Source organism: Balaenoptera borealis, assembly GCF_965194805.1.
Source record: "Balaenoptera borealis genome assembly, chromosome: 3".
Classification (NCBI taxonomy): Eukaryota; Metazoa; Chordata; class Mammalia; order Artiodactyla; family Balaenopteridae; genus Balaenoptera; species Balaenoptera borealis.
In genome coordinates, this window is record NC_138866.1 from 128,009,984 (window position 1) to 128,080,074 (window position 70,091).

The window sequence follows — 70,091 nt, forward strand, 5'->3', positions numbered from 1 at the left end:
AGACGGGAACCAATGGCTGCAAGAGTGGATTGATTGTTCCCCTTGCTTAGTGGCCTGAGGGCTGTGGATTCTCCAGGCTTTTGGGGTAGCCCAGGCTCATGGCTCCTGTACAGTGTCCCGCGCAGACCCCGGTTGTGTTCTGCAGCGTCCCAGCATGTGCTTGGATTGATGATGACACCCTTGCATGCATTCCTTGGAAAATCTGAGCCAAATGAGTGAGAACACTCTACCGTCTCGTCATCGAAACTGAGGTTCAGCACGTTTCCTCTCTCAGGGGGAGAGGACAGTTAGGAATGAGGGCCAGCGTCTTCCACTGACATGCATGCAAACACCACCAAGGACTCCAGTATTGGAGGGGCTCCTGTCTGAGGGTTGACCGTGTCTGCACATAAGCTGTGTTATCTGTGAATCCCGGGTCCCTGCTGAATGGCTGTTGAGGGAATGCGAGGGGGCAGGCTCTCCTGCTGGTCTTAAGAGTCAGAGTGTGTGCTGGTCTAGGTCCAGTTAGCTTGCAGTTGGGAGGTGAGTTTTGGCCAGGATCACGCTTCGTGCATGCCATTTTGGGGGTTGATTCTGGAAGCCAAAATGAGCAAGCGTCCCTGGTTGGTGCCTGGAACCTGAGGCCAGGCCTGTGGCCCTCCCTGTTCTTGCGTTTTTCACGGTGAGCTTCTTGAGTGCCTAGTGAGGCTGGAGCAATGGGCGGGGGTGAGCTCTGTTGGGCATCGGCGGAAAGGGGCTGATGGATTAGGCCTCGCTGCTGCCCTTGTTTGCTTCTCTACTTTAACTCCCGGCACAGTGTTGATGCCAAGTGGGTCATCGTGGAGTGGGGAGAGGAATGATTGCTGAATTTAAACCTGCGTGGATCACTGATGGCCCGTACAGGAAGGGAAGGGAAGATGAGGACATGTCCTTTGTGATGTCGTGGAATAGGCTATCATAATTGGGTTGCAGGTGCTGGCCTCGGCTTCCCAAGGATGTGTCATGTTCGTGATGGGCTGGCATCAGCTGCCTATGGACGGGATGGCTTTGGCAGTTCAAGTGGATGAGGTGAGGTAGGTAACCTGTGTAGAGTTGGAATCCCATTGCCATGGGAAAGACACCCAAAGGGTGTCTTGCGAGACGTAAAGAGGATTGACATGGTGACGCGTCTCTGCTGGCCTCCTTGGAGGATGTTTAGTTATGCGAACATCCCCTTTGGCCTAATCGTTCCGTTGTTTGGGAATGTGCAAAGCGAAAGTGCTTCTCCCGGGGGGGCATGACTCGGCTTGCGAACAGCCAGAGGTTTACCTGGAGCAGTCCGTTGGGGGGACAGAGGTGGGGGCACTGTTGCGACGCCAGGCGCACTGTCGTGGACAGCCACTGTGCCCTTTCAAGTTTCCAGGTCCCCTCGTGTGGCAAAGGTTTTCCGTTGAAAGTCTGTCTGTGGTCGTCGGGGACAGTGCCTTTGATCACTGTGAGTGCCTCGGTAGTGTCGCCGTGGCAGTGGAGGAATTGCCAGGATGCGTGGGGTGGGGTGGGCATCATCAAAGCAGACAGGCTTGCGGTGTGTCTTCCCTGCTGTTCAGTGTCTCCGTGTTCACATGATGTCTGTGGCTTCAAGTAGAGTCGAGTCGCCCTGCAGGCAGGAGGAGGGCACTTAGGACGAGGCTGTGTAGCGTTTGAGCGTTTCCTCAGTGGTCAGGGCCGCAAAGCCTACCAGTTGGAAGCTTGCCTATACGTGGCCAGGAAGGTGGCCTAATTTCCGCTGTGGGGTTCCAACCTGTGTCATGGTTGCTGAAGCCCAACACTTCCCATTGAGGGCATTCCCACGGGGTCATGGAAAGTGATTTGGTCTAGTTGGCGAGATGAGGCACTTGGGCCGAAGTCCGTTAACCCCTTGAGAAGTGCCAGGCTGCATCTTGCCTGTCGGCAACTGCAGGTCGGTGTCAGCCTGCCTATGGGAGGTTACCTTGCTTCCGGGAGCACTGGGAGTGACCCCAAGGGCACATCAGATGTGGTGGTAGGTGGCAGGATCTCCAGGTCCACATAGGTGTGACACCCACGGCCGGGAGGGAGGTCTCGTCCAGTCTTTGTGCTTTGGTCAGAAGGCGTGGCTGTGGGAGAGCGGGAGTCTGTGGCCTATTTTGACAGCCTGGGGTTCAAAGTTCGCATGCGGCCTCATGAAGCTGACAGGGGTCTTTCTCCTTTCAGTTGGGGGTCCAACCAGGGTGCTGTGTATAAACTATGACGTTTACTGTTAGAGGCGTCTGCAGAGGGCCACAGGGACACCCAGAGACCAAGACGCGTGTTTAGCGGCACACATAGGTATCCACAAACGCATCCTCGTGCACAGTCACAGTCACACTCGCCCACACGTGTGAATACACATATACAGCGTCTCACACACCGAGCAATGTACGTGCGTAACTTCCTTCAGTCGTGCTGTGAGACACACAGTCAGTTTTCGGTAAGGGATAGTGGTACTTGGGAAGCAGGTTCCAGGCTCACGCCCAGGTTAAGTGTTCACAAAAATCATGTTCTCTGAGGACCCTTGTGCAATTCAGAAACCTGCCTGACTTCTGTCCACGTCTCAGGTGCAGTTGCAGAGTAAGGCTGGCTGTCGGCAAAGAGAAGAAGACCTTCGCGTTGTCTGATGACTGGATGTGCTAAGGAGAACTGGACAAAGTGGGGCGGGTGCACGTTGCCGAGCAAGGCTGTGGATATCTCAGGGCGGTAGGCATTCACCCATACTAAGATGTGCCATTGGATATTAGGATTTCCACAGATGGGCCCAATGGTTGCAAGAGTGGATTGATTGTTGGTCTTGCTGAGTGGCCTGAGGACTGTGGATTCCCCAGGCTGTTGGAGTACTTCCAGGTCATGGCTCCTCTGCAGAGACCCACGGCCTTCCCTTTTGTGTTCTGCAGCGTCCCAGCATGTGCTTGGATCGATGATGACACCCTTGTATGCATTCCTTGGAAAATCTGAACAAAATGAGTGAGAACGCTCTACCGTCTCCTCATCGAAAGTGAGGTCCAGCACGTTTCCTGTCTCGGGAGTATGGGACAGTTAGGAGTGAGGGCCAACGTCCCCTGCTGACAGGCATGCAAACCCCACTAAGGGCTCCAGCATTGGAGGGGCTCCTGTCTGAGGGTCGACCATGTCTGCCCATAAGCTGGGTCATCTATGAATCCCCGGTCCCTGCTAAAAGGCTGTTGAGGGAATGCAAGAGGGCAGGCTTTCCTGCTAGTCTTCAGGGTCGGAGTGTGTTCTGGTATAGACCCAGTAAGCTTGCAGCTTGGAGAGGTGATTTTTGGACAGGATCACACTTTGTGCATGCCGCTTCCGAGGTTGATTATGGAAGCCAACATGAGCAAGCTTCCCTGGTTGGAGCCTGGAGCCTCAGGCCAGGCCTGTGGCCCTCTCTGTTGTTGTGTTTCGTGCAGTGAGGTTCTTGACTGCCCCGCGTGGCTGGAGCCGTGGCGGGCGTGGGCTGGAGTTGGGCGATGGCGGAAGGGGGCTGATGGTTTAGGCCTCAGTGCTGCCCCTGTCAGCTCCTCTGCTGAAGTTGCCGGCACACTGTTGGCGCTAAGTGGATCTTCGTGGAGTGGGGTGTGGATCGAGTGAAGCATTTCAGCCTGGGTGGTGGCTGCTGGCCTGGAGAGAAAGGTAAGGTATCATGAGGAAAGGTCCTGTGTGATGTCGTGGGATGGGTTGTCATCATTGGGTTGCAGGCGCTGGCCTCGGCTTCCCAAGAATGTGTCTTGTTCGTGATGGGCTGTCCTAAGCTGCCTATGGAGCGGATGGCTTTGGCAGTTCAAGTGGGTGAGTTGAGGTAGGTAAGCTGTGTAGAGTTGCGATCCCGTTGCCCGAGGAATGACACCCAAAGGGTGTCTTGCGGGAAGTAGAGAAGATCGACATGGTGAGGCGTCTGTGCCGGCCTCCTTGCAGGTAGTTGAGTTATGCAAACATCCCCTTTGGCCGCTTTGTTCCCTTGTTTGGCAATGTGTAAAGCGAAAGTGTTTCTCCCGTGGGGGAATGACGCGACCGGCCGGTGTAGCACGCAGGCCTTTCGAACAGCCAGAGGTTTATCTGGAGCAGTCCATTGGTGGGGCAGAGATGGGGGCCCCATTGCCATGCCTGCTGTGCTGCCGTGGCCAGCCACTGTTCCCTTTCAGGCTTCCAAGTTCCCTCGCATGGCAGAGGTCTTCCATTGAAAGTCTGTCTGTGGTCCTCGGGGACCATGCCTTTGATCACTGTGAGTTACTCGGTAGTGTCACTGTGGCAGTGGAGAATTTCCAGGATGCATGGTGTGGGATCAGCATCCACGAAGGAGACAGGCTTGCGGTCTGTCTTCCCTGGTGTTCAGTGTTCCCGTGTTCTGAAGATGTTTGTGGTTTCCAGTAGGGTCGTGTCGCCCTGTGGGCTGGAGGAGGGCATGTAGGACGAGGCTTTCAAGGGTTTGAGCGTTTCCTTAGGGGTCAGGGCCGCGAACATTCAAGATGGGAGCTGCCTGAGACGTGGCTGGGAATGTGGACTAGTTTCCGCCGTGGGGATCCGACATGGGTCATGGTGGCTGAAGCCCACCACTTCCTGTGGTGGGCATTCCCACGGGTCAATGGAAAGTGATTAGGCCTAGTTGGCGAGAAGTGGCACGTGGGCCCACGTTCGTTAGCCCCTTGAGTGTTTTCAGACTGCATCTTGGCAGCAGACAGCTGCCGGTCGGTGTCGGCCCGACCATGGGAGTTCCCTTGCTTCCGGAAGTGCTGCGAGTGACCCCAAATGCCCATCAGATATACTGGTAGCTGACAGAGTCTCGAGGTGCATGTAGATGTCACAGCCAAGGCCCGGAGGCAGGTCTCGTCGAGGCTTTGTGTTTTGGTCAGAAGGCGTGGCTGTAGGAGAGCGGGAGTCCGTGGACTATTTCAACAGCCCCTGGGGGTCAAAGTGTGCCTGCGGCCTCTTAAAGCTGACAGGGTTTTTTCTCCTTTTAGTTAGGGGTCTAACCAGGGTGCTGTGTATAAACTATTTCTTTTATTGTTGGACTCCTCTTCACAGGGCCATAGGGACACACAGAGACCAAGACGCGTATGCAGCGGCACACAGAGAAACCCACAAGCACGTCCGCATGCGTAGTCACAGTCACACATGCGCACACGCGTGAACACACACATACCGCCTCTCAGACACCGGCCAACATATGTGCCTAACTTCCTGCAGTCGTACTATCAGACATGCAGTCAATTCTCGGTAAGGGTTAGAGGTCCTTGGGAAGCAGTTTCAGAGCTCAAGGCCAGGTAAATGTTTTTATGGATCATGTCCTGTGAGGACACCGGTCCACTTATGAAGCCTCGGTGATTTCTGTCCACTTCTCAGGTGCAGTTGCTGGGAAAGGCTGGCCGTCGGCACAAACAAGAAGACCTTCGTGTGCTCTGATGACTGGAGGTGCTAAGAAGAACTGGAAAAAGTGAGGCGGGCCCATGTCCCCGAGCGTGGTCGTGGATAACTCAGGATGGTAGGTATTCAAGCACCCCAAGATGTGCCGTTAGATATTAGGTTTTCCTCAGACGGGAACCAATGGCTGCAAGAGTGGATTGATTGTTCCCCTTGCTTAGTGGCCTGAGGGCTGTGGATTCTCCAGGCTTTTGGGGTAGCCCAGGCTCATGGCTCCTGTACAGTGTCCCGCGCAGACCCCGGTTGTGTTCTGCAGCGTCCCAGCATGTGCTTGGATTGATGATGACACCCTTGCATGCATTCCTTGGAAAATCTGAGCCAAATGAGTGAGAACACTCTACCGTCTCGTCATCGAAACTGAGGTTCAGCACGTTTCCTCTCTCAGGGGGAGAGGACAGTTAGGAATGAGGGCCAGCGTCTTCCGCTGACATGCATGCAAACACCACCAAGGACTCCAGTATTGGAGGGGCTCCTGTCTGAGGGTTGACCGTGTCTGCACATAAGCTGTGTTATCTGTGAATCCCGGGTCCCTGCTGAATGGCTGTTGAGGGAATGCGAGGGGGCAGGCTCTCCTGCTGGTCTTAAGAGTCAGAGTGTGTGCTGGTCTAGGCCCAGTTAGCTTGCAGTTGGGAGGTGAGTTTTGGCCAGGATCACGCTTCGTGCATGCCATTTTGGGGGTTGATTCTGGAAGCCAAAATGAGCAAGCGTCCCTGGTTGGTGCCTGGAACCTCAGGCCAGGCCTGTGGCCCTGCCTGTTCTTGCGTTTTTCACGGTGAGCTTCTTGAGTGCCTAGTGAGGCTGGAGCAATGGGCGGGGGTGAGCTCGGTTGGGCATCGGCGGAAAGGGGCTGATGGATTAGGCCTCGCTGCTGCCCTTGTTTGCTTCTCTACTTTAACTCCCGGCACAGTGTTGATGCCAAGTGGGTCATCGTGGAGTGGGGAGAGGAATGAGTGCTGAATTTAAACCTGCGTGGATCACTGATGGCCCGTACAGGAAGGGAAGGGAAGATGAGGACATGTCCTTTGTGATGTCGTGGAATAGGCTATCATAATTGGGTTGCAGGTGCTGGCCTCGGCTTCCCAAGGATGTGTCATGTTCGTGATGGGCTGGCATCAGCTGCCTATGGACGGGATGGCTTTGGCAGTTCAAGTGGATGAGGTGAGGTAGGTAACCTGTGTAGAGTTGGAATCCCATTGCCATGGGAAAGACACCCAAAGGGTGTCTTGCGAGACGTAAAGAGGATTGACATGGTGACGCGTCTCTGCTGGCCTCCTTGGAGGATGTTTAGTTATGCGAACATCCCCTTTGGCCTAATCGTTCCGTTGTTTGGGAATGTGCAAAGCGAAAGTGCTTCTCCCGGGGGGGCATGACTCGGCTTGCGAACAGCCAGAGGTTTACCTGGAGCAGTCCGTTGGGGGGACAGAGGTGGGGGCACTGTTGCGACGCCAGGCGCACTGTCGTGGACAGCCACTGTGCCCTTTCAAGTTTCCAGGTCCCCTCGTGTGGCAAAGGTTTTCCGTTGAAAGTCTGTCTGTGGTCGTCGGGGACAGTGCCTTTGATCACTGTGAGTGCCTCGGTAGTGTCGCCGTGGCAGTGGAGGAATTGCCAGGATGCGTGGGGTGGGGTGGGCATCATCAAAGCAGACAGGCTTGCGGTGTGTCTTCCCTGCTGTTCAGTGTCTCCGTGTTCACATGATGTCTGTGGCTTCAAGTAGAGTCGAGTCGCCCTGCAGGCAGGAGGAGGGCACTTAGGACGAGGCTGTGTAGCGTTTGAGCGTTTCCTCAGTGGTCAGGGCCGCAAAGCCTACCAGTTGGAAGCTTGCCTATACGTGGCCAGGAAGGTGGCCTAATTTCCGCTGTGGGGTTCCAACCTGTGTCATGGTTGCTGAAGCCCAACACTTCCCATTGAGGGCATTCCCACGGGGTCATGGAAAGTGATTTGGTCTAGTTGGCGAGATGAGGCACTTGGGCCGAAGTCCGTTAACCCCTTGAGAAGTGCCAGGCTGCATCTTGCCTGTCGGCAACTGCAGGTCGGTGTCAGCCTGCCTATGGGAGGTTACCTTGCTTCCGGGAGCACTGGGAGTGACCCCAAGGGCACATCAGATGTGGTGGTAGGTGGCAGGATCTCCAGGTCCACATAGGTGTGACACCCACGGCCGGGAGGGAGGTCTCGTCCAGTCTTTGTGCTTTGGTCAGAAGGCGTGGCTGTGGGAGAGCGGGAGTCTGTGGCCTATTTTGACAGCCTGGGGTTCAAAGTTCGCATGCGGCCTCATGAAGCTGACAGGGGTCTTTCTCCTTTCAGTTGGGGGTCCAACCAGGGTGCTGTGTATAAACTATGACGTTTACTGTTAGAGGCGTCTGCAGAGGGCCACAGGGACACCCAGAGACCAAGACGCGTGTTTAGCGGCACACATAGGTATCCACAAACGCATCCTCGTGCACAGTCACAGTCACACTCGCCCACACGTGTGAATACACATATACAGCGTCTCACACACCGAGCAATGTACGTGCGTAACTTCCTTCAGTCGTGCTGTGAGACACACAGTCAGTTTTCGGTAAGGGATAGTGGTACTTGGGAAGCAGGTTCCAGGCTCACGCCCAGGTTAAGTGTTCACAAAAATCATGTTCTCTGAGGACCCTTGTGCAATTCAGAAACCTGCCTGACTTCTGTCCACGTCTCAGGTGCAGTTGCAGAGTAAGGCTGGCTGTCGGCAAAGAGAAGAAGACCTTCGCGTTGTCTGATGACTGGATGTGCTAAGGAGAACTGGACAAAGTGGGGCGGGTGCACGTTGCCGAGCAAGGCTGTGGATATCTCAGGACGGTAGGCATTCACCCATACTAAGATGTGCCATTGGATATTAGGATTTCCACAGATGGGCCCAATGGTTGCAAGAGTGGATTGATTGTTGGTCTTGCTGAGTGGCCTGAGGACTGTGGATTCCCCAGGCTGTTGGAGTACTTCCAGGTCATGGCTCCTCTGCAGAGACCCACGGCCTTCCCTTTTGTGTTCTGCAGCGTCCCAGCATGTGCTTGGATCGATGATGACACCCTTATATGCATTCCTTGGAAAATCTGAACAAAATGAGTGAGAACGCTCTACCGTCTCCTCATCGAAAGTGAGGTCCAGCACGTTTCCTGTCTCGGGAGTATGGGACAGTTAGGAGTGAGGGCCAACGTCCCCTGCTGACAGGCATGCAAACCCCACTAAGGGCTCCAGCATTGGAGGGGCTCCTGTCTGAGGGTCGACCATGTCTGCCCATAAGCTGGGTCATCTATGAATCCCCGATCCCTGCTAAAAGGCCGTTGAGGGAATGCAAGAGGGCAGGCTTTCCTGCTAGTCTTCAGGGTCGGAGTGTGTTCTGGTATAGACCCAGTAAGCTTGCAGCTTGGAGAGGTGATTTTTGGACAGGATCACACTTTGTGCATGCCGCTTCCGAGGTTGATTATGGAAGCCAACATGAGCAAGCTTCCCTGGTTGGAGCCTGGAGCCTCAGGCCAGGCCTGTGGCCCTCTCTGTTGTTGTGTTTCGTGCAGTGAGGTTCTTGACTGCCCCGCGTGGCTGGAGCCGTGGGCGGGCGTGGGCTGGAGTTGGGCGATGGCGGAAGGGGGCTGATGGTTTAGGCCTCAGTGCTGCCCCTGTCAGCTCCTCTGCTGAAGTTGCCGGCACACTGTTGGCGCTAAGTGGATCTTCGTGGAGTGGGGTGTGGATCGAGTGAAGCATTTCAGCCTGGGTGGTGGCTGCTGGCCTGGAGAGAAAGGTAAGGTATCATGAGGAAAGGTCCTGTGTGATGTCGTGGGATGGGTTGTCATCATTGGGTTGCAGGCGCTGGCCTCGGCTTCCCAAGAATGTGTCTTGTTCGTGATGGGCTGGCCTAAGCTGCCTATGGAGCGGATGGCTTTGGCAGTTCAAGTGGGTGAGTTGAGGTAGGTAAGCTGTGTAGAGTTGCGATCCCGTTGCCCGAGGAATGACACCCAAAGGGTGTCTTGCGGGAAGTAGAGAAGATCGACATGGTGAGGCGTCTGTGCCGGCCTCCTTGCAGGTAGTTGAGTTATGCGAACATCCCCTTTGGCCGCTTTGTTCCCTTGTTTGGCAATGTGTAAAGCGAAAGTGTTTCTCCCGTGGGGGAATGACGCGACCGGCCGGTGTAGCACGCAGGCCTTTCGAACAGCCAGAGGTTTATCTGGAGCAGTCCATTGGTGGGGCAGAGATGGGGGCCCCATTGCCATGCCTGCTGTGCTGCCGTGGCCAGCCACTGTTCCCTTTCAGGCTTCCAAGTTCCCTCGCATGGCAGAGGTCTTCCATTGAAAGTTTGTCTGTGGTCCTCGGGGACCATGCCTTTGATCACTGTGAGTTACTCGGTAGTGTCACTGTGGCAGTGGAGAATTTCCAGGATGCATGGTGTGGGATCAGCATCCACGAAGGAGACAGGCTTGCGGTCTGTCTTCCCTGGTGTTCAGTGTTCCCGTGTTCTGAAGATGTTTGTGGTTTCCAGTAGGGTCGTGTCGCCCTGTGGGCTGGAGGAGGGCAGGTAGGACGAGGCTTTCAAGGGTTTGAGCGTTTCCTTAGGGGTCAGGGCCGCGAACATTCAAGATGGGAGCTGCCTGAGACGTGGCTGGGAATGTGGACTAGTTTCCGCCGTGGGGATCCGACATGGGTCATGGTGGCTGAAGCCCACCACTTCCTGTGGTGGGCATTCCCACGGGTCAATGGAAAGTGATTAGGCCTAGTTGGCGAGAAGTGGCACGTGGGCCCACGTTCGTTAGCCCCTTGAGTGTTTTCAGACTGCATCTTGGCAGCAGACAGCTGCCGGTCGGTGTCGGCCCGACCATGGGAGTTCCCTTGCTTCCGGAAGTGCTGCGAGTGACCCCAAATGCCCATCAGATATACTGGTAGCTGACAGAGTCTCGAGGTGCATGTAGATGTCACAGCCAAGGCCCGGAGGCAGGTCTCGTCGAGGCTTTGTGTTTTGGTCAGAAGGCGTGGCTGTAGGAGAGCGGGAGTCCGTGGACTATTTCAACAGCCCCTGGGGGTCAAAGTGTGCCTGCGGCCTCTTAAAGCTGACAGGGTTTTTTCTCCTTTTAGTTAGGGGTCTAACCAGGGTGCTGTGTATAAACTATTTCTTTTATTGTTGGACTCCTCTTCACAGGGCCATAGGGACACACAGAGACCAAGACGCGTATGCAGCGGCACACAGAGAAACCCACAAGCACGTCCGCATGCGTAGTCACAGTCACACATGCGCACACGCGTGAACACACACATACCGCCTCTCAGACACCGGCCAACATATGTGCCTAACTTCCTGCAGTCATACTATCAGACATGCAGTCAATTCTCGGTAAGGGTTAGAGGTCCTTGGGAAGCAGTTTCAGAGCTCAAGGCCAGGTAAATGTTTTTATGGATCATGTCCTGTGAGGACACCGGTCCACTTATGAAGCCTCGGTGATTTCTGTCCACTTCTCAGGTGCAGTTGCTGGGAAAGGCTGGCCGTCGGCACAAACAAGAAGACCTTCGTGTGCTCTGATGACTGGAGGTGCTAAGAAGAACTGGAAAAAGTGAGGCGGGCCCATGTCCCCGAGCGTGGTCGTGGATAACTCAGGATGGTAGGTATTCAAGCACCCCAAGATGTGCCGTTAGATATTAGGTTTTCCTCAGACGGGCCCAATGGCTGCAAGAGTGGATTGATTGTTCCCCTTGCTGAGTGGCCTGAGGGCTGTGGATTCTCCAGGCTTTTGGGGTAGCCCAGGCTCATGGCTCCTGTACAGTGTCCCGCGCAGACCCCGGTTGTGTTCTGCAGCGTCCCAGCATGTGCTTGGATTGATGATGACACCCTTGCATGCATTCCTTGGAAAATCTGAGCCAAATGAGTGAGAACACTCTACCGTCTCGTCATCGAAACTGAGGTTCAGCACGTTTCCTCTCTCAGGGGGAGAGGACAGTTAGGAATGAGGGCCAGCGTCTTCCGCTGACATGCATGCAAACACCACCAAGGACTCCAGTATTGGAGGGGCTCCTGTCTGAGGGTTGACCGTGTCTGCACATAAGCTGTGTTATCTGTGAATCCCGGGTCCCTGCTGAATGGCTGTTGAGGGAATGCGAGGGGGCAGGCTCTCCTGCTGGTCTTAAGAGTCAGAGTGTGTGCTGGTCTAGGCCCAGTTAGCTTGCAGTTGGGAGGTGAGTTTTGGCCAGGATCACGCTTCGTGCATGCCATTTTGGGGGTTGATTCTGGAAGCCAAAATGAGCAAGCGTCCCTGGTTGGTGCCTGGAACCTGAGGCCAGGCCTGTGGCCCTGCCTGTTCTTGCGTTTTTCACGGTGAGCTTCTTGAGTGCCTAGTGAGGCTGGAGCAATGGGCGGGGGTGAGCTCGGTTGGGCATCGGCGGAAAGGGGCTGATGGATTAGGCCTCGCTGCTGCCCTTGTTTGCTTCTCTACTTTAACTCCCGGCACAGTGTTGATGCCAAGTGGGTCATCGTGGAGTGGGGAGAGGAATGAGTGCTGAATTTAAACCTGCGTGGATCACTGATGGCCCGTACAGGAAGGGAAGGGAAGATGAGGACATGTCCTTTGTGATGTCGTGGAATAGGCTATCATAATTGGGTTGCAGGTGCTGGCCTCGGCTTCCCAAGGATGTGTCATGTTCGTGATGGGCTGGCATCAGCTGCCTATGGACGGGATGGCTTTGGCAGTTCAAGTGGATGAGGTGAGGTAGGTAACCTGTGTAGAGTTGGAATCCCATTGCCATGGGAAAGACACCCAAAGGGTGTCTTGCGAGACGTAAAGAGGATTGACATGGTGACGCGTCTCTGCTGGCCTCCTTGGAGGATGTTTAGTTATGCGAACATCCCCTTTGGCCTAATCGTTCCGTTGTTTGGGAATGTGCAAAGCGAAAGTGCTTCTCCCGGGGGGGCATGACTCGGCTTGCGAACAGCCAGAGGTTTACCTGGAGCAGTCCGTTGGGGGGACAGAGGTGGGGGCACTGTTGCGACGCCAGGCGCACTGTCGTGGACAGCCACTGTGCCCTTTCAAGTTTCCAGGTCCCCTCGTGTGGCAAAGGTTTTCCGTTGAAAGTCTGTCTGTGGTCGTCGGGGACAGTGCCTTTGATCACTGTGAGTGCCTCGGTAGTGTCGCCGTGGCAGTGGAGGAATTGCCAGGATGCGTGGGGTGGGGTGGGCATCATCAAAGCAGACAGGCTTGCGGTGTGTCTTCCCTGCTGTTCAGTGTCTCCGTGTTCACATGATGTCTGTGGCTTCAAGTAGAGTCGAGTCGCCCTGCAGGCAGGAGGAGGGCACTTAGGACGAGGCTGTGTAGCGTTTGAGCGTTTCCTCAGTGGTCAGGGCCGCAAAGCCTACCAGTTGGAAGCTTGCCTATACGTGGCCAGGAAGGTGGCCTAATTTCCGCTGTGGGGTTCCAACCTGTGTCATGGTTGCTGAAGCCCAACACTTCCCATTGAGGGCATTCCCACGGGGTCATGGAAAGTGATTTGGTCTAGTTGGCGAGATGAGGCACTTGGGCCGAAGTCCGTTAACCCCTTGAGAAGTGCCAGGCTGCATCTTGCCTGTTGGCAACTGCAGGTCGGTGTCAGCCTGCCTATGGGAGGTTACCTTGCTTCCGGGAGCACTGGGAGTGACCCCAAGGGCACATCAGATGTGGTGGTAGGTGGCAGGATCTCCAGGTCCACATAGGTGTGACACCCACGGCCGGGAGGGAGGTCTCGTCCAGTCTTTGTGCTTTGGTCAGAAGGCGTGGCTGTGGGAGAGCGGGAGTCTGTGGCCTATTTTGACAGCCTGGGGTTCAAAGTTCGCATGCGGCCTCATGAAGCTGACAGGGGTCTTTCTCCTTTCAGTTGGGGGTCCAACCAGGGTGCTGTGTATAAACTATGACGTTTACTGTTAGAGGCGTCTGCAGAGGGCCACAGGGACACCCAGAGACCAAGACGCGTGTTTAGCGGCACACATAGGTATCCACAAACGCATCCTCGTGCACAGTCACAGTCACACTCGCCCACACGTGTGAATACACATATACAGCGTCTCACACACCGAGCAATGTACGTGCGTAACTTCCTTCAGTCGTGCTGTGAGACACACAGTCAGTTTTCGGTAAGGGATAGTGGTACTTGGGAAGCAGGTTCCAGGCTCACGCCCAGGTTAAGTGTTCACAAAAATCATGTTCTCTGAGGACCCTTGTGCAATTCAGAAACCTGCCTGACTTCTGTCCACGTCTCAGGTGCAGTTGCAGAGTAAGGCTGGCTGTCGGCAAAGAGAAGAAGACCTTCGCGTTGTCTGATGACTGGATGTGCTAAGGAGAACTGGACAAAGTGGGGCGGGTGCACGTTGCCGAGCAAGGCTGTGGATATCTCAGGGCGGTAGGCATTCACCCATACTAAGATGTGCCATTGGATATTAGGATTTCCACAGATGGGCCCAATGGTTGCAAGAGTGGATTGATTGTTGGTCTTGCTGAGTGGCCTGAGGACTGTGGATTCCCCAGGCTGTTGGAGTACTTCCAGGTCATGGCTCCTCTGCAGAGACCCACGGCCTTCCCTTTTGTGTTCTGCAGCGTCCCAGCATGTGCTTGGATCGATGATGACACCCTTGTATGCATTCCTTGGAAAATCTGAACAAAATGAGTGAGAACGCTCTACCGTCTCCTCATCGAAAGTGAGGTCCAGCACGTTTCCTGTCTCGGGAGTATGGGACAGTTAGGAGTGAGGGCCAACGTCCCCTGCTGACAGGCATGCAAACCCCACTAAGGGCTCCAGCATTGGAGGGGCTCCTGTCTGAGGGTCGACCATGTCTGCCCATAAGCTGGGTCATCTATGAATCCCCGGTCCCTGCTAAAAGGCTGTTGAGGGAATGCAAGAGGGCAGGCTTTCCTGCTAGTCTTCAGGGTCGGAGTGTGTTCTGGTATAGACCCAGTAAGCTTGCAGCTTGGAGAGGTGATTTTTGGACAGGATCACACTTTGTGCATGCCGCTTCCGAGGTTGATTATGGAAGCCAACATGAGCAAGCTTCCCTGGTTGGAGCCTGGAGCCTCAGGCCAGGCCTGTGGCCCTCTCTGTTGTTGTGTTTCGTGCAGTGAGGTTCTTGACTGCCCCGCGTGGCTGGAGCCGTGGCGGGCGTGGGCTGGAGTTGGGCGATGGCGGAAGGGGGCTGATGGTTTAGGCCTCAGTGCTGCCCCTGTCAGCTCCTCTGCTGAAGTTGCCGACACACTGTTGGCGCTAAGTGGATCTTCGTGGAGTGGGGTGTGGATCGAGTGAAGCATTTCAGCCTGGCTGGTGGCTGCTGGCCTGGAGAGAAAGGTAAGGTATCATGAGGAAAGGTCCTGTGTGATGTCGTGGGATGGGTTGTCATCATTGGGTTGCAGGCGCTGGCCTCGGCTTCCCAAGAATGTGTCTTGTTCGTGATGGGCTGGCCTAAGCTGCCTATGGAGCGGATGGCTTTGGCAGTTCAAGTGGGTGAGTTGAGGTAGGTAAGCTGTGTAGAGTTGCGATCCCGTTGCCCGAGGAATGACACCCAAAGGGTGTCTTGCGGGAAGTAGAGAAGATCGACATGGTGAGGCGTCTGTGCCGGCCTCCTTGCAGGTAGTTGAGTTATGCAAACATCCCCTTTGGCCGCTTTTTTCCCTTGTTTGGCAATGTGTAAAGCGAAAGTGTTTCTCCCGTGGGGGAATGACGCGACCGGCCGGTGTAGCACGCAGGCCTTTCGAACAGCCAGAGGTTTATCTGGAGCAGTCCATTGGTGGGGCAGAGCTGGGGGCACCATTGCCATGCCTGCTGTGCTGCCGTGGCCAGCCACTGTTCCCTTTCAGGCTTCCAAGTTCCCTCGCATGGCAGAGGTCTTCCATTGAAAGTTTGTCTGTGGTCCTCGGGGACCATGCCTTTGATCACTGTGAGTTACTCGGTAGTGTCACTGTGGCAGTGGAGAATTTCCAGGATGCATGGTGTGGGATCAGCATCCACGAAGGAGACAGGCTTGCGGTCTGTCTTCCCTGGTGTTCAGTGTTCCCGTGTTCTGAAGATGTTTGTGGTTTCCAGTAGGGTCGTGTCGCCCTGTGGGCTGGAGGAGGGCAGGTAGGACGAGGCTTTCAAGGGTTTGAGCGTTTCCTTAGGGGTCAGGGCCGCGAACATTCAAGATGGGAGCTGCCTGAGACGTGGCTGGGAATGTGGACTAGTTTCCGCCGTGGGGATCCGACATGGGTCATGGTGGCTGAAGCCCACCACTTCCTGTGGTGGGCATTCCCACGGGTCAATGGAAAGTGATTAGGCCTAGTTGGCGAGAAGTGGCACGTGGGCCCACGTTCGTTAGCCCCTTGAGTGTTTTCAGACTGCATCTTGGCAGCAGACAGCTGCCGGTCGGTGTCGGCCCGACCATGGGAGTTCCCTTGCTTCCGGAAGTGCTGCGAGTGACCTCAAATGCCCATCAGATATACTGGTAGCTGACAGAGTCTCGAGGTGCATGTAGATGTCACAGCCAAGGCCCGGAGGCAGGTCTCGTCGAGGCTTTGTGTTTTGGTCAGAAGGCGTGGCTGTAGGAGAGCGGGAGTCCGTGGACTATTTCAACAGCCCCTGGGGGTCAAAGTGTGCCTGCGGCCTCTTAAAGCTGACAGGGTTTTTTCTCCTTTTAGTTAGGGGTCTAACCAGGGTGCTGTGTATAAACTATTTCTTTTATTGTTGGACTCCTCTTCACAGGGCCATAGGGACACACAGAGACCAAGACGCGTATGCAGCGGCACACAGAGAAACCCACAAGCACGTCCGCATGCGTAGTCACAGTCACACATGCGCACACGCGTGAACACACACATACCGCCTCTCAGACACCGGCCAACATATGTGCCTAACTTCCTGCAGTCGTACTATCAGACATGCAGTCAATTCTCGGTAAGGGTTAGAGGTCCTTGGGAAGCAGTTTCAGAGCTCAAGGCCAGGTAAATGTTTTTATGGATCATGTCCTGTGAGGACACCGGTCCACTTATGAAGCCTCGGTGATTTCTGTCCACTTCTCAGGTGCAGTTGCTGGGAAAGGCTGGCCGTCGGCACAAACAAGAAGACCTTCGTGTGCTCTGATGACTGGAGGTGCTAAGAAGAACTGGAAAAAGTGAGGCGGGCCCATGTCCCCGAGCGTGGTCGTGGATAACTCAGGATGGTAGGTATTCAAGCACCCCAAGATGTGCCGTTAGATATTAGGTTTTCCTCAGACGGGAACCAATGGCTGCAAGAGTGGATTGATTGTTCCCCTTGCTTAGTGGCCTGAGGGCTGTGGATTCTCCAGGCTTTTGGGGTAGCCCAGGCTCATGGCTCCTGTACAGTGTCCCGCGCAGACCCCGGTTGTGTTCTGCAGCGTCCCAGCATGTGCTTGGATTGATGATGACACCCTTGCATGCATTCCTTGGAAAATCTGAGCCAAATGAGTGAGAACACTCTACCGTCTCGTCATCGAAACTGAGGTTCAGCACGTTTCCTCTCTCAGGGGGAGAGGACAGTTAGGAATGAGGGCCAGCGTCTTCCGCTGACATGCATGCAAACACCACCAAGGACTCCAGTATTGGAGGGGCTCCTGTCTGAGGGTTGACCGTGTCTGCACATAAGCTGTGTTATCTGTGAATCCCGGGTCCCTGCTGAATGGCTGTTGAGGGAATGCGAGGGGGCAGGCTCTCCTGCTGGTCTTAAGAGTCAGAGTGTGTGCTGGTCTAGGTCCAGTTAGCTTGCAGTTGGGAGGTGAGTTTTGGCCAGGATCACGCTTCGTGCATGCCATTTTGGGGGTTGATTCTGGAAGCCAAAATGAGCAAGCGTCCCTGGTTGGTGCCTGGAACCTGAGGCCAGGCCTGTGGCCCTCCCTGTTCTTGCGTTTTTCACGGTGAGCTTCTTGAGTGCCTAGTGAGGCTGGAGCAATGGGCGGGGGTGAGCTCGGTTGGGCATCGACGGAAAGGGGCTGATGGATTAGGCCTCGCTGCTGCCCTTGTTTGCTTCTCTACTTTAACTCCCGGCACAGTGTTGATGCCAAGTGGGTCATCGTGGAGTGGGGAGAGGAATGAGTGCTGAATTTAAACCTGCGTGGATCACTGATGGCCCGTACAGGAAGGGAAGGGAAGATGAGGACATGTCCTTTGTGATGTCGTGGAATAGGCTATCATAATTGGGTTGCAGGTGCTGGCCTCGGCTTCCCAAGGATGTGTCATGTTCGTAATGGGCTGGCATCAGCTGCCTATGGACGGGATGGCTTTGGCAGTTCAAGTGGATGAGGTGAGGTAGGTAACCTGTGTAGAGTTGGAATCCCATTGCCATGGGAAAGACACCCAAAGGGTGTCTTGCGAGACGTAAAGAGGATTGACATGGTGACGCGTCTCTGCTGGCCTCCTTGGAGGATGTTTAGTTATGCGAACATCCCCTTTGGCCTAATCGTTCCGTTGTTTGGGAATGTGCAAAGTGAAAGTGCTTCTCCCGGGTGGGCATGACTTGGCTTGCGAACAGCCAGAGGTTTACCTGGAGCAGTCCGTTGGGGGGACAGAGGTGGGGGCACTGTTGCGACGCCAGGCGCACTGTCGTGGACAGCCACTGTGCCCTTTCAAGTTTCCAGGTCCCCTCGTGTGGCAAAGGTTTTCCGTTGAAAGTCTGTCTGTGGTCGTCGGGGACAGTGCCTTTGATCACTGTGAGTGCCTCGGTAGTGTCGCCGTGGCAGTGGAGGAATTGCCAGGATGCGTGGGGTGGGGTGGGCATCATCAAAGCAGACAGGCTTGCGGTGTGTCTTCCCTGCTGTTCAGTGTCTCCGTGTTCACATGATGTCTGTGGCTTCAAGTAGAGTCGAGTCGCCCTGCAGGCAGGAGGAGGGCACTTAGGACGAGGCTGTGTAGCGTTTGAGCGTTTCCTCAGTGGTCAGGGCCGCAAAGCCTACCAGTTGGAAGCTTGCCTATACGTGGCCAGGAAGGTGGCCTAATTTCCGCTGTGGGGTTCCAACCTGTGTCATGGTTGCTGAAGCCCAACACTTCCCATTGAGGGCATTCCCACGGGGCCATGGAAAGTGATTTGGTCTAGTTGGCGAGATGAGGCACTTGGGCCGAAGTCCGTTAACCCCTTGAGAAGTGCCAGGCTGCATCTTGCCTGTCGGCAACTGCAGGTCGGTGTCAGCCTGCCTATGGGAGGTTACCTTGCTTCCGGGAGCACTGGGAGTGACCCCAAGGGCACATCAGATGTGGTGGTAGGTGGCAGGATCTCCAGGTCCACATAGGTGTGACACCCACGGCCGGGAGGGAGGTCTCGTCCAGTCTTTGTGCTTTGGTCAGAAGGCGTGGCTGTGGGAGAGCGGGAGTCTGTGGCCTATTTTGACAGCCTGGGGTTCAAAGTTCGCATGCGGCCTCATGAAGCTGACAGGGGTCTTTCTCCTTTCAGTTGGGGGTCCAACCAGGGTGCTGTGTATAAACTATGACGTTTACTGTTAGAGGCGTCTGCAGAGGGCCACAGGGACACCCAGAGACCAAGACGCGTGTTTAGCGGCACACATAGGTATCCACAAACGCATCCTCGTGCACAGTCACAGTCACACTCGCCCACACGTGTGAATACACATATACAGCGTCTCACACACCGAGCAATGTACGTGCGTAACTTCCTTCAGTCGTGCTGTGAGACACACAGTCAGTTTTCGGTAAGGGATAGTGGTACTTGGGAAGCAGGTTCCAGGCTCACGCCCAGGTTAAGTGTTCACAAAAATCATGTTCTCTGAGGACCCTTGTGCAATTCAGAAACCTGCCTGACTTCTGTCCACGTCTCAGGTGCAGTTGCAGAGTAAGGCTGGCTGTCGGCAAAGAGAAGAAGACCTTCGCGTTGTCTGATGACTGGATGTGCTAAGGAGAACTGGACAAAGTGGGGCGGGTGCACGTTGCCGAGCAAGGCTGTGGATATCTCAGGACGGTAGGCATTCACCCATACTAAGATGTGCCATTGGATATTAGGATTTCCACAGATGGGCCCAATGGTTGCAAGAGTGGATTGATTGGTGGTCTTGCTGAGTGGCCTGAGGACTGTGGATTCCCCAGGCAGTTGGAGTACTTCCAGGTCATGGCTCCTCTGCAGAGACCCACGGCCTTCCCTTTTGTGTTCTGCAGCGTCCCAGCATGTGCTTGGATCGATGATGACACCCTTGTATGCATTCCTTGGAAAATCTGAACAAAATGAGTGAGAACGCTCTACCGTCTCCTCATCGAAAGTGAGGTCCAGCACGTTTCCTGTCTCGGGAGTATGGGACAGTTAGGAGTGAGGGCCAACGTCCCCTGCTGACAGGCATGCAAACCCCACTAAGGGCTCCAGCATTGGAGGGGCTCCTGTCTGAGGGTCGACCATGTCTGCCCATAAGCTGGGTCATCTATGAATCCCCGGTCCCTGCTAAAAGGCCGTTGAGGGAATGCAAGAGGGCAGGCTTTCCTGCTAGTCTTCAGGGTCGGAGTGTGTTCTGGTATAGACCCAGTAAGCTTGCAGCTTGGAGAGGTGATTTTTGGACAGGATCACACTTTGTGCATGCCGCTTCCGAGGTTGATTATGGAAGCCAACATGAGCAAGCGTCCCTGGTTGGAGCCTGGAGCCTCAGGCCAGGCCTGTGGCCCTCTCTGTTGTTGTGTTTCGTGCAGTGAGGTTCTTGACTGCCCCGTGTGGCTGGAGCCGTGGGCGGGCGTGGGCTGGAGTTGGGCGATGGCGGAAGGGGGCTGATGGTTTAGGCCTCAGTGCTGCCCCTGTCAGCTCCTCTGCTGAAGTTGCCGGCACACTGTTGGCGCTAAGTGGATCTTCGTGGAGTGGGGTGTGGATCGAGTGAAGCATTTCAGCCTGGGTGGTGGCTGCTGGCCTGGAGAGAAAGGTAAGGTATCATGAGGAAAGGTCCTGTGTGATGTCGTGGGATGGGTTGTCATCATTGGGTTGCAGGCGCTGGCCTCGGCTTCCCAAGAATGTGTCTTGTTCGTGATGGGCTGGCCTAAGCTGCCTATGGAGCGGATGGCTTTGGCAGTTCAAGTGGGTGAGTTGAGGTAGGTAAGCTGTGTAGAGTTGCGATCCCGTTGCCCGAGGAATGACACCCAAAGGGTGTCTTGCGGGAAGTAGAGAAGATCGACATGGTGAGGCGTCTGTGCCGGCCTCCTTGCAGGTAGTTGAGTTATGCGAACATCCCCTTTGGCCGCTTTGTTCCCTTGTTTGGCAATGTGTAAAGCGAAAGTGTTTCTCCCGTGGGGGAATGACGCGACCGGCCGGTGTAGCACGCAGGCCTTTCGAACAGCCAGAGGTTTATCTGGAGCAGTCCATTGGTGGGGCAGAGATGGGGGCCCCATTGCCATGCCTGCTGTGCTGCCGTGGCCAGCCACTGTTCCCTTTCAGGCTTCCAAGTTCCCTCGCATGGCAGAGGTCTTCCATTGAAAGTCTGTCTGTGGTCCTCGGGGACCATGCCTTTGATCACTGTGAGTTACTCGGTAGTGTCACTGTGGCAGTGGAGAATTTCCAGGATGCATGGTGTGGGATCAGCATCCACGAAGGAGACAGGCTTGCGGTCTGTCTTCCCTGGTGTTCAGTGTTCCCGTGTTCTGAAGATGTTTGTGGTTTCCAGTAGGGTCGTGTCGCCCTGTGGGCTGGAGGAGGGCATGTAGGACGAGGCTTTCAAGGGTTTGAGCGTTTCCTTAGGGGTCAGGGCCGCGAACATTCAAGATGGGAGCTGCCTGAGACGTGGCTGGGAATGTGGACTAGTTTCCGCCGTGGGGATCCGACATGGGTCATGGTGGCTGAAGCCCACCACTTCCTGTGGTGGGCATTCCCACGGGTCAATGGAAAGTGATTAGGCCTAGTTGGCGAGAAGTGGCACGTGGGCCCACGTTCGTTAGCCCCTTGAGTGTTTTCAGACTGCATCTTGGCAGCAGACAGCTGCCGGTCGGTGTCGGCCCGACCATGGGAGTTCCCTTGCTTCCGGAAGTGCTGCGAGTGACCCCAAATGCCCATCAGATATACTGGTAGCTGACAGAGTCTCGAGGTGCATGTAGATGTCACAGCCAAGGCCCGGAGGCAGGTCTCGTCGAGGCTTTGTGTTTTGGTCAGAAGGCCTGGCTGTAGGAGAGCGGGAGTCCGTGGACTATTTCAACAGCCCCTGGGGGTCAAAGTGTGCCTGCGGCCTCTTAAAGCTGACAGGGTTTTTTCTCCTTTTAGTTAGGGGTCTAACCGGGGTGCTGTGTATAAACTATTTCTTTTATTGTTGGACTCCTCTTCACAGGGCCATAGGGACACACAGAGACCAAGACGCGTATGCAGCGGCACACAGAGAAACCCACAAGCACGTCCGCATGCGTAGTCACAGTCACACATGCGCACACGCGTGAACACACACATACCGCCTCTCAGACACCGGCCAACATATGTGCCTAACTTCCTGCAGTCGTACTATCAGACATGCAGTCAATTCTCGGTAAGGGTTAGAGGTCCTTGGGAAGCAGTTTCAGAGCTCAAGGCCAGGTAACTGTTTTTATGGATCATGTCCTGTGAGGACACCGGTCCACTTATGAAGCCTCGGTGATTTCTGTCCACTTCTCAGGTGCAGTTGCTGGGAAAGGCTGGCCGTCGGCACAAACAAGAAGACCTTCGTGTGCTCTGATGACTGGAGGTGCTAAGAAGAACTGGAAAAAGTGAGGCGGGCCCATGTCCCCGAGCGTGGTCGTGGATAACTCAGGATGGTAGGTATTCAAGCACCCCAAGATGTGCCGTTAGATATTAGGTTTTCCTCAGACGGGAACCAATGGCTGCAAGAGTGGATTGATTGTTCCCCTTGCTGAGTGGCCTGAGGGCTGTGGATTCTCCAGGCTTTTGGGGTAGCCCAGGCTCATGGCTCCTGTACAGTGTCCCGCGCAGACCCCGGTTGTGTTCTGCAGCGTCCCAGCATGTGCTTGGAATGATGATGACACCCTTGCATGCATTCCTTGGAAAATCTGAGCCAAATGAGTGAGAACACTCTACCGTCTCGTCATCGAAACTGAGGTTCAGCACGTTTCCTCTCTCAGGGGGAGAGGACAGTTAGGAATGAGGGCCAGTGTCTTCCGCTGACATGCATGCAAACACCACCAAGGACTCCAGTATTGGAGGGGCTCCTGTCTGAGGGTTGACCGTGTCTGCACATAAGCTGTGTTATCTGTGAATCCCGGGTCCCTGCTGAATGGCTGTTGAGGGAATGCGAGGGGGCAGGCTCTCCTGCTGGTCTTAAGAGTCAGAGTGTGTGCTGGTCTAGGCCCAGTTAGCTTGCAGTTGGGAGGTGAGTTTTGGCCAGGATCACGCTTCGTGCATGCCATTTTGGGGGTTGATTCTGGAAGCCAAAATGAGCAAGCGTCCCTGGTTGGTGCCTGGAACCTGAGGCCAGGCCTGTGGCCCTCCCTGTTCTTGCGTTTTTCACGGTGAGCTTCTTGAGTGCCTAGTGAGGCTGGAGCAATGGGCGGGGGTGAGCTCGGTTGGGCATCGGCGGAAAGGGGCTGATGGATTAGGCCTCGCTGCTGCCCTTGTTTGCTTCTCTACTTTAACTCCCGGCACAGTGTTGATGCCAAGTGGGTCATCGTGGAGTGGGGAGAGGAATGAGTGCTGAATTTAAACCTGCGTGGATCACTGATGGCCCGTACAGGAAGGGAAGGGAAGATGAGGACATGTCCTTTGTGATGTCGTGGAATAGGCTATCATAATTGGGTTGCAGGTGCTGGCCTCGGCTTCCCAAGGATGTGTCATGTTCGTGATGGGCTGGCATCAGCTGCCTATGGACGGGATGGCTTTGGCAGTTCAAGTGGATGAGGTGAGGTAGGTAACCTGTGTAGAGTTGGAATCCCATTGCCATGGGAAAGACACCCAAAGGGTGTCTTGCGAGACGTAAAGAGGATTGACATGGTGACGCGTCTCTGCTGGCCTCCTTGGAGGATGCTTAGTTATGCGAACATCCCCTTTGGCCTAATCGTTCCGTTGTTTGGGAATGTGCAAAGCGAAAGTGCTTCTCCCGGGGGGGCATGACTCGGCTTGCGAACAGCCAGAGGTTTACCTGGAGCAGTCCGTTGGGGGGACAGAGGTGGGGGCACTGTTGCGACGCCAGGCGCACTGTCGTGGACAGCCACTGTGCCCTTTCAAGTTTCCAGGTCCCCTCGTGTGGCAAAGGTTTTCCGTTGAAAGTCTGTCTGTGGTCGTCGGGGACAGTGCCTTTGATCACTGTGAGTGCCTCGGTAGTGTCGCCGTGGCAGTGGAGGAATTGCCAGGATGCGTGGGGTGGGGTGGGCATCATCAAAGCAGACAGGCTTGCGGTGTGTCTTCCCTGCTGTTCAGTGTCTCCGTGTTCACATGATGTCTGTGGCTTCAAGTAGAGTCGAGTCGCCCTGCAGGCAGGAGGAGGGCACTTAGGACGAGGCTGTGTAGCGTTTGAGCGTTTCCTCAGTGGTCAGGGCCGCAAAGCCTACCAGTTGGAAGCTTGCCTATACGTGGCCAGGAAGGTGGCCTAATTTCCGCTGTGGGGTTCCAACCTGTGTCATGGTTGCTGAAGCCCAACACTTCCCATTGAGGGCATTCCCACGGGGCCATGGAAAGTGATTTGGTCTAGTTGGCGAGATGAGGCACTTGGGCCGAAGTCCGTTAACCCCTTGAGAAGTGCCAGGCTGCATCTTGCCTGTCGGCAACTGCAGGTCGGTGTCAGCCTGCCTATGAGAGGTTACCTTGCTTCCGGGAGCACTGGGAGTGACCCCAAGGGCACATCAGATGTGGTGGTAGGTGGCAGGATCTCCAGGTCCACATAGGTGTGACACCCACGGCCGGGAGGGAGGTCTCGTCCAGTCTTTGTGCTTTGGTCAGAAGGCGTGGCTGTGGGAGAGCGGGAGTCTGTGGCCTATTTTGACAGCCTGGGGTTCAAAGTTCGCATGCGGCCTCATGAAGCTGACAGGGGTCTTTCTCCTTTCAGTTGGGGGTCCAACCAGGGTGCTGTGTATAAACTATGACGTTTACTGTTAGAGGCGTCTGCAGAGGGCCACAGGGACACCCAGAGACCAAGACGCGTGTTTAGCGGCACACATAGGTATCCACAAACGCATCCTCGTGCACAGTCACAGTCACACTCGCCCACACGTGTGAATACACATATACAGCGTCTCACACACCGAGCAATGTACGTGCGTAACTTCCTTCAGTCGTGCTGTGAGACACACAGTCAGTTTTCGGTAAGGGATAGTGGTACTTGGGAAGCAGGTTCCAGGCTCACGCCCAGGTTAAGTGTTCACAAAAATCATGTTCTCTGAGGACCCTTGTGCAATTCAGAAACCTGCCTGACTTCTGTCCACGTCTCAGGTGCAGTTGCAGAGTAAGGCTGGCTGTCGGCAAAGAGAAGAAGACCTTCGCGTTGTCTGATGACTGGATGTGCTAAGGAGAACTGGACAAAGTGGGGCGGGTGCACGTTGCCGAGCAAGGCTGTGGATATCTCAGGACGGTAGGCATTCACCCATACTAAGATGTGCCATTGGATATTAGGATTTCCACAGATGGGCCCAATGGTTGCAAGAGTGGATTGATTGGTGGTCTTGCTGAGTGGCCTGAGGACTGTGGATTCCCCAGGCAGTTGGAGTACTTCCAGGTCATGGCTCCTCTGCAGAGACCCACGGCCTTCCCTTTTGTGTTCTGCAGCGTCCCAGCATGTGCTTGGATCGATGATGACACCCTTGTATGCATTCCTTGGAAAATCTGAACAAAATGAGTGAGAACGCTCTACCGTCTCCTCATCGAAAGTGAGGTCCAGCACGTTTCCTGTCTCGGGAGTATGGGACAGTTAGGAGTGAGGGCCAACGTCCCCTGCTGACAGGCATGCAAACCCCACTAAGGGCTCCAGCATTGGAGGGGCTCCTGTCTGAGGGTCGACCATGTCTGCCCATAAGCTGGGTCATCTATGAATCCCCGGTCCCTGCTAAAAGGCCGTTGAGGGAATGCAAGAGGGCAGGCTTTCCTGCTAGTCTTCAGGGTCGGAGTGTGTTCTGGTATAGACCCAGTAAGCTTGCAGCTTGGAGAGGTGATTTTTGGACAGGATCACACTTTGTGCATGCCGCTTCCGAGGTTGATTATGGAAGCCAACATGAGCAAGCTTCCCTGGTTGGAGCCTGGAGCCTCAGGCCAGGCCTGTGGCCCTCTCTGTTGTTGTGTTTCGTGCAGTGAGGTTCTTGACTGCCCCGTGTGGCTGGAGCCGTGGGCGGGCGTGGGCTGGAGTTGGGCGATGGCGGAAGGGGGCTGATGGTTTAGGCCTCAGTGCTGCCCCTGTCAGCTCCTCTGCTGAAGTTGCCGGCACACTGTTGGCGCTAAGTGGATCTTCGTGGAGTGGGGTGTGGATCGAGTGAAGCATTTCAGCCTGGGTGGTGGCTGCTGGCCTGGAGAGAAAGGTAAGGTATCATGAGGAAAGGTCCTGTGTGATGTCGTGGGATGGGTTGTCATCATTGGGTTGCAGGCGCTGGCCTCGCCTTCCCAAGGATGTGTCTTGTTCGTGATGGGCTGGCCTAAGCTGCCTATGGAGCGGATGGCTTTGGCAGTTCAAGTGGGTGAGTTGAGGTAGGTAAGCTGTGTAGAGTTGCGATCCCGTTGCCCGAGGAATGACACCCAAAGGGTGTCTTGCAGGAAGTAGAGAAGATCGACATGGTGAGGCGTCTGTGCCGGCCTCCTTGCAGGTAGTTGAGTTATGCGAACATCCCCTTTGGCCGCTTTGTTCCCTTGTTTGGCAATGTGTAAAGCGAAAGTGTTTCTCCCGTGGGGGAATGACGCGACCGGCCGGTGTAGCACGCAGGCCTTTCGAACAGCCAGAGGTTTATCTGGAGCAGTCCATTGGTGGGGCAGAGATGGGGGCCCCATTGCCATGCCTGCTGTGCTGCCGTGGCCAGCCACTGTTCCCTTTCAGGCTTCCAAGTTCCCTCGCATGGCAGAGGTCTTCCATTGAAAGTTTGTCTGTGGTCCTCGGGGACCATGCCTTTGATCACTGTGAGTTACTCGGTAGTGTCACTGTGGCAGTGGAGAATTTCCAGGATGCATGGTGTGGGATCAGCATCCACGAAGGAGACAGGCTTGCGGTCTGTCTTCCCTGGTGTTCAGTGTTCCCGTGTTCTGAAGATGTTTGTGGTTTCCAGTAGGGTCGTGTCGCCCTGTGGGCTGGAGGAGGGCATGTAGGACGAGGCTTTCAAGGGTTTGAGCGTTTCCTTAGGGGTCAGGGCCGCGAACATTCAAGATGGGAGCTGCCTGAGACGTGGCTGGGAATGTGGACTAGTTTCCGCCGTGGGGATCCGACATGGGTCATGGTGGCTGAAGCCCACCACTTCCTGTGGTGGGCATTCCCACGGGTCAATGGAAAGTGATTAGGCCTAGTTGGCGAGAAGTGGCACGTGGGCCCACGTTCGTTAGCCCCTTGAGTGTTTTCAGACTGCATCTTGGCAGCAGACAGCTGCCGGTCGGTGTCGGCCCGACCATGGGAGTTCCCTTGCTTCCGGAAGTGCTGCGAGTGACCCCAAATGCCCATCAGATATACTGGTAGCTGACAGAGTCTCGAGGTGCATGTAGATGTCACAGCCAAGGCCCGGAGGCAGGTCTCGTCGAGGCTTTGTGTTTTGGTCAGAAGGCCTGGCTGTAGGAGAGCGGGAGTCCGTGGACTATTTCAACAGCCCCTGGGGGTCAAAGTGTGCCTGCGGCCTCTTAAAGCTGACAGGGTTTTTTCTCCTTTTAGTTAGGGGTCTAACCGGGGTGCTGTGTATAAACTATTTCTTTTATTGTTGGACTCCTCTTCACAGGGCCATAGGGACACACAGAGACCAAGACGCGTATGCAGCGGCACACAGAGAAACCCACAAGCACGTCCGCATGCGTAGTCACAGTCACACATGCGCACACGCGTGAACACACACATACCGCCTCTCAGACACCGGCCAACATATGTGCCTAACTTCCTGCAGTCGTACTATCAGACATGCAGTCAATTCTCGGTAAGGGTTAGAGGTCCTTGGGAAGCAGTTTCAGAGCTCAAGGCCAGGTAACTGTTTTTATGGATCATGTCCTGTGAGGACACCGGTCCACTTATGAAGCCTCGGTGATTTCTGTCCACTTCTCAGGTGCAGTTGCTGGGAAAGGCTGGCCGTCGGCACAAACAAGAAGACCTTCGTGTGCTCTGATGACTGGAGGTGCTAAGAAGAACTGGAAAAAGTGAGGCGGGCCCATGTCCCCGAGCGTGGTCGTGGATAACTCAGGATGGTAGGTATTCAAGCACCCCAAGATGTGCCGTTAGATATTAGGTTTTCCTCAGACGGGAACCAATGGCTGCAAGAGTGGATTGATTGTTCCCCTTGCTGAGTGGCCTGAGGGCTGTGGATTCTCCAGGCTTTTGGGGTAGCCCAGGCTCATGGCTCCTGTACAGTGTCCCGCGCAGACCCCGGTTGTGTTCTGCAGCGTCCCAGCATGTGCTTGGAATGATGATGACACCCTTGCATGCATTCCTTGGAAAATCTGAGCCAAATGAGTGAGAACACTCTACCGTCTCGTCATCGAAACTGAGGTTCAGCACGTTTCCTCTCTCAGGGGGAGAGGACAGTTAGGAATGAGGGCCAGCGTCTTCCGCTGACATGCATGCAAACACCACCAAGGACTCCAGTATTGGAGGGGCTCCTGTCTGAGGGTTGACCGTGTCTGCACATAAGCTGTGTTATCTGTGAATCCCGGGTCCCTGCTGAATGGCTGTTGAGGGAATGCGAGGGGGCAGGCTCTCCTGCTGGTCTTAAGAGTCAGAGTGTGTGCTGGTCTAGGCCCAGTTAGCTTGCAGTTGGGAGGTGAGTTTTGGCCAGGATCACGCTTCGTGCATGCCATTTTGGGGGTTGATTCTGGAAGCCAAAATGAGCAAGCGTCCCTGGTTGGTGCCTGGAACCTGAGGCCAGGCCTGTGGCCCTCCCTGTTCTTGCGTTTTTCACGGTGAGCTTCTTGAGTGCCTAGTGAGGCTGGAGCAATGGGCGGGGGTGAGCTCGGTTGGGCATCGGCGGAAAGGGGCTGATGGATTAGGCCTCGCTGCTGCCCTTGTTTGCTTCTCTACTTTAACTCCCGGCACAGTGTTGATGCCAAGTGGGTCATCGTGGAGTGGGGAGAGGAATGAGTGCTGAATTTAAACCTGCGTGGATCACTGATGGCCCGTACAGGAAGGGAAGGGAAGATGAGGACATGTCCTTTGTGATGTCGTGGAATAGGCTATCATAATTGGGTTGCAGGTGCTGGCCTCGGCTTCCCAAGGATGTGTCATGTTCGTGATGGGCTGGCATCAGCTGCCTATGGACGGGATGGCTTTGGCAGTTCAAGTGGATGAGGTGAGGTAGGTAACCTGTGTAGAGGTGGAATCCCATTGCCATGGGAAAGACACCCAAAGGGTGTCTTGCGAGACGTAAAGAGGATTGACATGGTGACGCGTCTCTGCTGGCCTCCTTGGAGGATGCTTAGTTATGCGAACATCCCCTTTGGCCTAATCGTTCCGTTGTTTGGGAATGTGCAAAGCGAAAGTGCTTCTCCCGGGGGGGCATGACTCGGCTTGCGAACAGCCAGAGGTTTACCTGGAGCAGTCCGTTGGGGGGACAGAGGTGGGGGCACTGTTGCGACGCCAGGCGCACTGTCGTGGACAGCCACTGTGCCCTTTCAAGTTTCCAGGTCCCCTCGTGTGGCAAAGGTTTTCCGTTGAAAGTCTGTCTGTGGTCGTCGGGGACAGTGCCTTTGATCACTGTGAGTGCCTCGGTAGTGTCGCCGTGGCAGTGGAGGAATTGCCAGGATGCGTGGGGTGGGGTGGGCATCATCAAAGCAGACAGGCTTGCGGTGTGTCTTCCCTGCTGTTCAGTGTCTCCGTGTTCACATGATGTCTGTGGCTTCAAGTAGAGTCGAGTCGCCCTGCAGGCAGGAGGAGGGCACTTAGGACGAGGCTGTGTAGCGTTTGAGCGTTTCCTCAGTGGTCAGGGCCGCAAAGCCTACCAGTTGGAAGCTTGCCTATACGTGGCCAGGAAGGTGGCCTAATTTCCGCTGTGGGGTTCCAACCTGTGTCATGGTTGCTGAAGCCCAACACTTCCCATTGAGGGCATTCCCACGGGGCCATGGAAAGTGATTTGGTCTAGTTGGCGAGATGAGGCACTTGGGCCGAAGTCCGTTAACCCCTTGAGAAGTGCCAGGCTGCATCTTGCCTGTCGGCAACTGCAGGTCGGTGTCAGCCTGCCTATGGGAGGTTACCTTGCTTCCGGGAGCACTGGGAGTGACCCCAAGGGCACATCAGATGTGGTGGTAGGTGGCAGGATCTCCAGGTCCACATAGGTGTGACACCCACGGCCGGGAGGGAGGTCTCGTCCAGTCTTTGTGCTTTGGTCAGAAGGCGTGGCTGTGGGAGAGCGGGAGTCTGTGGCCTATTTTGACAGCCTGGGGTTCAAAGTTCGCATGCGGCCTCATGAAGCTGACAGGGGTCTTTCTCCTTTCAGTTGGGGGTCCAACCAGGGTGCTGTGTATAAACTATGACGTTTACTGTTAGAGGCGTCTGCAGAGGGCCACAGGGACACCCAGAGACCAAGACGCGTGTTTAGCGGCACACATAGGTATCCACAAACGCATCCTCGTGCACAGTCACAGTCACACTCGCCCACACGTGTGAATACACATATACAGCGTCTCACACACCGAGCAATGTACGTGCGTAACTTCCTTCAGTCGTGCTGTGAGACACACAGTCAGTTTTCGGTAAGGGATAGTGGTACTTGGGAAGCAGGTTCCAGGCTCACGCCCAGGTTAAGTGTTCACAAAAATCATGTTCTCTGAGGACCCTTGTGCAATTCAGAAACCTGCCTGACTTCTGTCCACGTCTCAGGTGCAGTTGCAGAGTAAGGCTGGCTGTCGGCAAAGAGAAGAAGACCTTCGCGTTGTCTGATGACTGGATGTGCTAAGGAGAACTGGACAAAGTGGGGCGGGTGCACGTTGCCGAGCAAGGCTGTGGATATCTCAGGACGGTAGGCATTCACCCATACTAAGATGTGCCATTGGATATTAGGATTTCCACAGATGGGCCCAATGGTTGCAAGAGTGGATTGATTGTTGGTCTTGCTGAGTGGCCTGAGGACTGTGGATTCCCCAGGCAGTTGGAGTACTTCCAGGTCATGGCTCCTCTGCAGAGACCCACGGCCTTCCCTTTTGTGTTCTGCAGCGTCCCAGCATGTGCTTGGATCGATGATGACACCCTTGTATGCATTCCTTGGAAAATCTGAACAAAATGAGTGAGAACGCTCTACCGTCTCCTCATCGAAAGTGAGGTCCAGCACGTTTCCTGTCTCGGGAGTATGGGACAGTTAGGAGTGAGGGCCAACGTCCCCTGCTGACAGGCATGCAAACCCCACTAAGGGCTCCAGCATTGGAGGGGCTCCTGTCTGAGGGTCGACCATGTCTGCCCATAAGCTGGGTCATCTATGAATCCCCGGTCCCTGCTAAAAGGCCGTTGAGGGAATGCAAGAGGGCAGGCTTTCCTGCTAGTCTTCAGGGTCGGAGTGTGTTCTGGTATAGACCCAGTAAGCTTGCAGCTTGGAGAGGTGATTTTTGGACAGGATCACACTTTGTGCATGCCGCTTCCGAGGTTGATTATGGAAGCCAACATGAGCAAGCTTCCCTGGTTGGAGCCTGGAGCCTCAGGCCAGGCCTGTGGCCCTCTCTGTTGTTGTGTTTCGTGCAGTGAGGTTCTTGACTGCCCCGTGTGGCTGGAGCCGTGGGCGGGCGTGGGCTGGAGTTGGGCGATGGCGGAAGGGGGCTGATGGTTTAGGCCTCAGTGCTGCCCCTGTCAGCTCCTCTGCTGAAGTTGCCGGCACACTGTTGGCGCTAAGTGGATCTTCGTGGAGTGGGGTGTGGATCGAGTGAAGCATTTCAGCCTGGGTGGTGGCTGCTGGCCTGGAGAGAAAGGTAAGGTATCATGAGGAAAGGTCCTGTGTGATGTCGTGGGATGGGTTGTCATCATTGGGTTGCAGGCGCTGGCCTCGCCTTCCCAAGGATGTGTCTTGTTCGTGATGGGCTGGCCTAAGCTGCCTATGGAGCGGATGGCTTTGGCAGTTCAAGTGGGTGAGTTGAGGTAGGTAAGCTGTGTAGAGTTGCGATCCCGTTGCCCGAGGAATGACACCCAAAGGGTGTCTTGCGGGAAGTAGAGAAGATCGACATGGTGAGGCGTCTGTGCCGGCCTCCTTGCAGGTAGTTGAGTTATGCGAACATCCCCTTTGGCCGCTTTGTTCCCTTGTTTGGCAATGTGTAAAGCGAAAGTGTTTCTCCCGTGGGGGAATGACGCGACCGGCCGGTGTAGCACGCAGGCCTTTCGAACAGCCAGAGGTTTATCTGGAGCAGTCCATTGGTGGGGCAGAGATGGGGGCCCCATTGCCATGCCTGCTGTGCTGCCGTGGCCAGCCACTGTTCCCTTTCAGGCTTCCAAGTTCCCTCGCATGGCAGAGGTCTTCCATTGAAAGTTTGTCTGTGGTCCTCGGGGACCATGCCTTTGATCACTGTGAGTTACTCGGTAGTGTCACTGTGGCAGTGGAGAATTTCCAGGATGCATGGTGTGGGATCAGCATCCACGAAGGAGACAGGCTTGCGGTCTGTCTTCCCTGGTGTTCAGTGTTCCCGTGTTCTGAAGATGTTTGTGGTTTCCAGTAGGGTCGTGTCGCCCTGTGGGCTGGAGGAGGGCATGTAGGACGAGGCTTTCAAGGGTTTGAGCGTTTCCTTAGGGGTCAGGGCCGCGAACATTCAAGATGGGAGCTGCCTGAGACGTGGCTGGGAATGTGGACTAGTTTCCGCCGTGGGGATCCGACATGGGTCATGGTGGCTGAAGCCCACCACTTCCTGTGGTGGGCATTCCCACGGGTCAATGGAAAGTGATTAGGCCTAGTTGGCGAGAAGTGGCACGTGGGCCCACGTTCGTTAGCCCCTTGAGTGTTTTCAGACTGCATCTTGGCAGCAGACAGCTGCCGGTCGGTGTCGGCCCGACCATGGGAGTTCCCTTGCTTCCGGAAGTGCTGCGAGTGACCCCAAATGCCCATCAGATATACTGGTAGCTGACAGAGTCTCGAGGTGCATGTAGATGTCACAGCCAAGGCCCGGAGGCAGGTCTCGTCGAGGCTTTGTGTTTTGGTCAGAAGGCCTGGCTGTAGGAGAGCGGGAGTCCGTGGACTATTTCAACAGCCCCTGGGGGTCAAAGTGTGCCTGCGGCCTCTTAAAGCTGACAGGGTTTTTTCTCCTTTTAGTTAGGGGTCTAACCGGGGTGCTGTGTATAAACTATTTCTTTTATTGTTGGACTCCTCTTCACAGGGCCATAGGGACACACAGAGACCAAGACGCGTATGCAGCGGCACACAGAGAAACCCACAAGCACGTCCGCATGCGTAGTCACAGTCACACATGCGCACACGCGTGAACACACACATACCGCCTCTCAGACACCGGCCAACATATGTGCCTAACTTCCTGCAGTCGTACTATCAGACATGCAGTCAATTCTCGGTAAGGGTTAGAGGTCCTTGGGAAGCAGTTTCAGAGCTCAAGGCCAGGTAACTGTTTTTATGGATCATGTCCTGTGAGGACACCGGTCCACTTATGAAGCCTCGGTGATTTCTGTCCACTTCTCAGGTGCAGTTGCTGGGAAAGGCTGGCCGTCGGCACAAACAAGAAGACCTTCGTGTGCTCTGATGACTGGAGGTGCTAAGAAGAACTGGAAAAAGTGAGGCGGGCCCATGTCCCCGAGCGTGGTCGTGGATAACTCAGGATGGTAGGTATTCAAGCACCCCAAGATGTGCCGTTAGATATTAGGTTTTCCTCAGACGGGAACCAATGGCTGCAAGAGTGGATTGATTGTTCCCCTTGCTGAGTGGCCTGAGGGCTGTGGATTCTCCAGGCTTTTGGGGTAGCCCAGGCTCATGGCTCCTGTACAGTGTCCCGCGCAGACCCCGGTTGTGTTCTGCAGCGTCCCAGCATGTGCTTGGAATGATGATGACACCCTTGCATGCATTCCTTGGAAAATCTGAGCCAAATGAGTGAGAACACTCTACCGTCTCGTCATCGAAACTGAGGTTCAGCACGTTTCCTCTCTCAGGGGGAGAGGACAGTTAGGAATGAGGGCCAGCGTCTTCCGCTGACATGCATGCAAACACCACCAAGGACTCCAGTATTGGAGGGGCTCCTGTCTGAGGGTTGACCGTGTCTGCACATAAGCTGTGTTATCTGTGAATCCCGGGTCCCTGCTGAATGGCTGTTGAGGGAATGCGAGGGGGCAGGCTCTCCTGCTGGTCTTAAGAGTCAGAGTGTGTGCTGGTCTAGGCCCAGTTAGCTTGCAGTTGGGAGGTGAGTTTTGGCCAGGATCACGCTTCGTGCATGCCATTTTGGGGGTTGATTCTGGAAGCCAAAATGAGCAAGCGTCCCTGGTTGGTGCCTGGAACCTGAGGCCAGGCCTGTGGCCCTCCCTGTTCTTGCGTTTTTCACGGTGAGCTTCTTGAGTGCCTAGTGAGGCTGGAGCAATGGGCGGGGGTGAGCTCGGTTGGGCATCGGCGGAAAGGGGCTGATGGATTAGGCCTCGCTGCTGCCCTTGTTTGCTTCTCTACTTTAACTCCCGGCACAGTGTTGATGCCAAGTGGGTCATCGTGGAGTGGGGAGAGGAATGAGTGCTGAATTTAAACCTGCGTGGATCACTGATGGCCCGTACAGGAAGGGAAGGGAAGATGAGGACATGTCCTTTGTGATGTCGTGGAATAGGCTATCATAATTGGGTTGCAGGTGCTGGCCTCGGCTTCCCAAGGATGTGTCATGTTCGTGATGGGCTGGCATCAGCTGCCTATGGACGGGATGGCTTTGGCAGTTCAAGTGGATGAGGTGAGGTAGGTAACCTGTGTAGAGTTGGAATCCCATTGCCATGGGAAAGACACCCAAAGGGTGTCTTGCGAGACGTAAAGAGGATTGACATGGTGACGCGTCTCTGCTGGCCTCCTTGGAGGATGCTTAGTTATGCGAACATCCCCTTTGGCCTAATCGTTCCGTTGTTTGGGAATGTGCAAAGCGAAAGTGCTTCTCCCGGGGGGGCATGACTCGGCTTGCGAACAGCCAGAGGTTTACCTGGAGCAGTCCGTTGGGGGGACAGAGGTGGGGGCACTGTTGCGACGCCAGGCGCACTGTCGTGGACAGCCACTGTGCCCTTTCAAGTTTCCAGGTCCCCTCGTGTGGCAAAGGTTTTCCGTTGAAAGTCTGTCTGTGGTCGTCGGGGACAGTGCCTTTGATCACTGTGAGTGCCTCGGTAGTGTCGCCGTGGCAGTGGAGGAATTGCCAGGATGCGTGGGGTGGGGTGGGCATCATCAAAGCAGACAGGCTTGCGGTGTGTCTTCCCTGCTGTTCAGTGTCTCCGTGTTCACATGATGTCTGTGGCTTCAAGTAGAGTCGAGTCGCCCTGCAGGCAGGAGGAGGGCACTTAGGACGAGGCTGTGTAGCGTTTGAGCGTTTCCTCAGTGGTCAGGGCCGCAAAGCCTACCAGTTGGAAGCTTGCCTATACGTGGCCAGGAAGGTGGCCTAATTTCCGCTGTGGGGTTCCAACCTGTGTCATGGTTGCTGAAGCCCAACACTTCCCATTGAGGGCATTCCCACGGGGCCATGGAAAGTGATTTGGTCTAGTTGGCGAGATGAGGCACTTGGGCCGAAGTCCGTTAACCCCTTGAGAAGTGCCAGGCTGCATCTTGCCTGTCGGCAACTGCAGGTCGGTGTCAGCCTGCCTATGGGAGGTTACCTTGCTTCCGGGAGCACTGGGAGTGACCCCAAGGGCACATCAGATGTGGTGGTAGGTGGCAGGATCTCCAGGTCCACATAGGTGTGACACCCACGGCCGGGAGGGAGGTCTCGTCCAGTCTTTGTGCTTTGGTCAGAAGGCGTGGCTGTGGGAGAGCGGGAGTCTGTGGCCTATTTTGACAGCCTGGGGTTCAAAGTTCGCATGCGGCCTCATGAAGCTGACAGGGGTCTTTCTCCTTTCAGTTGGGGGTCCAACCAGGGTGCTGTGTATAAACTATGACGTTTACTGTTAGAGGCGTCTGCAGAGGGCCACAGGGACACCCAGAGACCAAGACGCGTGTTTAGCGGCACACATAGGTATCCACAAACGCATCCTCGTGCACAGTCACAGTCACACTCGCCCACACGTGTGAATACACATATACAGCGTCTCACACACCGAGCAATGTACGTGCGTAACTTCCTTCAGTCGTGCTGTGAGACACACAGTCAGTTTTCGGTAAGGGATAGTGGTACTTGGGAAGCAGGTTCCAGGCTCACGCCCAGGTTAAGTGTTCACAAAAATCATGTTCTCTGAGGACCCTTGTGCAATTCAGAAACCTGCCTGACTTCTGTCCACGTCTCAGGTGCAGTTGCAGAGTAAGGCTGGCTGTCGGCAAAGAGAAGAAGACCTTCGCGTTGTCTGATGACTGGATGTGCTAAGGAGAACTGGACAAAGTGGGGCGGGTGCACGTTGCCGAGCAAGGCTGTGGATATCTCAGGACGGTAGGCATTCACCCATACTAAGATGTGCCATTGGATATTAGGATTTCCACAGATGGGCCCAATGGTTGCAAGAGTGGATTGATTGTTGGTCTTGCTGAGTGGCCTGAGGACTGTGGATTCCCCAGGCAGTTGGAGTACTTCCAGGTCATGGCTCCTCTGCAGAGACCCACGGCCTTCCCTTTTGTGTTCTGCAGCGTCCCAGCATGTGCTTGGATCGATGATGACACCCTTGTATGCATTCCTTGGAAAATCTGAACAAAATGAGTGAGAACGCTCTACCGTCTCCTCATCGAAAGTGAGGTCCAGCACGTTTCCTGTCTCGGGAGTATGGGACAGTTAGGAGTGAGGGCCAACGTCCCCTGCTGACAGGCATGCAAACCCCACTAAGGGCTCCAGCATTGGAGGGGCTCCTGTCTGAGGGTCGACCATGTCTGCCCATAAGCTGGGTCGTCTATGAATCCCCGGTCCCTGCTAAAAGGCCGTTGAGGGAATGCAAGAGGGCAGGCTTTCCTGCTAGTCTTCAGGGTCGGAGTGTGTTCTGGTATAGACCCAGTAAGCTTGCAGCTTGGAGAGGTGATTTTTGGACAGGATCACACTTTGTGCATGCCGCTTCCGAGGTTGATTATGGAAGCCAACATGAGCAAGCTTCCCTGGTTGGAGCCTGGAGCCTCAGGCCAGGCCTGTGGCCCTCTCTGTTGTTGTGTTTCGTGCAGTGAGGTTCTTGACTGCCCCGCGTGGCTGGAGCCGTGGGCGGGCGTGGGCTGGAGTTGGGCGATGGCGGAAGGGGGCTGATGGTTTAGGCCTCAGTGCTGCCCCTGTCAGCTCCTCTGCTGAAGTTGCCGGCACACTGTTGGCGCTAAGTGGATCTTCGTGGAGTGGGGTGTGGATCGAGTGAAGCATTTCAGCCTGGGTGGTGGCTGCTGGCCTGGAGAGAAAGGTAAGGTATCATGAGGAAAGGTCCTGTGTGATGTCGTGGGATGGGTTGTCATCATTGGGTTGCAGGCGCTGGCCTCGGCTTCCCAAGAATGTGTCTTGTTCGTGATGGGCTGGCCTAAGCTGCCTATGGAGCGGATGGCTTTGGCAGTTCAAGTGGGTGAGTTGAGGTAGGTAAGCTGTGTAGAGTTGCAATCCCGTTGCCCGAGGAATGACACCCAAAGGGTGTCTTGCGGGAAGTAGAGAAGATCGACATGGTGAGGCGTCTGTGCCGGCCTCCTTGCAGGTAGTTGAGTTATGCAAACATCCCCTTTGGCCGCTTTGTTCCCTTGTTTGGCAATGTGTAAAGCGAAAGTGTTTCTCCCGTGGGGGAATGACGCGACCGGCCGGTGTAGCATGCAGGCCTTTCGAACAGCCAGAGGTTTATCTGGAGCAGTCCATTGGTGGGGCAGAGATGGGGGCCCCATTGCCATGCCTGCTGTGCTGCCGTGGCCAGCCACTGTTCCCTTTCAGGCTTCCAAGTTCCCTCGCATGGCAGAGGTCTTCCATTGAAAGTTTGTCTGTGGTCCTCGGGGACCATGCCTTTGATCACTGTGAGTTACTCGGTAGTGTCACTGTGGCAGTGGAGAATTTCCAGGATGCATGGTGTGGGATCAGCATGAACGAAGGAGACAGGCTTGCGGTCTGTCTTCCCTGGTGTTCAGTGTTCCCGTGTTCTGAAGATGTTTGTGGTTTCCAGTAGGGTCGTGTCGCCCTGTGGGCTGGAGGAGGGCATGTAGGACGAGGCTTTCAAGGGTTTGAGCGTTTCCTTAGGGGTCAGGGCCGCGAACATTCAAGATGGGAGCTGCCTGAGACGTGGCTGGGAATGTGGACTAGTTTCCGCCGTGGGGATCCGACATGGGTCATGGTGGCTGAAGCCCACCACTTCCTGTGGTGGGCATTCCCACGGGTCAATGGAAAGTGATTAGGCCTAGTTGGCGAGAAGTGGCACGTGGGCCCACGTTCGTTAGCCCCTTGAGTGTTTTCAGACTGCATCTTGGCAGCAGACAGCTGCCGGTCGGTGTCGGCCCGACCATGGGAGTTCCCTTGCTTCCGGAAGTGCTGCGAGTGACCCCAAATGCCCATCAGATATACTGGTAGCTGACAGAGTCTCGAGGTGCATGTAGATGTCACAGCCAAGGCCCGGAGGCAGGTCTCGTCGAGGCTTTGTGTTTTGGTCAGAAGGCCTGGCTGTAGGAGAGCGGGAGTCCGTGGACTATTTCAACAGCCCCTGGGGGTCAAAGTGTGCCTGCGGCCTCTTAAAGCTGACAGGGTTTTTTCTCCTTTTAGTTAGGGGTCTAACCAGGGTGCTGTGTATAAACTATTTCTTTTATTGTTGGACTCCTCTTCACAGGGCCATAGGGACACACAGAGACCAAGACGCGTATGCAGCGGCACACAGAGAAACCCACAAGCACGTCCGCATGCGTAGTCACAGTCACACATGCGCACACGCGTGAACACACACATACAGCCTCTCAGACACCGGCCAACACATGTGCCTAACTTCCTGCAGTCGTACTATCAGACATGCACTCAATTCTCGGTAAGGGTTAGAGGTCCTTGGGAAGCAGCTTCAGAGCTCAAGGCCAGGTAACTGTTTTTATGGATCATGTCCTGTGAGGACACCGGTCCACTTATGAAGCCTCGGTGATTTCTGTCCACTTCTCAGGTGCAGTTGCTGGGAAAGGCTGGCCGTCGGCACAAACAAGAAGACCTTCGTGTGCTCTGATGACTGGAGGTGCTAAGAAGAACTGGAAAAAGTGAGGCGGGCCCATGTCCCCGAGCGTGGTCGTGGATAACTCAGGATGGTAGGTATTCAAGCACTCCAAGATGTGCCGTTAGATATTAGGTTTTCCTCAGACGGGAACCAATGGCTGCAAGAGTGGATTGATTGTTCCCCTTGCTGAGTGGCCTGAGGGCTGTGGATTCTCCAGGCTTTTGGGGTAGCCCAGGCTCATGGCTCCTGTACAGTGTCCCGCGCAGACCCCGGTTGTGTTCTGCAGCGTCCCAGCATGTGCTTGGAATGATGATGTCACCCTTGCATGCATTCCTTGGAAAATCTGAGCCAAATGAGTGAGAACACTCTACCGTCTCGTCATCGAAACTGAGGTTCAGCACGTTTCCTCTCTCAGGGGGAGAGGACAGTTAGGAATGAGGGCCAGCGTCTTCCGCTGACATGCATGCAAACACCACCAAGGACTCCAGTATTGGAGGGGCTCCTGTCTGAGGGTTGACCGTGTCTGCACATAAGCTGTGTTATCTGTGAATCCCGGGTCCCTGCTGAATGGCTGTTGAGGGAATGCGAGGGGGCAGGCTCTCCTGCTGGTCTTAAGAGTCAGAGTGTGTGCTGGTCTAGGCCCAGTTAGCTTGCAGTTGGGAGGTGAGTTTTGGCCAGGATCACGCTTCGTGCATGCCATTTTGGGGGTTGATTCTGGAAGCCAAAATGAGCAAGCGTCCCTGGTTGGTGCCTGGAACCTGAGGCCAGGCCTGTGGCCCTCCCTGTTCTTGCGTTTTTCACGGTGAGCTTCTTGAGTGCCTAGTGAGGCTGGAGCAATGGGCGGGGGTGAGCTCGGTTGGGCATCGGCGGAAAGGGGCTGATGGATTAGGCCTCGCTGCTGCCCTTGTTTGCTTCTCTACTTTAACTCCCGGCACAGTGTTGATGCCAAGTGGGTCATCGTGGAGTGGGGAGAGGAATGAGTGCTGAATTTAAACCTGCGTGGATCACTGATGGCCCGTACAGGAAGGGAAGGGAAGATGAGGACATGTCCTTTGTGATGTCGTGGAATAGGCTATCATAATTGGGTTGCAGGTGCTGGCCTCGGCTTCCCAAGGATGTGTCATGTTCGTGATGGGCTGGCATCAGCTGCCTATGGACGGGATGGCTTTGGCAGTTCAAGTGGATGAGGTGAGGTAGGTAACCTGTGTAGAGTTGGAATCCCATTGCCATGGGAAAGACACCCAAAGGGTGTCTTGCGAGACGTAAAGAGGATTGACATGGTGACGCGTCTCTGCTGGCCTCCTTGGAGGATGTTTAGTTATGCGAACATCCCCTTTGGCCTAATCGTTCCGTTGTTTGGGAATGTGCAAAGCGAAAGTGCTTCTCCCGGGGGGGCATGACTCGGCTTGCGAACAGCCAGAGGTTTACCTGGAGCAGTCCGTTGGGGGGACAGAGGTGGGGGCACTGTTGCGACGCCAGGCGCACTGTCGTGGACAGCCACTGTGCCCTTTCAAGTTTCCAGGTCCCCTCGTGTGGCAAAGGTTTTCCGTTGAAAGTCTGTCTGTGGTCGTCGGGGACAGTGCCTTTGATCACTGTGAGTGCCTCGGTAGTGTCGCCGTGGCAGTGGAGGAATTGCCAGGATGCGTGGGGTGGGGTGGGCATCATCAAAGCAGACAGGCTTGCGGTGTGTCTTCCCTGCTGTTCAGTGTCTCCGTGTTCACATGATGTCTGTGGCTTCAAGTAGAGTCGAGTCGCCCTGCAGGCAGGAGGAGGGCACTTAGGACGAGGCTGTGTAGCGTTTGAGCGTTTCCTCAGTGGTCAGGGCCGCAAAGCCTACCAGTTGGAAGCTTGCCTATACGTGGCCAGGAAGGTGGCCTAATTTCCGCTGTGGGGTTCCAACCTGTGTCATGGTTGCTGAAGCCCAACACTTCCCATTGAGGGCATTCCCACGGGGCCATGGGAAGTGATTTGGTCTAGTTGGCGAGATGAGGCACTTGGGCCGAAGTCTGTTAACCCCTTGAGAAGTGCCAGGCTGCATCTTGCCTGTCGGCAACTGCAGGTCGGTGTCAGCCTGCCTATGGGAGGTTACCTTGCTTCCGGGAGCACTGGGAGTGACCCCAAGGGCACATCAGATGTGGTGGTAGGTGGCAGGATCTCCAGGTCCACATAGGTGTGACACCCACGGCCGGGAGGGAGGTCTCGTCCAGTCTTTGTGCTTTGGTCAGAAGGCGTGGCTGTGGGAGAGCGGGAGTCTGTGGCCTATTTTGACAGCCTGGGGTTCAAAGTTCGCATGCGGCCTCATGAAGCTGACAGGGGTCTTTCTCCTTTCAGTTGGGGGTCCAACCAGGGTGCTGTGTATAAACTATGACGTTTACTGTTAGAGGCGTCTGCAGAGGGCCACAGGGACACCCAGAGACCAAGACGCGTGTTTAGCGGCACACATAGGTATCCACAAACGCATCCTCGTGCACAGTCACAGTCACACTCGCCCACACGTGTGAATACACATATACAGCGTCTCACACACCGAGCAATGTACGTGCGTAACTTCCTTCAGTCGTGCTGTGAGACACACAGTCAGTTTTCGGTAAGGGATAGTGGTACTTGGGAAGCAGGTTCCAGGCTCACGCCCAGGTTAAGTGTTCACAAAAATCATGTTCTCTGAGGACCCTTGTGCAATTCAGAAACCTGCCTGACTTCTGTCCACGTCTCAGGTGCAGTTGCAGAGTAAGGCTGGCTGTCGGCAAAGAGAAGAAGACCTTCGCGTTGTCTGATGACTGGATGTGCTAAGGAGAACTGGACAAAGTGGGGCGGGTGCACGTTGCCGAGCAAGGCTGTGGATATCTCAGGACGGTAGGCATTCACCCATACTAAGATGTGCCATTGGATATTAGGATTTCCACAGATGGGCCCAATGGTTGCAAGAGTGGATTGATTGTTGGTCTTGCTGAGTGGCCTGAGGACTGTGGATTCCCCAGGCAGTTGGAGTACTTCCAGGTCATGGCTCCTCTGCAGAGACCCACGGCCTTCCCTTTTGTGTTCTGCAGCGTCCCAGCATGTGCTTGGATCGATGATGACACCCTTGTATGCATTCCTTGGAAAATCTGAACAAAATGAGTGAGAACGCTCTACCGTCTCCTCATCGAAACTGAGGTCCAGCACGTTTCCTGTCTCGGGAGTATGGGACAGTTAGGAGTGAGGGCCAACGTCCCCTGCTGACAGGCATGCAAACCCCACTAAGGGCTCCAGCATTGGAGGGGCTCCTGTCTGAGGGTCGACCATGTCTGCCCATAAGCTGGGTCATCTATGAATCCCCGGTCCCTGCTAAAAGGCCGTTGAGGGAATGCAAGAGGGCAGGCTTTCCTGCTAGTCTTCAGGGTCGGAGTGTGTTCTGGTATAGACCCAGTAAGCTTGCAGCTTGGAGAGGTGATTTTTGGACAGGATCACACTTTGTGCATGCCGCTTCCGAGGTTGATTATGGAAGCCAACATGAGCAAGCTTCCCTGGTTGGAGCCTGGAGCCTCAGGCCAGGCCTGTGGCCCTCTCTGTTGTTGTGTTTCGTGCAGTGAGGTTCTTGACTGCCCCGCGTGGCTGGAGCCGTGGGCGGGCGTGGGCTGGAGTTGGGCGATGGCGGAAGGGGGCTGATGGTTTAGGCCTCAGTGCTGCCCCTGTCAGCTCTTCTGCTGAAGTTGCCGGCACACTGTTGGCGCTAAGTGGATCTTCGTGGAGTGGGGTGTGGATCGAGTGAAGCATTTCAGCCTGGGTGGTGGCTGCTGGCCTGGAGAGAAAGGTAAGGTATCATGAGGAAAGGTCCTGTGTGATGTCGTGGGATGGGTTGTCATCATTGGGTTGCAGGCGCTGGCCTCGGCTTCCCAAGAATGTGTCTTGTTCGTGATGGGCTGGCCTAAGCTGCCTATGGAGCGGATGGCTTTGGCAGTTCAAGTGGGTGAGTTGAGGTAGGTAAGCTGTGTAGAGTTGCGATCCCGTTGCCCGAGGAATGACACCCAAAGGGTGTCTTGCGGGAAGTACAGAAGATCGACATGGTGAGGCGTCTGTGCCGGCCTCCTTGCAGGTAGTTGAGTTATGCAAACATCCCCTTTGGCCGCTTTGTTCCCTTGTTTGGCAATGTGTAAAGCGAAAGTGTTTCTCCCGTGGGGGAATGACGCGACCGGCCGGTGTAGCACGCAGGCCTTTCGAACAGCCAGAGGTTTATCTGGAGCAGTCCATTGGTGGGGCAGAGATGGGGGCCCCATTGCCATGCCTGCTGTGCTGCCGTGGCCAGCCACTGTTCCCTTTCAGGCTTCCAAGTTCCCTCGCATGGCAGAGGTCTTCCATTGAAAGTTTGTCTGTGGTCCTCGGGGACCATGCCTTTGATCACTGTGAGTTACTCGGTAGTGTCACTGTGGCAGTGGAGAATTTCCAGGATGCATGGTGTGGGATCAGCATGAACGAAGGAGACAGGCTTGCGGTCTGTCTTCCCTGGTGTTCAGTGTTCCCGTGTTCTGAAGATGTTTGTGGTTTCCAGTAGGGTCGTGTCGCCCTGTGGGCTGGAGGAGGGCATGTAGGACGAGGCTTTCAAGGGTTTGAGCGTTTCCTTAGGGGTCAGGGCCGCGAACATTCAAGATGGGAGCTGCCTGAGACGTGGCTGGGAATGTGGACTAGTTTCCGCCGTGGGGATCCGACATGGGTCATGGTGGCTGAAGCCCACCACTTCCTGTGGTGGGCATTCCCACGGGTCAATGGAAAGTGATTAGGCCTAGTTGGCGAGAAGTGGCACGTGGGCCCACGTTCGTTAGCCCCTTGAGTGTTTTCAGACTGCATCTTGGCAGCAGACAGCTGCCGGTCGGTGTCGGCCCGACCATGGGAGTTCCCTTGCTTCCGGAAGTGCTGCGAGTGACCCCAAATGCCCATCAGATATACTGGTAGCTGACAGAGTCTCGAGGTGCATGTAGATGTCACAGCCAAGGCCCGGAGGCAGGTCTCGTCGAGGCTTTGTGTTTTGGTCAGAAGGCCTGGCTGTAGGAGAGCGGGAGTCCGTGGACTATTTCAACAGCCCCTGGGGGTCAAAGTGTGCCTGCGGCCTCTTAAAGCTGACAGGGTTTTTTCTCCTTTTAGTTAGGGGTCTAACCAGGGTGCTGTGTATAAACTATTTCTTTTATTGTTGGACTCCTCTTCACAGGGCCATAGGGACACACAGAGACCAAGACGCGTATGCAGCGGCACACAGAGAAACCCACAAGCACGTCCGCATGCGTAGTCACAGTCACACATGCGCACACGCGTGAACACACACATACAGCCTCTCAGACACCCGCCAACACATGTGCCTAACTTCCTGCAGTCGTACTATCAGACATGCAGTCAATTCTCGGTAAGGGTTAGAGGTCCTTGGGAAGCAGTTTCAGAGCTCAAGGCCAGGTAACTGTTTTTATGGATCATGTCCTGTGAGGACACCGGTCCACTTATGAAGCCTCGGTGATTTCTGTCCACTTCTCAGGTGCAGTTGCTGGGAAAGGCTGGCCGTCGGCACAAACAAGAAGACCTTCGTGTGCTCTGATGACTGGAGGTGCTAAGAAGAACTGGAAAAAGTGAGGCGGGCCCATGTCCCCGAGCGTGGTCGTGGATAACTCAGGATGGTAGGTATTCAAGCACCCCAAGATGTGCCGTTAGATATTAGGTTTTCCTCAGACGGGAACCAATGGCTGCAAGAGTGGATTGATTGTTCCCCTTGCTGAGTGGCCTGAGGGCTGTGGATTCTCCAGGCTTTTGGGGTAGCCCAGGCTCATGGCTCCTGTACAGTGTCCCGCGCAGACCCCGGTTGTGTTCTGCAGCGTCCCAGCATGTGCTTGGAATGATGATGACACCCTTGCATGCATTCCTTGGAAAATCTGAGCCAAATGAGTGAGAACACTCTACCGTCTCGTCATCGAAACTGAGGTTCAGCACGTTTCCTCTCTCAGGGGGAGAGGACAGTTAGGAATGAGGGCCAGCGTCTTCCGCTGACATGCATGCAAACACCACCAAGGACTCCAGTATTGGAGGGGCTCCTGTCTGAGGGTTGACCGTGTCTGCACATAAGCTGTGTTATCTGTGAATCCCGGGTCCCTGCTGAATGGCTGTTGAGGGAATGCGAGGGGGCAGGCTCTCCTGCTGGTCTTAAGAGTCAGAGTGTGTGCTGGTCTAGGCCCAGTTAGCTTGCAGTTGGGAGGTGAGTTTTGGCCAGGATCACGCTTCGTGCATGCCATTTTGGGGGTTGATTCTGGAAGCCAAAATGAGCAAGCGTCCCTGGTTGGTGCCTGGAACCTGAGGCCAGGCCTGTGGCCCTCCCTGTTCTTGCGTTTTTCACGGTGAGCTTCTTGAGTGCCTAGTGAGGCTGGAGCAATGGGCGGGGGTGAGCTCGGTTGGGCATCGGCGGAAAGGGGCTGATGGATTAGGCCTCGCTGCTGCCCTTGTTTGCTTCTCTACTTTAACTCCCGGCACAGTGTTGATGCCAAGTGGGTCATCGTGGAGTGGGGAGAGGAATGAGTGCTGAATTTAAACCTGCGTGGATCACTGATGGCCCGTACAGGAAGGGAAGGGAAGATGAGGACATGTCCTTTGTGATGTCGTGGAATAGGCTATCATAATTGGGTTGCAGGTGCTGGCCTCGGCTTCCCAAGGATGTGTCATGTTCGTGATGGGCTGGCATCAGCTGCCTATGGACGGGATGGCTTTGGCAGTTCAAGTGGATGAGGTGAGGTAGGTAACCTGTGTAGAGTTGGAATCCCATTGCCATGGGAAAGACACCCAAAGGGTGTCTTGCGAGACGTAAAGAGGATTGACATGGTGACGCGTCTCTGCTGGCCTCCTTGGAGGATGTTTAGTTATGCGAACATCCCCTTTGGCCTAATCGTTCCGTTGTTTGGGAATGTGCAAAGCGAAAGTGCTTCTCCCGGGGGGGCATGACTCGGCTTGCGAACAGCCAGAGGTTTACCTGGAGCAGTCCGTTGGGGGGACAGAGGTGGGGGCACTGTTGCGACGCCAGGCGCACTGTCGTGGACAGCCACTGTGCCCTTTCAAGTTTCCAGGTCCCCTCGTGTGGCAAAGGTTTTCCGTTGAAAGTCTGTCTGTGGTCGTCGGGGACAGTGCCTTTGATCACTGTGAGTGCCTCGGTAGTGTCGCCGTGGCAGTGGAGGAATTGCCAGGATGCGTGGGGTGGGGTGGGCATCATCAAAGCAGACAGGCTTGCGGTGTGTCTTCCCTGCTGTTCAGTGTCTCCGTGTTCACATGATGTCTGTGGCTTCAAGTAGAGTCGAGTCGCCCTGCAGGCAGGAGGAGGGCACTTAGGACGAGGCTGTGTAGCGTTTGAGCGTTTCCTCAGTGGTCAGGGCCGCAAAGCCTACCAGTTGGAAGCTTGCCTATACGTGGCCAGGAAGGTGGCCTAATTTCCGCTGTGGGGTTCCAACCTGTGTCATGGTTGCTGAAGCCCAACACTTCCCATTGAGGGCATTCCCACGGGGTCATGGAAAGTGATTTGGTCTAGTTGGCGAGATGAGGCACTTGGGCCGAAGTCCGTTAACCCCTTGAGAAGTGCCAGGCTGCATCTTGCCTGTCGGCAACTGCAGGTCGGTGTCAGCCTGCCTATGGGAGGTTACCTTGCTTCCGGGAGCACTGGGAGTGACCCCAAGGGCACATCAGATGTGGTGGTAGGTGGCAGGATCTCCAGGTCCACATAGGTGTGACACCCACGGCCGGGAGGGAGGTCTCGTCCAGTCTTTGTGCTTTGGTCAGAAGGCGTGGCTGTGGGAGAGCGGGAGTCTGTGGCCTATTTTGACAGCCTGGGGTTCAAAGTTCGCATGCGGCCTCATGAAGCTGACAGGGGTCTTTCTCCTTTCAGTTGGGGGTCCAACCAGGGTGCTGTGTATAAACTATGACGTTTACTGTTAGAGGCGTCTGCAGAGGGCCACAGGGACACCCAGAGACCAAGACGCGTGTTTAGCGGCACACATAGGTATCCACAAACGCATCCTCGTGCACAGTCACAGTCACACTCGCCCACACGTGTGAATACACATATACAGCGTCTCACACACCGAGCAATGTACGTGCGTAACTTCCTTCAGTCGTGCTGTGAGACACACAGTCAGTTTTCGGTAAGGGATAGTGGTACTTGGGAAGCAGGTTCCAGGCTCACGCCCAGGTTAAGTGTTCACAAAAATCATGTTCTCTGAGGACCCTTGTGCAATTCAGAAACCTGCCTGACTTCTGTCCACGTCTCAGGTGCAGTTGCAGAGTAAGGCTGGCTGTCGGCAAAGAGAAGAAGACCTTCGCGTTGTCTGATGACTGGATGTGCTAAGGAGAACTGGACAAAGTGGGGCGGGTGCACGTTGCCGAGCAAGGCTGTGGATATCTCAGGACGGTAGGCATTCACCCATACTAAGATGTGCCATTGGATATTAGGATTTCCACAGATGGGCCCAATGGTTGCAAGAGTGGATTGATTGGTGGTCTTGCTGAGTGGCCTGAGGACTGTGGATTCCCCAGGCAGTTGGAGTACTTCCAGGTCATGGCTCCTCTGCAGAGACCCACGGCCTTCCCTTTTGTGTTCTGCAGCGTCCCAGCATGTGCTTGGATCGATGATGACACCCTTGTATGCATTCCTTGGAAAATCTGAACAAAATGAGTGAGAACGCTCTACCGTCTCCTCATCGAAAGTGAGGTCCAGCACGTTTCCTGTCTCGGGAGTATGGGACAGTTAGGAGTGAGGGCCAACGTCCCCTGCTGACAGGCATGCAAACCCCACTAAGGGCTCCAGCATTGGAGGGGCTCCTGTCTGAGGGTCGACCATGTCTGCCCATAAGCTGGGTCATCTATGAATCCCCGGTCCCTGCTAAAAGGCCGTTGAGGGAATGCAAGAGGGCAGGCTTTCCTGCTAGTCTTCAGGGTCGGAGTGTGTTCTGGTATAGACCCAGTAAGCTTGCAGCTTGGAGAGGTGATTTTTGGACAGGATCACACTTTGTGCATGCCGCTTCCGAGGTTGATTATGGAAGCCAACATGAGCAAGCTTCCCTGGTTGGAGCCTGGAGCCTCAGGCCAGGCCTGTGGCCCTCTCTGTTGTTGTGTTTCGTGCAGTGAGGTTCTTGACTGCCCCGCGTGGCTGGAGCCGTGGGCGGGCGTGGGCTGGAGTTGGGCGATGGCGGAAGGGGGCTGATGGTTTAGGCCTCAGTGCTGCCCCTGTCAGCTCTTCTGCTGAAGTTGCCGGCACACTGTTGGCGCTAAGTGGATCTTCGTGGAGTGGGGTGTGGATCGAGTGAAGCATTTCAGCCTGGGTGGTGGCTGCTGGCCTGGAGAGAAAGGTAAGGTATCATGAGGAAAGGTCCTGTGTGATGTCGTGGGATGGGTTGTCATCATTGGGTTGCAGGCGCTGGCCTCGGCTTCCCAAGAATGTGTCTTGTTCGTGATGGGCTGGCCTAAGCTGCCTATGGAGCGGATGGCTTTGGCAGTTCAAGTGGGTGAGTTGAGGTAGGTAAGCTGTGTAGAGTTGCGATCCCGTTGCCCGAGGAATGACACCCAAAGGGTGTCTTGCGGGAAGTACAGAAGATCGACATGGTGAGGCGTCTGTGCCGGCCTCCTTGCAGGTAGTTGAGTTATGCAAACATCCCCTTTGGCCGCTTTGTTCCCTTGTTTGGCAATGTGTAAAGCGAAAGTGTTTCTCCCGTGGGGGAATGACGCGACCGGCCGGTGTAGCACGCAGGCCTTTCGAACAGCCAGAGGTTTATCTGGAGCAGTCCATTGGTGGGGCAGAGATGGGGGCCCCATTGCCATGCCTGCTGTGCTGCCGTGGCCAGCCACTGTTCCCTTTCAGGCTTCCAAGTTCCCTCGCATGGCAGAGGTCTTCCATTGAAAGTTTGTCTGTGGTCCTCGGGGACCATGCCTTTGATCACTGTGAGTTACTCGGTAGTGTCACTGTGGCAGTGGAGAATTTCCAGGATGCATGGTGTGGGATCAGCATGAACGAAGGAGACAGGCTTGCGGTCTGTCTTCCCTGGTGTTCAGTGTTCCCGTGTTCTGAAGATGTTTGTGGTTTCCAGTAGGGTCGTGTCGCCCTGTGGGCTGGAGGAGGGCATGTAGGACGAGGCTTTCAAGGGTTTGAGCGTTTCCTTAGGGGTCAGGGCCGCGAACATTCAAGATGGGAGCTGCCTGAGACGTGGCTGGGAATGTGGACTAGTTTCCGCCGTGGGGATCCGACATGGGTCATGGTGGCTGAAGCCCACCACTTCCTGTGGTGGGCATTCCCACGGGTCAATGGAAAGTGATTAGGCCTAGTTGGCGAGAAGTGGCACGTGGGCCCACGTTCGTTAGCCCCTTGAGTGTTTTCAGACTGCATCTTGGCAGCAGACAGCTGCCGGTCGGTGTCGGCCCGACCATGGGAGTTCCCTTGCTTCCGGAAGTGCTGCGAGTGACCCCAAATGCCCATCAGATATACTGGTAGCTGACAGAGTCTCGAGGTGCATGTAGATGTCACAGCCAAGGCCCGGAGGCAGGTCTCGTCGAGGCTTTGTGTTTTGGTCAGAAGGCCTGGCTGTAGGAGAGCGGGAGTCCGTGGACTATTTCAACAGCCCCTGGGGGTCAAAGTGTGCCTGCGGCCTCTTAAAGCTGACAGGGTTTTTTCTCCTTTTAGTTAGGGGTCTAACCAGGGTGCTGTGTATAAACTATTTCTTTTATTGTTGGACTCCTCTTCACAGGGCCATAGGGACACACAGAGACCAAGACGCGTATGCAGCGGCACACAGAGAAACCCACAAGCACGTCCGCATGCGTAGTCACAGTCACACATGCGCACACGCGTGAACACACACATACCGCCTCTCAGACACCGGCCAACATATGTGCCTAACTTCCTGCAGTCGTACTATCAGACATGCAGTCAATTCTCGGTAAGGGTTAGAGGTCCTTGGGAAGCAGTTTCAGAGCTCAAGGCCAGGTAAATGTTTTTATGGATCATGCCCTGTGAGGACACCGGTCCACTTATGAAGCCTCGGTGATTTCTGTCCACTTCTCAGGTGCAGTTGCTGGGAAAGGCTGGCCGTCGGCACAAACAAGAAGACCTTCGTGTGCTCTGATGACTGGAGGTGCTAAGAAGAACTGGAAAAAGTGAGGCGGGCCCATGTCCCCGAGCGTGGTCGTGGATAACTCAGGATGGTAGGTATTCAAGCACCCCAAGATGTGCCGTTAGATATTAGGTTTTCCTCAGACGGGAACCAATGGCTGCAAGAGTGGATTGATTGTTCCCCTTGCTGAGTGGCCTGAGGGCTGTGGATTCTCCAGGCTTTTGGGGTAGCCCAGGCTCATGGCTCCTGTACAGTGTCCCGCGCAGACCCCGGTTGTGTTCTGCAGCGTCCCAGCATGTGCTTGGATTGATGATGACACCCTTGCATGCATTCCTTGGAAAATCTGAGCCAAATGAGTGAGAACACTCTACCGTCTCGTCATCGAAACTGAGGTTCAGCACGTTTCCTCTCTCAGGGGGAGAGGACAGTTAGGAATGAGGGCCAGCGTCTTCCGCTGACATGCATGCAAACACCACCAAGGACTCCAGTATTGGAGGGGCTCCTGTCTGAGGGTTGACCGTGTCTGCACATAAGCTGTGTTATCTGTGAATCCCGGGTCCCTGCTGAATGGCTGTTGAGGGAATGCGAGGGGGCAGGCTCTCCTGCTGGTCTTAAGAGTCAGAGTGTGTGCTGGTCTAGGCCCAGTTAGCTTGCAGTTGGGAGGTGAGTTTTGGCCAGGATCACGCTTCGTGCATGCCATTTTGGGGGTTGATTCTGGAAGCCAAAATGAGCAAGCGTCCCTGGTTGGTGCCTGGAACCTGAGGCCAGGCCTGTGGCCCTGCCTGTTCTTGCGTTTTTCACGGTGAGCTTCTTGAGTGCCTAGTGAGGCTGGAGCAATGGGCGGGGGTGAGCTCGGTTGGGCATCGGCGGAAAGGGGCTGATGGATTAGGCCTCGCTGCTGCCCTTGTTTGCTTCTCTACTTTAACTCCCGGCACAGTGTTGATGCCAAGTGGGTCATCGTGGAGTGGGGAGAGGAATGAGTGCTGAATTTAAACCTGCGTGGATCACTGATGGCCCGTACAGGAAGGGAAGGGAAGATGAGGACATGTCCTTTGTGATGTCGTGGAATAGGCTATCATAATTGGGTTGCAGGTGCTGGCCTCGGCTTCCCAAGGATGTGTCATGTTCGTGATGGGCTGGCATCAGCTGCCTATGGACGGGATGGCTTTGGCAGTTCAAGTGGATGAGGTGAGGTAGGTAACCTGTGTAGAGTTGGAATCCCATTGCCATGGGAAAGACACCCAAAGGGTGTCTTGCGAGACGTAAAGAGGATTGACATGGTGACGCGTCTCTGCTGGCCTCCTTGGAGGATGTTTAGTTATGCGAACATCCCCTTTGGCCTAATCGTTCCGTTGTTTGGGAATGTGCAAAGCGAAAGTGCTTCTCCCGGGGGGGCATGACTCGGCTTGCGAACAGCCAGAGGTTTACCTGGAGCAGTCCGTTGGGGGGACAGAGGTGGGGGCACTGTTGCGACGCCAGGCGCACTGTCGTGGACAGCCACTGTGCCCTTTCAAGTTTCCAGGTCCCCTCGTGTGGCAAAGGTTTTCCGTTGAAAGTCTGTCTGTGGTCGTCGGGGACAGTGCCTTTGATCACTGTGAGTGCCTCGGTAGTGTCGCCGTGGCAGTGGAGGAATTGCCAGGATGCGTGGGGTGGGGTGGGCATCATCAAAGCAGACAGGCTTGCGGTGTGTCTTCCCTGCTGTTCAGTGTCTCCGTGTTCACATGATGTCTGTGGCTTCAAGTAGAGTCGAGTCGCCCTGCAGGCAGGAGGAGGGCACTTAGGACGAGGCTGTGTAGCGTTTGAGCGTTTCCTCAGTGGTCAGGGCCGCAAAGCCTACCAGTTGGAAGCTTGCCTATACGTGGCCAGGAAGGTGGCCTAATTTCCGCTGTGGGGTTCCAACCTGTGTCATGGTTGCTGAAGCCCAACACTTCCCATTGAGGGCATTCCCACGGGGTCATGGAAAGTGATTTGGTCTAGTTGGCGAGATGAGGCACTTGGGCCGAAGTCCGTTAACCCCTTGAGAAGTGCCAGGCTGCATCTTGCCTGTCGGCAACTGCAGGTCGGTGTCAGCCTGCCTATGGGAGGTTACCTTGCTTCCGGGAGCACTGGGAGTGACCCCAAGGGCACATCAGATGTGGTGGTAGGTGGCAGGATCTCCAGGTGCACATAGGTGTGACACCCACGGCCGGGAGGGAGGTCTCGTCCAGTCTTTGTGCTTTGGTCAGAAGGCGTGGCTGTGGGAGAGCGGGAGTCTGTGGCCTATTTTGACAGCCTGGGGTTCAAAGTTCGCATGCGGCCTCATGAAGCTGACAGGGGTCTTTCTCCTTTCAGTTGGGGGTCCAACCAGGGTGCTGTGTATAAACTATGACGTTTACTGTTAGAGGCGTCTGCAGAGGGCCACAGGGACACCCAGAGACCAAGACGCGTGTTTAGCGGCACACATAGGTATCCACAAACGCATCCTCGTGCACAGTCACAGTCACACTCGCCCACACGTGTGAATACACATATACAGCGTCTCACACACCGAGCAATGTACGTGCGTAACTTCCTTCAGTCGTGCTGTGAGACACACAGTCAGTTTTCGGTAAGGGATAGTGGTACTTGGGAAGCAGGTTCCAGGCTCACGCCCAGGTTAAGTGTTCACAAAAATCATGTTCTCTGAGGACCCTTGTGCAATTCAGAAACCTGCCTGACTTCTGTCCACGTCTCAGGTGCAGTTGCAGAGTAAGGCTGGCTGTCGGCAAAGAGAAGAAGACCTTCGCGTTGTCTGATGACTGGATGTGCTAAGGAGAACTGGACAAAGTGGGGCGGGTGCACGTTGCCGAGCAAGGCTGTGGATATCTCAGGACGGTAGGCATTCACCCATACTAAGATGTGCCATTGGATATTAGGATTTCCACAGATGGGCCCAATGGTTGCAAGAGTGGATTGATTGTTGGTCTTGCTGAGTGGCCTGAGGACTGTGGATTCCCCAGGCTGTTGGAGTACTTCCAGGTCATGGCTCCTCTGCAGAGACCCACGGCCTTCCCTTTTGTGTTCTGCAGCGTCCCAGCATGTGCTTGGATCGATGATGACACCCTTATATGCATTCCTTGGAAAATCTGAACAAAATGAGTGAGAACGCTCTACCGTCTCCTCATCGAAAGTGAGGTCCAGCACGTTTCCTGTCTCGGGAGTATGGGACAGTTAGGAGTGAGGGCCAACGTCCCCTGCTGACAGGCATGCAAACCCCACTAAGGGCTCCAGCATTGGAGGGGCTCCTGTCTGAGGGTCGACCATGTCTGCCCATAAGCTGGGTCATCTATGAATCCCCGATCCCTGCTAAAAGGCCGTTGAGGGAATGCAAGAGGGCAGGCTTTCCTGCTAGTCTTCAGGGTCGGAGTGTGTTCTGGTATAGACCCAGTAAGCTTGCAGCTTGGAGAGGTGATTTTTGGACAGGATCACACTTTGTGCATGCCGCTTCCGAGGTTGATTATGGAAGCCAACATGAGCAAGCTTCCCTGGTTGGAGCCTGGAGCCTCAGGCCAGGCCTGTGGCCCTCTCTGTTGTTGTGTTTCGTGCAGTGAGGTTCTTGACTGCCCCGCGTGGCTGGAGCCGTGGGCGGGCGTGGGCTGGAGTTGGGCGATGGCGGAAGGGGGCTGATGGTTTAGGCCTCAGTGCTGCCCCTGTCAGCTCCTCTGCTGAAGTTGCCGGCACACTGTTGGCGCTAAGTGGATCTTCGTGGAGTGGGGTGTGGATCGAGTGAAGCATTTCAGCCTGGGTGGTGGCTGCTGGCCTGGAGAGAAAGGTAAGGTATCATGAGGAAAGGTCCTGTGTGATGTCGTGGGATGGGTTGTCATCATTGGGTTGCAGGCGCTGGCCTCGGCTTCCCAAGAATGTGTCTTGTTCGTGATGGGCTGGCCTAAGCTGCCTATGGAGCGGATGGCTTTGGCAGTTCAAGTGGGTGAGTTGAGGTAGGTAAGCTGTGTAGAGTTGCGATCCCGTTGCCCGAGGAATGACACCCAAAGGGTGTCTTGCGGGAAGTACAGAAGATCGACATGGTGAGGCGTCTGTGCCGGCCTCCTTGCAGGTAGTTGAGTTATGCGAACATCCCCTTTGGCCGCTTTGTTCCCTTGTTTGGCAATGTGTAAAGCGAAAGTGTTTCTCCCGTGGGGGAATGACGCGACCGGCCGGTGTAGCACGCAGGCCTTTCGAACAGCCAGAGGTTTATCTGGAGCAGTCCATTGGTGGGGCAGAGATGGGGGCCCCATTGCCATGCCTGCTGTGCTGCCGTGGCCAGCCACTGTTCCCTTTCAGGCTTCCAAGTTCCCTCGCATGGCAGAGGTCTTCCATTGAAAGTTTGTCTGTGGTCCTCGGGGACCATGCCTTTGATCACTGTGAGTTACTCGGTAGTGTCACTGTGGCAGTGGAGAATTTCCAGGATGCATGGTGTGGGATCAGCATGAACGAAGGAGACAGGCTTGCGGTCTGTCTTCCCTGGTGTTCAGTGTTCCCGTGTTCTGAAGATGTTTGTGGTTTCCAGTAGGGTCGTGTCGCCCTGTGGGCTGGAGGAGGGCATGTAGGACGAGGCTTTCAAGGGTTTGAGCGTTTCCTTAGGGGTCAGGGCCGCGAACATTCAAGATGGGAGCTGCCTGAGACGTGGCTGGGAATGTGGACTAGTTTCCGCCGTGGGGATCCGACATGGGTCATGGTGGCTGAAGCCCACCACTTCCTGTGGTGGGCATTCCCACGGGTCAATGGAAAGTGATTAGGCCTAGTTGGCGAGAAGTGGCACGTGGGCCCACGTTCGTTAGCCCCTTGAGTGTTTTCAGACTGCATCTTGGCAGCAGACAGCTGCCGGTCGGTGTCGGCCCGACCATGGGAGTTCCCTTGCTTCCGGAAGTGCTGCGAGTGACCCCAAATGCCCATCAGATATACTGGTAGCTGACAGAGTCTCGAGGTGCATGTAGATGTCACAGCCAAGGCCCGGAGGCAGGTCTCGTCGAGGCTTTGTGTTTTGGTCAGAAGGCGTGGCTGTAGGAGAGCGGGAGTCCGTGGACTATTTCAACAGCCCCTGGGGGTCAAAGTGTGCCTGCGGCCTCTTAAAGCTGACAGGGTTTTTTCTCCTTTTAGTTAGGGGTCTAACCAGGGTGCTGTGTATAAACTATTTCTTTTATTGTTGGACTCCTCTTCACAGGGCCATAGGGACACACAGAGACCAAGACGCGTATGCAGCGGCACACAGAGAAACCCACAAGCACGTCCGCATGCGTAGTCACAGTCACACATGCGCACACGCGTGAACACACACATACCGCCTCTCAGACACCGGCCAACATATGTGCCTAACTTCCTGCAGTCATACTATCAGACATGCAGTCAATTCTCGGTAAGGGTTAGAGGTCCTTGGGAAGCAGTTTCAGAGCTCAAGGCCAGGTAAATGTTTTTATGGATCATGTCCTGTGAGGACACCGGTCCACTTATGAAGCCTCGGTGATTTCTGTCCACTTCTCAGGTGCAGTTGCTGGGAAAGGCTGGCCGTCGGCACAAACAAGAAGACCTTCGTGTGCTCTGATGACTGGAGGTGCTAAGAAGAACTGGAAAAAGTGAGGCGGGCCCATGTCCCCGAGCGTGGTCGTGGATAACTCAGGATGGTAGGTATTCAAGCACCCCAAGATGTGCCGTTAGATATTAGGTTTTCCTCAGACGGGCCCAATGGCTGCAAGAGTGGATTGATTGTTCCCCTTGCTGAGTGGCCTGAGGGCTGTGGATTCTCCAGGCTTTTGGGGTAGCCCAGGCTCATGGCTCCTGTACAGTGTCCCGCGCAGACCCCGGTTGTGTTCTGCAGCGTCCCAGCATGTGCTTGGATTGATGATGACACCCTTGCATGCATTCCTTGGAAAATCTGAGCCAAATGAGTGAGAACACTCTACCGTCTCGTCATCGAAACTGAGGTTCAGCACGTTTCCTCTCTCAGGGGGAGAGGACAGTTAGGAATGAGGGCCAGCGTCTTCCGCTGACATGCATGCAAACACCACCAAGGACTCCAGTATTGGAGGGGCTCCTGTCTGAGGGTTGACCGTGTCTGCACATAAGCTGTGTTATCTGTGAATCCCGGGTCCCTGCTGAATGGCTGTTGAGGGAATGCGAGGGGGCAGGCTCTCCTGCTGGTCTTAAGAGTCAGAGTGTGTGCTGGTCTAGGCCCAGTTAGCTTGCAGTTGGGAGGTGAGTTTTGGCCAGGATCACGCTTCGTGCATGCCATTTTGGGGGTTGATTCTGGAAGCCAAAATGAGCAAGCGTCCCTGGTTGGTGCCTGGAACCTGAGGCCAGGCCTGTGGCCCTGCCTGTTCTTGCGTTTTTCACGGTGAGCTTCTTGAGTGCCTAGTGAGGCTGGAGCAATGGGCGGGGGTGAGCTCGGTTGGGCATCGGCGGAAAGGGGCTGATGGATTAGGCCTCGCTGCTGCCCTTGTTTGCTTCTCTACTTTAACTCCCGGCACAGTGTTGATGCCAAGTGGGTCATCGTGGAGTGGGGAGAGGAATGAGTGCTGAATTTAAACCTGCGTGGATCACTGATGGCCCGTACAGGAAGGGAAGGGAAGATGAGGACATGTCCTTTGTGATGTCGTGGAATAGGCTATCATAATTGGGTTGCAGGTGCTGGCCTCGGCTTCCCAAGGATGTGTCATGTTCGTGATGGGCTGGCATCAGCTGCCTATGGACGGGATGGCTTTGGCAGTTCAAGTGGATGAGGTGAGGTAGGTAACCTGTGTAGAGTTGGAATCCCATTGCCATGGGAAAGACACCCAAAGGGTGTCTTGCGAGACGTAAAGAGGATTGACATGGTGACGCGTCTCTGCTGGCCTCCTTGGAGGATGTTTAGTTATGCGAACATCCCCTTTGGCCTAATCGTTCCGTTGTTTGGGAATGTGCAAAGCGAAAGTGCTTCTCCCGGGGGGGCATGACTCGGCTTGCGAACAGCCAGAGGTTTACCTGGAGCAGTCCGTTGGGGGGACAGAGGTGGGGGCACTGTTGCGACGCCAGGCGCACTGTCGTGGACAGCCACTGTGCCCTTTCAAGTTTCCAGGTCCCCTCGTGTGGCAAAGGTTTTCCGTTGAAAGTCTGTCTGTGGTCGTCGGGGACAGTGCCTTTGATCACTGTGAGTGCCTCGGTAGTGTCGCCGTGGCAGTGGAGGAATTGCCAGGATGCGTGGGGTGGGGTGGGCATCATCAAAGCAGACAGGCTTGCGGTGTGTCTTCCCTGCTGTTCAGTGTCTCCGTGTTCACATGATGTCTGTGGCTTCAAGTAGAGTCGAGTCGCCCTGCAGGCAGGAGGAGGGCACTTAGGACGAGGCTGTGTAGCGTTTGAGCGTTTCCTCAGTGGTCAGGGCCGCAAAGCCTACCAGTTGGAAGCTTGCCTATACGTGGCCAGGAAGGTGGCCTAATTTCCGCTGTGGGGTTCCAACCTGTGTCATGGTTGCTGAAGCCCAACACTTCCCATTGAGGGCATTCCCACGGGGCCATGGAAAGTGATTTGGTCTAGTTGGCGAGATGAGGCACTTGGGCCGAAGTCCGTTAACCCCTTGAGAAGTGCCAGGCTGCATCTTGCCTGTCGGCAACTGCAGGTCGGTGTCAGCCTGCCTATGGGAGGTTACCTTGCTTCCGGGAGCACTGGGAGTGACCCCAAGGGCACATCAGATGTGGTGGTAGGTGGCAGGATCTCCAGGTCCACATAGGTGTGACACCCACGGCCGGGAGGGAGGTCTCGTCCAGTCTTTGTGCTTTGGTCAGAAGGCGTGGCTGTGGGAGAGCGGGAGTCTGTGGCCTATTTTGACAGCCTGGGGTTCAAAGTTCGCATGCGGCCTCATGAAGCTGACAGGGGTCTTTCTCCTTTCAGTTGGGGGTCCAACCAGGGTGCTGTGTATAAACTATGACGTTTACTGTTAGAGGCGTCTGCAGAGGGCCACAGGGACACCCAGAGACCAAGACGCGTGTTTAGCGGCACACATAGGTATCCACAAACGCATCCTCGTGCACAGTCACAGTCACACTCGCCCACACGTGTGAATACACATATACAGCGTCTCACACACCGAGCAATGTACGTGCGTAACTTCCTTCAGTCGTGCTGTGAGACACACAGTCAGTTTTCGGTAAGGGATAGTGGTACTTGGGAAGCAGGTTCCAGGCTCACGCCCAGGTTAAGTGTTCACAAAAATCATGTTCTCTGAGGACCCTTGTGCAATTCAGAAACCTGCCTGACTTCTGTCCACGTCTCAGGTGCAGTTGCAGAGTAAGGCTGGCTGTCGGCAAAGAGAAGAAGACCTTCGCGTTGTCTGATGACTGGATGTGCTAAGGAGAACTGGACAAAGTGGGGCGGGTGCACGTTGCCGAGCAAGGCTGTGGATATCTCAGGACGGTAGGCATTCACCCATACTAAGATGTGCCATTGGATATTAGGATTTCCACAGATGGGCCCAATGGTTGCAAGAGTGGATTGATTGGTGGTCTTGCTGAGTGGCCTGAGGACTGTGGATTCCCCAGGCAGTTGGAGTACTTCCAGGTCATGGCTCCTCTGCAGAGACCCACGGCCTTCCCTTTTGTGTTCTGCAGCGTCCCAGCATGTGCTTGGATCGATGATGACACCCTTGTATGCATTCCTTGGAAAATCTGAACAAAATGAGTGAGAACGCTCTACCGTCTCCTCATCGAAAGTGAGGTCCAGCACGTTTCCTGTCTCGGGAGTATGGGACAGTTAGGAGTGAGGGCCAACGTCCCCTGCTGACAGGCATGCAAACCCCACTAAGGGCTCCAGCATTGGAGGGGCTCCTGTCTGAGGGTCGACCATGTCTGCCCATAAGCTGGGTCATCTATGAATCCCCGGTCCCTGCTAAAAGGCCGTTGAGGGAATGCAAGAGGGCAGGCTTTCCTGCTAGTCTTCAGGGTCGGAGTGTGTTCTGGTATAGACCCAGTAAGCTTGCAGCTTGGAGAGGTGATTTTTGGACAGGATCACACTTTGTGCATGCCGCTTCCGAGGTTGATTATGGAAGCCAACATGAGCAAGCGTCCCTGGTTGGAGCCTGGAGCCTCAGGCCAGGCCTGTGGCCCTCTCTGTTGTTGTGTTTCGTGCAGTGAGGTTCTTGACTGCCCCGTGTGGCTGGAGCCGTGGGCGGGCGTGGGCTGGAGTTGGGCGATGGCGGAAGGGGGCTGATGGTTTAGGCCTCAGTGCTGCCCCTGTCAGCTCCTCTGCTGAAGTTGCCGGCACACTGTTGGCGCTAAGTGGATCTTCGTGGAGTGGGGTGTGGATCGAGTGAAGCATTTCAGCCTGGGTGGTGGCTGCTGGCCTGGAGAGAAAGGTAAGGTATCATGAGGAAAGGTCCTGTGTGATGTCGTGGGATGGGTTGTCATCATTGGGTTGCAGGCGCTGGCCTCGGCTTCCCAAGAATGTGTCTTGTTCGTGATGGGCTGGCCTAAGCTGCCTATGGAGCGGATGGCTTTGGCAGTTCAAGTGGGTGAGTTGAGGTAGGTAAGCTGTGTAGAGTTGCGATCCCGTTGCCCGAGGAATGACACCCAAAGGGTGTCTTGCGGGAAGTAGAGAAGATCGACATGGTGAGGCGTCTGTGCCGGCCTCCTTGCAGGTAGTTGAGTTATGCGAACATCCCCTTTGGCCGCTTTGTTCCCTTGTTTGGCAATGTGTAAAGCGAAAGTGTTTCTCCCGTGGGGGAATGACGCGACCGGCCGGTGTAGCACGCAGGCCTTTCGAACAGCCAGAGGTTTATCTGGAGCAGTCCATTGGTGGGGCAGAGATGGGGGCCCCATTGCCATGCCTGCTGTGCTGCCGTGGCCAGCCACTGTTCCCTTTCAGGCTTCCAAGTTCCCTCGCATGGCAGAGGTCTTCCATTGAAAGTCTGTCTGTGGTCCTCGGGGACCATGCCTTTGATCACTGTGAGTTACTCGGTAGTGTCACTGTGGCAGTGGAGAATTTCCAGGATGCATGGTGTGGGATCAGCATCCACGAAGGAGACAGGCTTGCGGTCTGTCTTCCCTGGTGTTCAGTGTTCCCGTGTTCTGAAGATGTTTGTGGTTTCCAGTAGGGTCGTGTCGCCCTGTGGGCTGGAGGAGGGCATGTAGGACGAGGCTTTCAAGGGTTTGAGCGTTTCCTTAGGGGTCAGGGCCGCGAACATTCAAGATGGGAGCTGCCTGAGACGTGGCTGGGAATGTGGACTAGTTTCCGCCGTGGGGATCCGACATGGGTCATGGTGGCTGAAGCCCACCACTTCCTGTGGTGGGCATTCCCACGGGTCAATGGAAAGTGATTAGGCCTAGTTGGCGAGAAGTGGCACGTGGGCCCACGTTCGTTAGCCCCTTGAGTGTTTTCAGACTGCATCTTGGCAGCAGACAGCTGCCGGTCGGTGTCGGCCCGACCATGGGAGTTCCCTTGCTTCCGGAAGTGCTGCGAGTGACCCCAAATGCCCATCAGATATACTGGTAGCTGACAGAGTCTCGAGGTGCATGTAGATGTCACAGCCAAGGCCCGGAGGCAGGTCTCGTCGAGGCTTTGTGTTTTGGTCAGAAGGCCTGGCTGTAGGAGAGCGGGAGTCCGTGGACTATTTCAACAGCCCCTGGGGGTCAAAGTGTGCCTGCGGCCTCTTAAAGCTGACAGGGTTTTTTCTCCTTTTAGTTAGGGGTCTAACCGGGGTGCTGTGTATAAACTATTTCTTTTATTGTTGGACTCCTCTTCACAGGGCCATAGGGACACACAGAGACCAAGACGCGTATGCAGCGGCACACAGAGAAACCCACAAGCACGTCCGCATGCGTAGTCACAGTCACACATGCGCACACGCGTGAACACACACATACCGCCTCTCAGACACCGGCCAACATATGTGCCTAACTTCCTGCAGTCGTACTATCAGACATGCAGTCAATTCTCGGTAAGGGTTAGAGGTCCTTGGGAAGCAGTTTCAGAGCTCAAGGCCAGGTAACTGTTTTTATGGATCATGTCCTGTGAGGACACCGGTCCACTTATGAAGCCTCGGTGATTTCTGTCCACTTCTCAGGTGCAGTTGCTGGGAAAGGCTGGCCGTCGGCACAAACAAGAAGACCTTCGTGTGCTCTGATGACTGGAGGTGCTAAGAAGAACTGGAAAAAGTGAGGCGGGCCCATGTCCCCGAGCGTGGTCGTGGATAACTCAGGATGGTAGGTATTCAAGCACCCCAAGATGTGCCGTTAGATATTAGGTTTTCCTCAGACGGGAACCAATGGCTGCAAGAGTGGATTGATTGTTCCCCTTGCTGAGTGGCCTGAGGGCTGTGGATTCTCCAGGCTTTTGGGGTAGCCCAGGCTCATGGCTCCTGTACAGTGTCCCGCGCAGACCCCGGTTGTGTTCTGCAGCGTCCCAGCATGTGCTTGGAATGATGATGACACCCTTGCATGCATTCCTTGGAAAATCTGAGCCAAATGAGTGAGAACACTCTACCGTCTCGTCATCGAAACTGAGGTTCAGCACGTTTCCTCTCTCAGGGGGAGAGGACAGTTAGGAATGAGGGCCAGTGTCTTCCGCTGACATGCATGCAAACACCACCAAGGACTCCAGTATTGGAGGGGCTCCTGTCTGAGGGTTGACCGTGTCTGCACATAAGCTGTGTTATCTGTGAATCCCGGGTCCCTGCTGAATGGCTGTTGAGGGAATGCGAGGGGGCAGGCTCTCCTGCTGGTCTTAAGAGTCAGAGTGTGTGCTGGTCTAGGCCCAGTTAGCTTGCAGTTGGGAGGTGAGTTTTGGCCAGGATCACGCTTCGTGCATGCCATTTTGGGGGTTGATTCTGGAAGCCAAAATGAGCAAGCGTCCCTGGTTGGTGCCTGGAACCTGAGGCCAGGCCTGTGGCCCTCCCTGTTCTTGCGTTTTTCACGGTGAGCTTCTTGAGTGCCTAGTGAGGCTGGAGCAATGGGCGGGGGTGAGCTCGGTTGGGCATCGGCGGAAAGGGGCTGATGGATTAGGCCTCGCTGCTGCCCTTGTTTGCTTCTCTACTTTAACTCCCGGCACAGTGTTGATGCCAAGTGGGTCATCGTGGAGTGGGGAGAGGAATGAGTGCTGAATTTAAACCTGCGTGGATCACTGATGGCCCGTACAGGAAGGGAAGGGAAGATGAGGACATGTCCTTTGTGATGTCGTGGAATAGGCTATCATAATTGGGTTGCAGGTGCTGGCCTCGGCTTCCCAAGGATGTGTCATGTTCGTGATGGGCTGGCATCAGCTGCCTATGGACGGGATGGCTTTGGCAGTTCAAGTGGATGAGGTGAGGTAGGTAACCTGTGTAGAGTTGGAATCCCATTGCCATGGGAAAGACACCCAAAGGGTGTCTTGCGAGACGTAAAGAGGATTGACATGGTGACGCGTCTCTGCTGGCCTCCTTGGAGGATGCTTAGTTATGCGAACATCCCCTTTGGCCTAATCGTTCCGTTGTTTGGGAATGTGCAAAGCGAAAGTGCTTCTCCCGGTGGGGGCATGACTCGGCTTGCGAACAGCCAGAGGTTTACCTGGAGCAGTCCGTTGGGGGGACAGAGGTGGGGGCACTGTTGCGACGCCAGGCGCACTGTCGTGGACAGCCACTGTGCCCTTTCAAGTTTCCAGGTCCCCTCGTGTGGCAAAGGTTTTCCGTTGAAAGTCTGTCTGTGGTCGTCGGGGACAGTGCCTTTGATCACTGTGAGTGCCTCGGTAGTGTCGCCGTGGCAGTGGAGGAATTGCCAGGATGCGTGGGGTGGGGTGGGCATCATCAAAGCAGACAGGCTTGCGGTGTGTCTTCCCTGCTGTTCAGTGTCTCCGTGTTCACATGATGTCTGTGGCTTCAAGTAGAGTCGAGTCGCCCTGCAGGCAGGAGGAGGGCACTTAGGACGAGGCTGTGTAGCGTTTGAGCGTTTCCTCAGTGGTCAGGGCCGCAAAGCCTACCAGTTGGAAGCTTGCCTATACGTGGCCAGGAAGGTGGCCTAATTTCCGCTGTGGGGTTCCAACCTGTGTCATGGTTGCTGAAGCCCAACACTTCCCATTGAGGGCATTCCCACGGGGCCATGGAAAGTGATTTGGTCTAGTTGGCGAGATGAGGCACTTGGGCCGAAGTCCGTTAACCCCTTGAGAAGTGCCAGGCTGCATCTTGCCTGTCGGCAACTGCAGGTCGGTGTCAGCCTGCCTATGAGAGGTTACCTTGCTTCCGGGAGCACTGGGAGTGACCCCAAGGGCACATCAGATGTGGTGGTAGGTGGCAGGATCTCCAGGTCCACATAGGTGTGACACCCACGGCCGGGAGGGAGGTCTCGTCCAGTCTTTGTGCTTTGGTCAGAAGGCGTGGCTGTGGGAGAGCGGGAGTCTGTGGCCTATTTTGACAGCCTGGGGTTCAAAGTTCGCATGCGGCCTCATGAAGCTGACAGGGGTCTTTCTCCTTTCAGTTGGGGGTCCAACCAGGGTGCTGTGTATAAACTATGACGTTTACTGTTAGAGGCGTCTGCAGAGGGCCACAGGGACACCCAGAGACCAAGACGCGTGTTTAGCGGCACACATAGGTATCCACAAACGCATCCTCGTGCACAGTCACAGTCACACTCGCCCACACGTGTGAATACACATATACAGCGTCTCACACACCGAGCAATGTACGTGCGTAACTTCCTTCAGTCGTGCTGTGAGACACACAGTCAGTTTTCGGTAAGGGATAGTGGTACTTGGGAAGCAGGTTCCAGGCTCACGCCCAGGTTAAGTGTTCACAAAAATCATGTTCTCTGAGGACCCTTGTGCAATTCAGAAACCTGCCTGACTTCTGTCCACGTCTCAGGTGCAGTTGCAGAGTAAGGCTGGCTGTCAGCAAAGAGAAGAAGACCTTCGCGTTGTCTGATGACTGGATGTGCTAAGGAGAACTGGACAAAGTGGGGCGGGTGCACGTTGCCGAGCAAGGCTGTGGATATCTCAGGACGGTAGGCATTCACCCATACTAAGATGTGCCATTGGATATTAGGATTTCCACAGATGGGCCCAATGGTTGCAAGAGTGGATTGATTGGTGGTCTTGCTGAGTGGCCTGAGGACTGTGGATTCCCCAGGCAGTTGGAGTACTTCCAGGTCATGGCTCCTCTGCAGAGACCCACGGCCTTCCCTTTTGTGTTCTGCAGCGTCCCAGCATGTGCTTGGATCGATGATGACACCCTTGTATGCATTCCTTGGAAAATCTGAACAAAATGAGTGAGAACGCTCTACCGTCTCCTCATCGAAAGTGAGGTCCAGCACGTTTCCTGTCTCGGGAGTATGGGACAGTTAGGAGTGAGGGCCAACGTCCCCTGCTGACAGGCATGCAAACCCCACTAAGGGCTCCAGCATTGGAGGGGCTCCTGTCTGAGGGTCGACCATGTCTGCCCATAAGCTGGGTCATCTATGAATCCCCGGTCCCTGCTAAAAGGCCGTTGAGGGAATGCAAGAGGGCAGGCTTTCCTGCTAGTCTTCAGGGTCGGAGTGTGTTCTGGTATAGACCCAGTAAGCTTGCAGCTTGGAGAGGTGATTTTTGGACAGGATCACACTTTGTGCATGCCGCTTCCGAGGTTGATTATGGAAGCCAACATGAGCAAGCTTCCCTGGTTGGAGCCTGGAGCCTCAGGCCAGGCCTGTGGCCCTCTCTGTTGTTGTGTTTCGTGCAGTGAGGTTCTTGACTGCCCCGTGTGGCTGGAGCCGTGGGCGGGCGTGGGCTGGAGTTGGGCGATGGCGGAAGGGGGCTGATGGTTTAGGCCTCAGTGCTGCCCCTGTCAGCTCCTCTGCTGAAGTTGCCGGCACACTGTTGGCGCTAAGTGGATCTTCGTGGAGTGGGGTGTGGATCGAGTGAAGCATTTCAGCCTGGGTGGTGGCTGCTGGCCTGGAGAGAAAGGTAAGGTATCATGAGGAAAGGTCCTGTGTGATGTCGTGGGATGGGTTGTCATCATTGGGTTGCAGGCGCTGGCCTCGCCTTCCCAAGGATGTGTCTTGTTCGTGATGGGCTGGCCTAAGCTGCCTATGGAGCGGATGGCTTTGGCAGTTCAAGTGGGTGAGTTGAGGTAGGTAAGCTGTGTAGAGTTGCGATCCCGTTGCCCGAGGAATGACACCCAAAGGGTGTCTTGCGGGAAGTAGAGAAGATCGACATGGTGAGGCGTCTGTGCCGGCCTCCTTGCAGGTAGTTGAGTTATGCGAACATCCCCTTTGGCCGCTTTGTTCCCTTGTTTGGCAATGTGTAAAGCGAAAGTGTTTCTCCCGTGGGGGAATGACGCGACCGGCCGGTGTAGCACGCAGGCCTTTCGAACAGCCAGAGGTTTATCTGGAGCAGTCCATTGGTGGGGCAGAGATGGGGGCCCCATTGCCATGCCTGCTGTGCTGCCGTGGCCAGCCACTGTTCCCTTTCAGGCTTCCAAGTTCCCTCGCATGGCAGAGGTCTTCCATTGAAAGTTTGTCTGTGGTCCTCGGGGACCATGCCTTTGATCACTGTGAGTTACTCGGTAGTGTCACTGTGGCAGTGGAGAATTTCCAGGATGCATGGTGTGGGATCAGCATCCACGAAGGAGACAGGCTTGCGGTCTGTCTTCCCTGGTGTTCAGTGTTCCCGTGTTCTGAAGATGTTTGTGGTTTCCAGTAGGGTCGTGTCGCCCTGTGGGCTGGAGGAGGGCATGTAGGACGAGGCTTTCAAGGGTTTGAGCGTTTCCTTAGGGGTCAGGGCCGCGAACATTCAAGATGGGAGCTGCCTGAGACGTGGCTGGGAATGTGGACTAGTTTCCGCCGTGGGGATCCGACATGGGTCATGGTGGCTGAAGCCCACCACTTCCTGTGGTGGGCATTCCCACGGGTCAATGGAAAGTGATTAGGCCTAGTTGGCGAGAAGTGGCACGTGGGCCCACGTTCGTTAGCCCCTTGAGTGTTTTCAGACTGCATCTTGGCAGCAGACAGCTGCCGGTCGGTGTCGGCCCGACCATGGGAGTTCCCTTGCTTCCGGAAGTGCTGCGAGTGACCCCAAATGCCCATCAGATATACTGGTAGCTGACAGAGTCTCGAGGTGCATGTAGATGTCACAGCCAAGGCCCGGAGGCAGGTCTCGTCGAGGCTTTGTGTTTTGGTCAGAAGGCCTGGCTGTAGGAGAGCGGGAGTCCGTGGACTATTTCAACAGCCCCTGGGGGTCAAAGTGTGCCTGCGGCCTCTTAAAGCTGACAGGGTTTTTTCTCCTTTTAGTTAGGGGTCTAACCGGGGTGCTGTGTATAAACTATTTCTTTTATTGTTGGACTCCTCTTCACAGGGCCATAGGGACACACAGAGACCAAGACGCGTATGCAGCGGCACACAGAGAAACCCACAAGCACGTCCGCATGCGTAGTCACAGTCACACATGCGCACACGCGTGAACACACACATACCGCCTCTCAGACACCGGCCAACATATGTGCCTAACTTCCTGCAGTCGTACTATCAGACATGCAGTCAATTCTCGGTAAGGGTTAGAGGTCCTTGGGAAGCAGTTTCAGAGCTCAAGGCCAGGTAACTGTTTTTATGGATCATGTCCTGTGAGGACACCGGTCCACTTATGAAGCCTCGGTGATTTCTGTCCACTTCTCAGGTGCAGTTGCTGGGAAAGGCTGGCCGTCGGCACAAACAAGAAGACCTTCGTGTGCTCTGATGACTGGAGGTGCTAAGAAGAACTGGAAAAAGTGAGGCGGGCCCATGTCCCCGAGCGTGGTCGTGGATAACTCAGGATGGTAGGTATTCAAGCACCCCAAGATGTGCCGTTAGATATTAGGTTTTCCTCAGACGGGAACCAATGGCTGCAAGAGTGGATTGATTGTTCCCCTTGCTGAGTGGCCTGAGGGCTGTGGATTCTCCAGGCTTTTGGGGTAGCCCAGGCTCATGGCTCCTGTACAGTGTCCCGCGCAGACCCCGGTTGTGTTCTGCAGCGTCCCAGCATGTGCTTGGAATGATGATGACACCCTTGCATGCATTCCTTGGAAAATCTGAGCCAAATGAGTGAGAACACTCTACCGTCTCGTCATCGAAACTGAGGTTCAGCACGTTTCCTCTCTCAGGGGGAGAGGACAGTTAGGAATGAGGGCCAGCGTCTTCCGCTGACATGCATGCAAACACCACCAAGGACTCCAGTATTGGAGGGGCTCCTGTCTGAGGGTTGACCGTGTCTGCACATAAGCTGTGTTATCTGTGAATCCCGGGTCCCTGCTGAATGGCTGTTGAGGGAATGCGAGGGGGCAGGCTCTCCTGCTGGTCTTAAGAGTCAGAGTGTGTGCTGGTCTAGGCCCAGTTAGCTTGCAGTTGGGAGGTGAGTTTTGGCCAGGATCACGCTTCGTGCATGCCATTTTGGGGGTTGATTCTGGAAGCCAAAATGAGCAAGCGTCCCTGGTTGGTGCCTGGAACCTGAGGCCAGGCCTGTGGCCCTCCCTGTTCTTGCGTTTTTCACGGTGAGCTTCTTGAGTGCCTAGTGAGGCTGGAGCAATGGGCGGGGGTGAGCTCGGTTGGGCATCGGCGGAAAGGGGCTGATGGATTAGGCCTCGCTGCTGCCCTTGTTTGCTTCTCTACTTTAACTCCCGGCACAGTGTTGATGCCAAGTGGGTCATCGTGGAGTGGGGAGAGGAATGAGTGCTGAATTTAAACCTGCGTGGATCACTGATGGCCCGTACAGGAAGGGAAGGGAAGATGAGGACATGTCCTTTGTGATGTCGTGGAATAGGCTATCATAATTGGGTTGCAGGTGCTGGCCTCGGCTTCCCAAGGATGTGTCATGTTCGTGATGGGCTGGCATCAGCTGCCTATGGACGGGATGGCTTTGGCAGTTCAAGTGGATGAGGTGAGGTAGGTAACCTGTGTAGAGTTGGAATCCCATTGCCATGGGAAAGACACCCAAAGGGTGTCTTGCGAGACGTAAAGAGGATTGACATGGTGACGCGTCTCTGCTGGCCTCCTTGGAGGATGCTTAGTTATGCGAACATCCCCTTTGGCCTAATCGTTCCGTTGTTTGGGAATGTGCAAAGCGAAAGTGCTTCTCCCGGGGGGGCATGACTCGGCTTGCGAACAGCCAGAGGTTTACCTGGAGCAGTCCGTTGGGGGGACAGAGGTGGGGGCACTGTTGCGACGCCAGGCGCACTGTCGTGGACAGCCACTGTGCCCTTTCAAGTTTCCAGGTCCCCTCGTGTGGCAAAGGTTTTCCGTTGAAAGTCTGTCTGTGGTCGTCGGGGACAGTGCCTTTGATCACTGTGAGTGCCTCGGTAGTGTCGCCGTGGCAGTGGAGGAATTGCCAGGATGCGTGGGGTGGGGTGGGCATCATCAAAGCAGACAGGCTTGCGGTGTGTCTTCCCTGCTGTTCAGTGTCTCCGTGTTCACATGATGTCTGTGGCTTCAAGTAGAGTCGAGTCGCCCTGCAGGCAGGAGGAGGGCACTTAGGACGAGGCTGTGTAGCGTTTGAGCGTTTCCTCAGTGGTCAGGGCCGCAAAGCCTACCAGTTGGAAGCTTGCCTATACGTGGCCAGGAAGGTGGCCTAATTTCCGCTGTGGGGTTCCAACCTGTGTCATGGTTGCTGAAGCCCAACACTTCCCATTGAGGGCATTCCCACGGGGCCATGGAAAGTGATTTGGTCTAGTTGGCGAGATGAGGCACTTGGGCCGAAGTCCGTTAACCCCTTGAGAAGTGCCAGGCTGCATCTTGCCTGTCGGCAACTGCAGGTCGGTGTCAGCCTGCCTATGGGAGGTTACCTTGCTTCCGGGAGCACTGGGAGTGACCCCAAGGGCACATCAGATGTGGTGGTAGGTGGCAGGATCTCCAGGTCCACATAGGTGTGACACCCACGGCCGGGAGGGAGGTCTCGTCCAGTCTTTGTGCTTTGGTCAGAAGGCGTGGCTGTGGGAGAGCGGGAGTCTGTGGCCTATTTTGACAGCCTGGGGTTCAAAGTTCGCATGCGGCCTCATGAAGCTGACAGGGGTCTTTCTCCTTTCAGTTGGGGGTCCAACCAGGGTGCTGTGTATAAACTATGACGTTTACTGTTAGAGGCGTCTGCAGAGGGCCACAGGGACACCCAGAGACCAAGACGCGTGTTTAGCGGCACACATAGGTATCCACAAACGCATCCTCGTGCACAGTCACAGTCACACTCGCCCACACGTGTGAATACACATATACAGCGTCTCACACACCGAGCAATGTACGTGCGTAACTTCCTTCAGTCGTGCTGTGAGACACACAGTCAGTTTTCGGTAAGGGATAGTGGTACTTGGGAAGCAGGTTCCAGGCTCACGCCCAGGTTAAGTGTTCACAAAAATCATGTTCTCTGAGGACCCTTGTGCAATTCAGAAACCTGCCTGACTTCTGTCCACGTCTCAGGTGCAGTTGCAGAGTAAGGCTGGCTGTCGGCAAAGAGAAGAAGACCTTCGCGTTGTCTGATGACTGGATGTGCTAAGGAGAACTGGACAAAGTGGGGCGGGTGCACGTTGCCGAGCAAGGCTGTGGATATCTCAGGACGGTAGGCATTCACCCATACTAAGATGTGCCATTGGATATTAGGATTTCCACAGATGGGCCCAATGGTTGCAAGAGTGGATTGATTGTTGGTCTTGCTGAGTGGCCTGAGGACTGTGGATTCCCCAGGCAGTTGGAGTACTTCCAGGTCATGGCTCCTCTGCAGAGACCCACGGCCTTCCCTTTTGTGTTCTGCAGCGTCCCAGCATGTGCTTGGATCGATGATGACACCCTTGTATGCATTCCTTGGAAAATCTGAACAAAATGAGTGAGAACGCTCTACCGTCTCCTCATCGAAACTGAGGTCCAGCACGTTTCCTGTCTCGGGAGTATGGGACAGTTAGGAGTGAGGGCCAACGTCCCCTGCTGACAGGCATGCAAACCCCACTAAGGGCTCCAGCATTGGAGGGGCTCCTGTCTGAGGGTCGACCATGTCTGCCCATAAGCTGGGTCGTCTATGAATCCCCGGTCCCTGCTAAAAGGCCGTTGAGGGAATGCAAGAGGGCAGGCTTTCCTGCTAGTCTTCAGGGTCGGAGTGTGTTCTGGTATAGACCCAGTAAGCTTGCAGCTTGGAGAGGTGATTTTTGGACAGGATCACACTTTGTGCATGCCGCTTCCGAGGTTGATTATGGAAGCCAACATGAGCAAGCTTCCCTGGTTGGAGCCTGGAGCCTCAGGCCAGGCCTGTGGCCCTCTCTGTTGTTGTGTTTCGTGCAGTGAGGTTCTTGACTGCCCCGCGTGGCTGGAGCCGTGGGCGGGCGTGGGCTGGAGTTGGGCGATGGCGGAAGGGGGCTGATGGTTTAGGCCTCAGTGCTGCCCCTGTCAGCTCCTCTGCTGAAGTTGCCG